The sequence below is a fragment of the Vidua macroura genome, chromosome 17 (assembly GCF_024509145.1).
Source record: "Vidua macroura isolate BioBank_ID:100142 chromosome 17, ASM2450914v1, whole genome shotgun sequence".
Classification (NCBI taxonomy): Eukaryota; Metazoa; Chordata; class Aves; order Passeriformes; family Viduidae; genus Vidua; species Vidua macroura.
The window spans coordinates 14,023,927-14,084,874 of record NC_071587.1 but is presented as its reverse complement, the minus strand read 5'-3'; the positions used below and the strand labels follow the sequence as shown (position 1 = coordinate 14,084,874).

General features: G+C 47.6%; 1 protein-coding gene across 2 annotated transcripts; it reads right to left on the bottom strand.

Moving 5' to 3' along the window:
- Window positions 1–538: 538 nt before the first annotated feature.
- Window positions 539–50,722, bottom strand: ATP9A (ATPase phospholipid transporting 9A (putative)). 2 transcript variants are annotated; one of them, XM_053993023.1, is made up of 28 exons: window positions 50,574–50,722; window positions 43,126–43,270; window positions 42,692–42,805; window positions 41,139–41,247; window positions 36,033–36,091; window positions 35,112–35,163; window positions 34,469–34,563; window positions 33,897–33,977; window positions 33,631–33,706; window positions 31,506–31,582; window positions 30,748–30,908; window positions 29,650–29,792; window positions 28,803–28,915; window positions 27,245–27,457; window positions 22,045–22,206; window positions 18,526–18,618; window positions 16,756–16,839; window positions 15,001–15,171; window positions 13,129–13,227; window positions 12,779–12,868; window positions 12,068–12,212; window positions 10,992–11,056; window positions 10,084–10,239; window positions 9,683–9,747; window positions 8,831–8,939; window positions 7,527–7,584; window positions 5,483–5,686; window positions 539–4,365 (listed from the first exon to the last, which is right to left on the bottom strand). In XM_053993023.1, the coding sequence occupies exons 1-28, from the start codon at window positions 50,639–50,641 to the stop codon at window positions 4,229–4,231; spliced, it is 3,144 nt and encodes a 1,047-aa protein (XP_053848998.1). In that variant the 5' UTR covers window positions 50,642–50,722; the 3' UTR covers window positions 539–4,228. The 2 variants fall into 2 exon arrangements, with proteins under 2 accessions (XP_053848998.1, XP_053848999.1); XM_053993024.1 differs by having other exon boundaries at window positions 27,245–27,454.
- Between the last annotated feature and the right edge of the window lie 10,226 nt (window positions 50,723–60,948).

Below are 60,948 nucleotides of genomic sequence, written 5' to 3'. Positions count from 1 at the left end.
CTTTCAGTAAACAGGGTCCCAAGTTACAGATTTACTTTATCCAATTGCACTCTTAATTTTCTTTTTTTAGGAGTGTTTATGGCTCTATTACATTTTTGGTAGAAAACTGCTGTACTGTGTTTGTAGCCACCATTATTGACGTTTCCCCTGTGCAGAAGTTTCAGTGTTAAATCCTGCCTCTCCCCCTGCTCCTGACCCTGGGACTGCTCTCGTGCCGAGCCACTCTCTGAGTCAGATGTCCAAGGGATGAGAACATGCCCAAAATAGCTGCTCCTAATGCTGTTGCATCACTGCTCTTCCCAGGGCAGGACAGATCTGTGTTCCAATGAAAATTCCCTCCTCATCCCCAGCAGTGGCTGCTAGCAGCAATGACCACCCCTGTTAAAACCAAAAAGGAATTTAACGAAGCAGCTCTGATCACTTCTTGGAGATAATTTCCCACACACAGGTTCAAGGCCCACAACTTCCCCACGTCCTGACAATTCCCACACATCTGGGACTGATCATGCCAGGACTAACCAGGTGCATCATACAGGGGTGAAGTAAAGAAGTTGCATAAAATTTATTTTTTCCACCTTGTTTTACAATATTCCCTTTTAAGGTCTTACACATCTGCGACATGTTAACTCCACAGAACAATAAATAATTGGCATTCATGTTTCTCTTGACTCAGGGTATTTACAGGTTGTTTAGCTGGATGACAGGTACAAAACATCAGCATCACAGTAAATACCATTTTGACACCAGAATCCATTTCCCTATTAAAAATTAAATTAACACTGATTTTTTTCAACAACTTTAACAATTAAAAATGTTCTCAAAGGCATGTAAGTACACAAGTTGTCGTAGGCAGTAGTAATGGACCATATTGGCAAAGCTGTGAACCACAGGATTTCATGCAAATCATAGAGTTTAACCCTTCTGAAAGAACCAATAATAAATAAAGAGCCCATCCTGCTGAAGTGGGCTCTGGCTGGCCCCAGACACTGTGGGATGAGCCCAGTGGCACAGGAACAGCTCGGGACACTGAGCTGCACAAGGCAGGGGTTCACAGAGCTCTGCCTGTGCAAACCAGGGCCTCGTGATGCAGCAGAGCTGCAGCAGCTTTCTCACACACAAACCCCACAGAGCAGCTCTGGGGACTCCTGGGGCTCCCTGACAAACCCAGCTCACCTCCAGCACAGCTGCCCAGGCAGCTCCAGAGGCCGAGGCTGTCCCGGGGCTGGGCTGGGACAGCTCTGGGGAGCACAGGAGAACACGCCTGGTGCAGCCCCCAGCACACAGTGCTCACCCCGAGGGGACACCAGGGATGGTCCCAGTGGACACCAGGGATGGTCCTGACCTCCCCTCATCAGCCAGCTCTCATCAGACCCCGCACAGGCTGTGGAACACACAACGTTGGGTTTCCACTGCCCCACGAGCGGAGCTAAACAAATGTTTGAACAGGACAAGCTCTGCAGAGGAGAGAAATCCAGAGGTAAGGGGACAGAGAGGGCTGTGACACACCTGGAATTGCTGCAGAGGTGCAGGGAGAGAACAGAGTGTGCCACAAAACCCCACCCTGCAGCAGCTCATACGGGGTGGTGGCAGCCAGGGGCAGCAGGAGCACGGTGAGACTCCACTGGCACCCGGGGAGTCACCTGGAGCAGCCCCAAAGCTCACAGGTCACACATGAACTGCTACAGCACAACCCACACAGATAAAGGAAGAGGAAGAACACTAAAGCCACAAACAAGATACTACACAGAAGAAGAAAACAATGCTTCACTCCCCAAAAGTACAAATTATGAGCATACTAGAGGAAAAGATGAAATTTCCAGCAGAGAATCCATTTATTTTAATGCACAGTAAATAGGAACATGTGTATTAAATTTTGCTTTTAAAAACATTTTTAAATAACTTAAGAGAAATGGGTTGCAAACATAAAGTGCTGAACTTGAAAAATGGAAGTGTTCCTCTTTCCTGCTGTTTGTTAGATGGCAGTTTTAGTCTCTGACTGCTTTGAAAAAATGTAGTGTATATCCAGGCAGAAATGACTTCTGGATTTACTACCTTGTGCAAAAACACAAACTGCAAAGAACATAATCCACACCCCGAAACACAGCTCTAGATCACTATCAACTCTACTAAATATGCTGCTCAACTTATGATGCAATAAATAGAGATGAAATCACAGTTCACTCCCTTTCTTGGTGTAAGCTAATAGTTTGCAAATATGGTCCACTCAGTGTAAACTGTATTGACTTGAGGAAACAGTGAATTCTACCATTTATATGTCTCAAATATTTACACACAGTAGCTTGGCACTGCTGCTGTTGCAGGACATGGAACTACCAACAGACAGGAGAGAGGGGCAGGGCTGGGCACCAGAGCCCACGGGGACTGGGCTGCTCAGTCACCACCTGGGGACAAAAGGAATTCTTGCTTCTTGTACTTAAAACTAATGAAAGCAAATTAGATGGGATATTGAGAAGTTCTGCCCTCTGAGGGTGGGCAGGCCCTGGAATAGAATTCCCAGAGCAGCTGGGGCTGCCCCTGGATCCCTGGCAGTGCCCAAGGCCAGGCTGGACAGGGCTGGGAGCCCCCTGGGGCAGTGGGAGGTGTCCCTGCCGTGGCAGGGGTGGCACTGGATGGGCTTTAAGGTCCCTTCCAACCCAAACCATTCCATGATTCTGTGAAATGCTGTCTGGGGACTCCAGAACAGTGATTATGGCCAACACTATCCAGTCATGATGAAGACAATGTTACGGACTTTCCTGGCGAAACGGCATTAATTAATTCACAGGAGGCTGTGAGCCCACCTCCCAGAAGGGAGCCCAGGAACAAGGGCACCAAGCAGTGCCAGCTCTGCCCGTGGTTTCTCTGATGTGGGAAGAAGACAGCAAGCAACTAATTTAGCACAGACTGAAGAGCCTCAGACAAGGATGGCTGCCACTAAAAGCCCATCCGTGTTTGATGCACCAACCCAGCTCTAAAAGGTCCCTGTAAGTCTCTGTCCTACTGAGAAGCCCAAGTATGTGTGGCTCTCCTCATGATATTATCACATGGACCTAAGTTTATAATAATGGCAGAACTCATTGAGTTTAATTTTTGAAAATTAAAACCACATAAATTTGCTCTGCACACAAGCCTTTGTATGAACCCACTCCTGTGATTCAGGTTTGGTTTTTAGAGCCAAGCGAGTGCAAGGCTCCAAAAACTGCCTCTCTGCAGGGAGCATGTCATTAAAACATCCACCTGGGAATGCCTCTGCTTATTTGCAGCTCATCCTCAAAGTTTCACACTAACAGGAAACAGATTTCATGGAGCTGTGAGGAGCAGCAGCTCTGTGACCTCTCCTTTCAGTCTCCAAGGATTCAAGACACGTCTGCCACATTGTCTGCAGAACAGTACGAGTCTCTTCTCACGTTGTCGACACATTTCAAGGATGATCAACTGCAAAGTTCTGTTCCAAAGAGGATTTGCTTTAGTTTAGATAATTTTCTCCTACACAAATAAATACAGAGTAAAACTATTATGTCACTGCTCCTTTTAACAGGAAGCACAAAAGCTAAACAAAACTGAATTCTCTGGTTTTGAGCTACCACTTCTCTGTCTTTATCAATGGCTGGATACCTCCAAAATCACTGGGGTGACCACATTTCAACGGAAGGAAAATCTCAGGCACACTCAGATTCTCCAGCGTGTGTAGATCCGACAGGCTGGAGCCCCATTATGGAAACAACATGCCATAAATCAGGAATCAGCTGTCAGCAGGGTAGTGCATCACCTACATTAAGGGATTTCCAAGATGTAAAAAGAATGTAACTACTTGAATCAAAAAGATGAATAACAAACTTAAAAAAAGGTAACACAATGCAAAGAACAGCGCAGACACTTAAAAAATTCACTTTAAATTGTCAAATGTAAATCCCAAGGTCAGGTAGCAGCTTCCACAGACTTTGAACCATGCAAGAGAAACCCATTGCCACCGCAGTTCCATGCATTTGACCCCAGCTGAGCAGAACAAAAGTGCCAAGAACTGGATGAACTCAGAGCCTCCACCCTCCAAACACTCCCGTTTGGCGTTAGCTTCTTCCAGGGCAGTCTGGAAGTCTCTCCTACAGCAGCAGGTAACAGAGATCACCACGGGGTCCTGAGGCAGGGACGGGACGTGTTCGTTGTGGGAACAGCTGGGGGTTGTCTCTGGGCCCTGGGCAATGTCTGTCTCTGTGTGCCAGGAGCAGCCCTAGGACGTGAGCTTCGAGTAGCTGGGGGGAGAAAACCTCCGTCTCAGGTACTTGAGGACGTAGAGGGGCAGGCAGCTCACCAGGGTGATGACAGTGACCTTCCACAGGAACGACAAGGTGGCAATGAAGTAAACATCTGCGTGGAGAAACGAGCACGGAGTCAAAACCACGGGGAGGGGTGCAGAAAAGCAGCAAAATCCACCACTGCTTCCTTCTGCCCACGGCACAGGGTTGGACTCAGATCATCTTTAAGCTCCCTTCCAACCCAGGCCATTCTATGATTTTACAATTCCTAAAGCTGCCCCACCTCCAAGACCAAAGCTCATATGATACCTGGCTCCTCACTCCTCTGCCCTTCTCTTCCCCAGAAGATGCAGAGATGCACCGAGCAGCGGGGTGCACGGAATGTGGCTCTCACAGGTAACTGCCCTCCCAAACCCCACCTGAAACAGGGACATCCTCCTGGCACTGCCAAGCACGGCGTGTCCTCCCACTCTGGGAGCTGCCTCTGCTGCTTGGCTGAGCCCAGCAAACACAGCTCCTGACTCAGAACACCTCAGAACCTTTACAAAAAGAGTTAAAGCATCGTTCAAAATGGAACTGGTATAACCACATGCAAGAGACAGACCCAGCCTGGGGGAAGCGATCCCTGTTGCCTTCAGTTAGGAAAGAGCTTTATGGAAGGAGCAGTGACATCTTGTGGTTCCTGAATGAACACTGAACAAGCCCATGGCTCTGATATTTGCAACTCAACAGTTACTGGGGAATCTGGAACTCCTCACCCTTCCTCCTCTGCCCAGGGATTAGAATTAGCTCTGCTTCAGGGAACTAAAACACCAACAACCAAAACCGTAAGAAAATGGTCCCAGTGAACAGATAAAATAAGGTAAGTTTTAGGAGGCAGCTCCTTCTCCCAGTTTAAAAGACCAAATCTTTCAATCCAACAGCAGAGACTTCAACCTCCCATCTCAAATTCCCATATGGAAATAAAGGTCACTGCTACATGAGACAGCTGACACGTGCTGGAGCTCAAAGAATGGATGAGATTCACTGGGTAGCACACTCTGCTGACCACCTTTACCTTCTCTAGCATTTTGCTGTGGGAAGAAACCATAAAATATCTTCCAAGTGCCTTCAAATCACACAGAGCTTACTGTGGTACCTACTGCTGGCCCCACCACGAGCCTTTTGCTCACTTCAGTCCTGTTACCATGCAGGCCATGAACTGACTGGAGGAGAGCATTAAACCTCACCAATGAACTCGTGCAAGAAGACCAGGGAAGCGATGTAGCAGGAGAGGCTGAGCAGCTCGGCCACGATCATGAGCCAGTGCCACGTCTGGATTGTCAGTGCCACCATCAGCAGCTCGGTGAGGATCAGGGACGTGAAGGAAATGGCAACAATGTGCACAAATTCGGACTCAAAGAGGAGGAGTGCTCCATACATGATGATGCTACCTGCAAGGGAATGGAACTGTTTCAAACACCAGGCTCAGCTCTAAAACCCACAGTTAGGTCTTGGAAAGGCTGAAACAATCCTATCTTGAGGCTGTTTTTCATGAAACCTGATGAATGTAACGACAACGAATCAGTTACTATTTAGGAGACAGAACTGATGAGAAGGCAGGGAAAAGTTACAGCAGAGGTACCCAAAGTTTTCTAGCAGTCTATCATGCTCATAGACACGTGGAGATAGGAAATTAATACATGCTGTTTTGGCAACTGGAGATCTCTAACTTCATGAAACTCTATCCTCCCACAAAAGCACTTGGTCACTAGTCAGAAGCTAAAAGATATCAAATTCTTCTATATCCCACCACACTGCCTCGGCGCCAAGAGGCAGCCAAGTGTTGAAAAGCTCAGTGGATACAAGTGAGGCTCAATTTGCACTGCCTGGGCCGAGGTCTCTCCCCTTTACACCTCCCCCTAAGAGAATCCCATTAAAGCTCTGCTAACGAGGCATTGTTTGTGCTCCTATGCTGGCTGGCAGGGCTCCTCCAGGCCACCTGCACAAATAACTCATGTGAGTAATCCACACCAACATCCATCACTCAGGCCGCCTCCGGAAGGGAAAACCTGTGAGGGAACCCAGCTCGAGCCACAGAGTTCAAACCCAGCCGTGAACTTTCCAAACTTTGGGACTGCTCAAGTTTTGGTCGGGCTCATCTCTGCTAGCAACTGGCCCCGTTGTTTGGCCGCTGTTTGCTGGTTCTTGAGCACAGCACTGGTGAAGTCACTTTAACCAAACCCTGTAACCAGAGAGTGCTCTTAGCTCAAGGAGGAATCTTTCCCCCTGTGCATCACCCTCTGGCTGCAGCCTTCCACCACTTGGGAGTGTTCTCTCAATGCCTTGGCTTTGCCATTGTGTTACTCAGCATCCCAAGCTGTCGATCCCTGTTGCAGGATGCCTGTGATAGACTTCAGAAGATAAAGCTAACAGAGATTTTAGACTCCTCGATTCGCTCCCTGCTGAGGATGGCAATGTCAATTAAATCCGTAAGAATTACCTGGTTATCTTGACCCCTTATTATCACTCTTGTTGATAAAGAGAAAACAAGGAATTTTGCCACTTCAGCTTTCAGCTCCACATTATTGATCTGTTTTCTAAAATTCCCTGATTAATACATATAGAGAGAATTTCAATTTGAGGGTAATTGATTAAAAAAAAAAAAAAAGACAAAATGAAAGAAAAGACCTTCTTAGATATATACCCAAATTACTACATCCATTGTTGAAAATGCATTGCAATTAAGGCATTTACTTAATTGCTTTAGCAGCCTAATTAGAGTGTATGAGATATGATCAAGAACGTGAGCTTGACTGTGACCCTGAATCACAGATGCCTGAGAAGCAACCAGAACTCTTGCCACTTCCATTTCTGGATAAAATACAGAAGGCTACAGATGCTGCATTTTCCATGTCGACAACAACCTGCAAAATCCATAGATTGGAGAACTTTTCCCAAAAGAAGGGGAGGGAGAGTGATGAGCTCTGCTTTACAGATGGGGTAACTGCAGCACTGCAAGGAACTTGCACAGAGTGGATGGTTCTGAGGGAAGAGGCACAATGCTTTGAATTCTGCATCACAGGGTTGACCAATTACTGCCAATATTTGGGTTTAGATAATTTTTTCCTTTGGCAACGCTACCGACATTTTCCGAGACAAAAAAAAACATATATTCATCACCACAAGGATGCTTTGGGAAATTCATTTCGTGCCTTACTTAACTTCTGCAACACCAACACTTAGATAGCCACACACACACTACAACATCTAAAGGCAAAGTTGATTTCTTACCTTGATAAATGCTTATCAAGACCCAGATTAAAAATGTTTTGTAGGACAACGGTCGTCCCTGGGTGGGGGAAAAAAAGACAAAGCTCCATTGGGGTTTTCTTTTATGAAAATTCACTTATTGATCAACTTAGAAATTAAGAAGATAATTGGAAGGTGCTTTGGAAAAGAAAAGAAAACAAATCAAGCAATGCTGAGGTAGTGCCCCTTTATTCTCATTTTTCTGGGTGCATGAAGGGGCTGTGAAAGCTCAGGCTCCCCCCAGCACAACGTGGCCCCCACTGCACACACAATTAATTCAGTGCAAAGATGCCTCAGGAGTTCAATCACCGTACTGTGAAACAGAAGATGTGTGCACACACATCGACGTGAACACATTAATACTGTATTTCTAGACACACACAAATCACCCTCATATTGAAGGCAGATAGATTTTAAAACTCCATCTCCAGCCAACACAGCTATACCAGCACAAAACCCCCTATGTTTAGACCAGGCCTAAGGATGGTTGAAGAATTAGTGGTTTATGACATAAGAGACAACATCCAAGTGAAACCAGATGGAGACTTATTGAGGCTCTGGAAAAACAGGCTGTGCTTCTCAGAGTATCTGTTTAACAGGAATCCTTGAGGGAAAGGATCTGGGGAAGACTCAGTCCACCCTTTCCTCCAACTAAGAAAGATGTTCCCTGGCTGCATACCCCAGTTATTCGAAACGTTTTCCAGGGAGGGAGAAAAAAAAATTTAAAAGGAGCTTAAGACAAGATTTACCTTCCTGATATTTCTATGGTAAACATAAAATAAAGTTTTCTTTGTTTAAGGAGAAGGACCTTTAGATGCTAAAGCTACAAAAATGGCACAGCAAGCAAACCTCTAGTTCATGCTCCAGTCAAATTTCTACTGAAGAAACTCTGGGATAAACCCCTACCTCCATCAAATGAGCACATCCCTTCCCCTCTTCCCTTTTCTGGCTTCAGGACAGTGCCAAATCCCCAACAATTTCTCTTTTCCCTTTATTATGGAACAACTTGGTAATATTAAATCCCTAGAATTTCCCACAGAATGGAACTTCTACTTGCCCAGCCGTTTCTAATAAATTGCATTTCATGCAGCATTCAATAAACAACTGCCAGCAATTCTTGTTCTACCTGTTGATTGAAATTTGACTTCGACAGAATTTTGCCTGAAAATGCCTGATAAAGCTCTGGATCTCCTGGCAATATATATATAACTTCACACATTTACAGTTTCAAATCAAGATGAGGATCTTGCCTTCATGCAAAACACACAAACAAGAGCCTCCCATACCTTAAGAAGGTCTTTGTAGAGCTCTGGGTACAACATTGCAACTTCAGACTTCACATCCTTGTCCAGGACAAGGGAAAACACGGGAAACATGGTGTAAATTGTGGAGTACCTGGGAAGAAGGCAGGAGACCAGTAAATTATCTCAGGTGGAGATGAGCAAACAAATGCTAGGCTCCAGAAAGGAAATACCATGTTCTTTAAGTGCCCAAAAACGTACACATTATAAAAACTGGCAAATGGAGCACACCAGAGTTCTGCAGGTAGGGAAAACCCATCAGGATTGGCTTTTTGAGTGACTTTTCATCAGGAACACTCATACACAAGTGACTGGTTCAAGGATTGCAGTGGGTTCTTAAGGGAGCCAAGGACTGACCTGTGCCCATCCAAAGTCTGCTCTGCAGCTCAGGTCTGATTCTGTTTGCATCAGAAGGCAATGGAGGTGAATTTGCTGGTTTTTAAATTAGGTACTTGAAAGAATAAAAAGCCACACTGGGATTACAGTTGCAATGCCCTGTTTTAGACAGTTTTTGGACAGGAACTGAGGTTGGGGTGTCTCTTTTCCTGGCACTGCCTCTCACTGCTGTGCAGACACCAGCCCACAACAGGTGTCCCTCTGCTTCTTACTGGGATCAAAGGAACATTCCTGGAGGATGGGCTGCTTCACAAACATGACAAACATCCTGCTGCAAAGGTTTCTGCAAGTGTCTGCACTGGAAGGGGACAAGGCTCACATCCAGCTCCTGAAGCAGTGCTGTGAGCAGAGTGGAGATGTGCGTGGCTTGCATGTTAATCAGCCCAAAAGTGTCCATTGTGCAGAGGTTTTCCTCACTGCCAGTAAAGAGTGAGCTCTTACCCAATGATGAGGAAGCCTTGGTAGAGAGGAACTGAAGCAAAGTAAAACACTGATGAGAAAACAGCCTAGAAAAGAAATGAGCTTTTTAGACACTGAAATATTCTGTAAAAATACACTCTGTTCAAACTGGAACATTCTAACAGTGGGTTCTCCCAGTTCCTGAAATGAAGACAGACTAATGGAATATCAACCCTTTTTATTCCTTTGGAGCAGTTGCTGCTATTTGTCCAATACCAGGAATTTTCTCATGTGTTTTCATATCAAAGTAACAACCTCAAGTCCAAACCCATGAAAATTTTCAGGAGAAGAAATAGCAGCATTCCAAATGAGACACAGGACCTTTCCTTTATGATTTGGCTTCTCCACCTCTTTTGGAAAGCCCCTCCTGGCAGCCCATTTACCTGCATGGTGCTGATGCAGAGGCTCCTGTGGATCACAAACTGGCTCAGGGCTGCAGACCTCTTGTAGCTGTTCCTTCCATGGACCATGAGCAAACGACCCAGGTGCTTGAACTGAGTGATGGAGAAATCAGCTGCCAGCGATGCCTGCTTCCCTTCCTGGGAACAAGAGCGAGGAGAAGCACAGTGAGACCATTTCAGCACTGGAAACAAAGAACGTCATGTTACTATTGAGTTATCACTGACAGAATTTCCAGGAATATTTGCAGTATGTTAGGTGAGGGAGAGCATTGCCTCAGTACTTCTCCTTCCACTGCGGGTTTTAAGCAAAGAGCAAAAATATGAGGAGAATTCCCATTTGAACCTTGGCCTCCAGTTCTAAGCAACCTCTGGATTCTGATTCACAACACACATGTTAACGTGACACTCCTATCAAGTCAGTGCTGAACAAATTCTCAGCCTCAAAAGTTCACAAAATTTTGGCTCACTGCAAGCAGAGTCTGTCTGCTGCTGCCAATCCAGTCCTGCAGCTCCACACAGCCCCAGGTGCAGGAATCAGAGCTCTAACCCAGAGTTTGTTTTGCAAACTAATTTGAGCAGTTTTTAATTGTGCATGTAGGGTATATCTTATCAGTGTAATTATAACTCCAGCACCTGGAGCATCAAAAACCCCCAAAACTAACCATGAGGGTACAAATTCAGGGATTCTGCCAAGAACCAAATAATGAATTTGAACTCCCTTTAACAGTAGTCTCCTTTATGGACAAATTATTTCTCATTATAGGGTTACTGGTCTGATGATGATTCTTGTGGGAGCTTGTTCCCCTTCTTGCACAAATATCTGAGGATTCATTTAAGAGTTGCTTGAAAACTGGCCACAGAAATTCCCATTAAAGATGAGGTAATCTCACCTTTCCTTCAACTCCAACACCACAGTCAGCCTCCTGAATCATGCTAACATCATTCCCTCCATCACCTGCAGGGCAGAGCACAAACAAAACTGGGAGTTAAGCAACAGGGGCAACAGGCAACCCCACCAAAGTCGTCTGCAGCACACTGGAATATTGTAAGAAACACTTAACCCAGTCAATAAAAGCAAGATTTTAAACAGAAATCATGAATTTAAGCTCTTAAGTTTTGTTTTAACAGACCCCCAGATCAGTGATTGATGTATCTCACTTGCAGGTGGCACCATTACCTGTACAATGCTGCAACACAGCTCAGATTAACAGTGGTGGTTAATCTGGAACAGATGAGGTTCAAGCTCTGCTTTGCAAAGATGCCACCCGAAAGGGTGATGAGGAGTTTGGCACTGAATTTCCACGTGCAAAATTTCCATCATTTTCTCTATCGCCCCACAAAACCACCGCTCCCTACATGACCATTTCCAGCAGGTGTGGTATTACCCCTGGGTTCCAGGGGTCTGTCCAACCCTGGCTGCTGTAGCTGTCCTGGACTATCAGCACTGGGCTGATAAGCACAACCTGTCCAGCTCCCTCGGGCAATCTTAGCAAGCAGCTCAGCTCTTAAGTGAGATCAGCATTTGGTGAATTCAGCTCTTCAGTGATTTCAGCTCTTTGCTTGCTAAGGTGCCCCGGGCAGACGCAGGGAGAGAGAGGAGAAGGCTGTGTGAGGTTCCACAGAGGTGTCTTTATTGGCAGCTGCTGTGAAGGGTTCCAGTGACAGCTCTTCTGCCAAACTGGGCAGAAATGGGGGTTTTTATAGAATACAGGGGTGTTGGAAATGTCCAGCAGCCAGGGTCAGGGCGAATATGACCCATGGTCTTACAGAGAGATAACGAGGGTCCGAGGGCAGAAGAGGGATTGCTTTGGTCCAGTCATCATGGCTTGGCATTTCTTATCTTAGACAAGTGACAGCCAGGGAGGCCTCGCAGGGCCTGTGGCTGCTACAGCGTGAGACTGCTCGCTCAAAGGGAAGAACTGGCAGCTGCCATTCTCCGTGGCCCCCGCTGGTGGCTGTCACTCACCCACGGCACAGGTGAGCTTGCCCGTCCTCTCCTGCAGCAGCCGCACGATCTGGGCTTTCTGCGTGGGGGCGCAGCGGCAGCACACGACAGCGGGGCACTGGCACGCCAGCTCCATGAACTCGTACTCGTAGTACTTCAGGCACACCTGGTTTACACACAGCACACACCTGGCTCACACCTGCTCGGTGGGCACCAGGCTTTCTCCAGCCCGGGCTGCTCCTACTGATGCCTTGAGAGGCTCCCTAGAACAGAGGCTAGACAGCAGAGATTTAATAAACTAGACTATGAATAAACTAAATTAATACTTTAATAAAGTAGGGATTTATTAAAAGGCCTTCAAAGGATACATCTTGGGCAGTACAAGAGCCTGGCCATGGCTCTGCCCAAGATGGACCCAAGACGGACAGCGTGTCACGAGTTTTGACACTTTTATAAGTTTTGGTCCATTTCCATATTGGGGTTCATTGCCCAATTCCAGCTCCAGGTTGTGCAGTCCCACCCTCCCAGGCTGCTCTCCTCCATTCCCTGCTGTTTGCACTTTTTGGGCCTGAAGCTGCAAGGGTGTCCTTGGTTGTGGGGCTGGAAAAGGATTGTTCTGTGTGCCTGAGCTGTGAGGAGAGCTGGCTGACACTTCATATGGAGTTCAGAGTGACACACCAATGCAGTGCAGAATCTGGAAAACATAAAAGCTAACACCTAAGGCATCAGTACCTCCAGCGAGTCCCCCGAGATGACCAGGGCACAGTCGTGCTTGCGGCGGAAGGCGTTCAGCTCCAGGTGGGCTTCTCCTCGGTTTGTCACCTGGGGGAGGATGGAACTGAGCAAGGTGTGCTTCACTGGCGTGAGAAACCAGCAAAGAATCCCAGAGGGAACAAAGGGGACACAGCCAGGACAGGCAGCACACTGGGTTAGGGCGTGCAGTCACAGAAACAGAAACTCGGGGCAGAAAGATGGGTCCAAAGAATAAAAATACCCTGCTGGATGGAAAACAGTTGTGATCTCACAGCCCTCCTGTCCCAGAGTCTGGGCCCCTCGAGACAGGGGCTGTGGGTGTCACTCACTAGTCTGAATATATGGATGTCCTGTGTCCGTGTCACCAGATGAGCGTTCTTGGCTGTACACGTGGCTGTCTCCAGCTTATCCCCTGTCAGCATCCACACCTAAAATCCAAACATTTCATGTGCTCAGTAAAGCTTAACAGCCACGTCTGCAGGACCTCTGCAAGTACCACCTGCCTCTTCAGGCTTACAAAAGGACTGGTAAAATACGTGTACAAATTATTCTTCTAAAAAAGCCCTATTTTTGAAAAACGCAAGAAAATCCTCACACGTGAAAGAAAGCAAAGCTCTTAAAGAGGCTGAGACACAAAGGAAGTTACAAACTCTGTGCAACATTTTTCCCACCTGCAATATTTCAAGATTCTGCTGATAAACCCACGAAATGCAAGCTAAAAAAAACCAAAAATGTGTATTTGTGTGTTAATGTGTCCCTCCCCGGCCATTTCTCAACCGGGCCCTGCTGCAGAAAGATCCCTCCTGGCCCAGCCTGAAATGTGGATGATGCAACTGGGGTTAGCTCAGTGCTGATGTGTACGTCTGGAACACACTAACTTGGTTGAGGGCTTTTTTTTTTTAAGTTTTTTTTTTTTTTTTTTAAATCTACACTGCTCCTTTTATTTTGTGCTGCTGAGGGGAAGGAGTTAGAAAGCAATGTCAGCAGCAATGGCTGGGAATTCCTTCTCCAGTGTAAATATATCACAGTGAGGGTGTTTTTTTCCACTGGTGTTTTTATTCTTTCAAGACACTGCCCAAGAATATTTAATGAAAAATACAAAAACGTTAAGAAAATCCCAAAACATCAACAAAAAAAAAAAAAAAAAACCCACACAAAGACTCATTCATTTGTTAAATAATTGGAAAGAGATTTGATCCTAACAAGACGGTCCCTGTCATGAACTGCAAGACCCCCTCCACTCTGGATTCACTGCTCACACGCAGTGCCCTGATGAACACTGCAGTGCAAGGAGTGCTCAGCACATCCCACACCTCCACTCCAGCTCCAGCCAAGCTGAGGAGAAAGAGAGGCAGGAAAAGCCTTGGGAGTGCTGGGCCAGGGCTACAACACCACTGAGGAACTCTGATTCCCCTGGTCTCGCTTCCCTGCTGAAGTCTCTGCTTACAGGGGTGGCCCCAAACAAAAAGCACTTTTGGAAGCTCATCCCAAGTATTGAATTGCCTTTCCTACCTCAGCCCCAAACACACAGCCCTGCTTTGCATTCACAGCACGGCTTCAGATTTTTGTTCACTTTGCAACCTGAAGCAGAGAAACCACAACCAGGACCTCTCACCTACTTTTCTTACCCAAATCTGAATGTTTAATACATTTTCCCCCCCTTTTGCAAGGCTGACAAAGTTTTCAGAGAGAGAACCTACACAGGCACCACAGCAGCTCCCTCACTGCTGAGCACAGCTCAGGCTGTAGGTGTGGAGTCACAGATGCCCAGAAAGCTGGAAAAAAAAAAATCCAGTCCCTGATTCTCTTGGCTCAGACTCCCCTCTAGTGGCTACTGAAAACGTGGATATCCACAGCTCCAAGCCCAGCACGGGGGGTCATGCACCACAAAGCAAACACAGCCAAACCTGCCTTGTGCAACTCCCTGAAAGAAAAACTGCCCCAAAGTTTCCTGCTGGACCCCTCCTCGTGCCCACACCACTCCTGTCTCTGCCAGAGGAGCCAGAGCACGTGAGGGGATGAAAAGCACAAGAGGTGACACGCTCGTGGTAAGACTCACTACCTGCAGCACATTCTGTTCCCAAAGTGATGTTTAAAACCCCCACAAAGCCCCCAACTTTGAATTTCCAGCCCGAGGGACAGTGCCACGCACTCCAGAGGGCCTCAGTGCTCCTGCTGGAGCAACCCTGGGTTAGGCAGACCTTGATGCCAGCGTTCCTCAGCGTCTCCAGCGTGGGCCTGACGTCCGTCTGCAGCTGATCCTCCACCCCCGTGAGACACAGCAGCTCCATCTCCATCTCCAGGCTCTCGATGACCGTGGCCACTTTGAGGGAGCGGTCGTGCACGCTCAGCTTGGCCTGGACGTAGCGTGCCTGGGGACACACAGCACAGCCAGCCTGGCTTTGGGGACACACAGCACAGCCACCTGGCTTTGGGGACACACAGCACAGCCAGCCTGGCTTTGGGGACACACAGCACAGCCAGCCTGGCTTTGGGGACACACAGCACAGCCAGCCTGGCTTTGGGGACACACAGCACAGCCAGCCTGGCTTTGGGGACACACAGCACAGCCAGACTGGCTTTGGGGACACACAGCACAGCCAGACTGGCTTTGGGGACACAGCACAGCCAGCCTGGCTTTGGGGACACAGCACAGCCAGCCAGGACACACAGCACAGCCAGACTGGCTTTGGGGACACACAACACAGCCAGACTGGCTTTGGGGACACACAGCACAGCCAGCCTGGCTTTGGGGACACACAGCACAGCCAGACTGGCTTTGGGGACACAGCACAGCCAGCCTGGCTTTGGGGACACAGCACAGCCAGCCAGGACACACAGCACAGCCAGACTGGCTTTGGGGACACACAGCACAGCCAGCCTGGCTTTGGGGACACAGCACAGCCAGCCTGGCTTTGGGGACACAGCACAGCCAGCCTGGCCTTGGGGACACAGCACAGCCAGCCTGGCTTTGGGGACACAGCACAGCCAGCCAGGACACACAGCACAGCCAGCCTGGCTTTGGGGACACACAGCACAGCCAGCCTGGCTTTGGGGACACAGCACAGCCAGCCTGGCTTTGGGGACACAGCACAGCCAGCCTGGCTATGGGGACACAGCACAGCCAGCCAGGACACACAGCACAGCCACCTGGCTTTGGGGACACACAGCACAGCCAGCCTGGCTTTGGGGACACACAGCACAGCCAGCCTGGCTCTGGGGACACAGGGCTGGCCTGGCCAGCTCCAGGGGGAAGCAGTGACCCTCCCTCTGTGGCCTTCCACCTGCTCTAGGGAAAGGTGTCCCCATGCACAGCTTGGAACTACATCATCTTTAAGGCGCCTTCCAACCCATGCAGTTCTGATTCCAGGATTCAGAGGTGGAGCCTGTAAGGGCTGCTGAGCTCGAGGTGGGAAATGCTTCGGGGAGCTGTTGCTGTTTTGTCCCTGGGCAGCTCCAGGTGGGCAGCACAGCCACGCAAAGGCACAGCAGCTGCTGGAGTGGCACCTGCAGGGCCTGCAAGCAGCTCCCTCCCACCACAGGCAACACTTCTAGAAACAGTGGCACCACAGAACCCTAAGCAGTTGCACCACATCCCTGCATTAACTGAACAGTTCCCCTTCCCATTCTGCCTGCCTGGAGGAGCCAGGCAGTGCCCTGGGCAGAGACCCAAACCCCACATGTGGAGCCTGTGCTGCCAGGGAGCTGCCTGGTTTCTATTCTGGTTATTCAGGATTCAGGAACTGCTTGGGAGGGTCTTCCCTGGGATAAACACTTCATACCTATCACCTGAAAAGCAACTTTGATTAAAAGAATATCAAGACATTTCAGAAAAACAATTCTAGCAGAGAGCTGGGAGGTGAGAGGCAGCATTATCACAAGAGTTTTGTGAGAATCACTTCAATGATTGCTTGTTTAATAACAAAGGAAAAAAAAAAAAACAAATAAAAACTTACTTCAAAGTCTTGATACTGCTCTTCTGTCAGGGACTTCTTGGCCACGACAAGAACCCTCAGGCCTTCCCGAGCCATGTTACCACACTGCAAAGAAGGATCACATTGTAAACCATAAACTCCACTGAAATGATTTATGCACAGCAGTGTGGAGATGGCAGTGTAAGATAGCAGGTTAAGAAAATAACCATCCCGTTTGAGCAACCCCAGTGAGTCTACAATATCTGATAAAGTGCATGATAAACTCGAGAGGAAAGAGGGATCTGCAGTAGTTTGTGACCTAGCTCAGTGATCAGGAAGAAAAATGTCCTCTCTGCTACACCAGGGTGGCAAAAACAACCCCACTGATTAGATTTTCTCTGTCTCTAAGTAAAAGGCACAAGCCTGTGATTTGTAGACTTCACATCTTTGGCAACTCTTTAAAATAAGACCAAGATATTATTATTTCTCTGAACACCAGAGAATCAGTAAGTGAAGCTACTTTTGAGGATGCCCCTGGATCCCTGGCAGTGTCCCAGGCCGGGCTGGACAGGGCTTGGAGCAATCTGGGATAGTGGAAGGTGTCCCTGCCCATGGCAGGGGTGCAATGGGATGAGATTCCAACCCATTCTGGGATTCCATGAACTCTGTGCCACCATTACTGCTGCCCTGACCAACATACCCCAGTACAGAGCTGCCAAAGGCAGTTTTGAAATCAGACCCTTCATGCTAGAACAGATCCAAACACAGAATCAAGCCCAGCACCAATCTGGTGAGCATCAATCAGTTTTGATCAAAACCCATTTTATTCGCAGGACTTATTCCACATTAAATTTGCTGAATTTGCCACTGACGCCCTCGCTCCTGTGGATGGATTTGGCTGAGGAGGACTAATCCAAGGAATTGCCAGGATCACTGACCTTCTGGCTTGCAGACTTTTCAGCATTTATTTGGGTATTTCACGCCTGCTGCAGTGGTCTGCAGAGCAGCAGGGACACAGCGGCCCGGACACAGCCGCAGGGACACAGTGGCAGGGACACAGGGACCCCGGACACACTGCTGCAAAATCTGCACAGTGTCCCAGGCACAGCAGCAGGGACACGGCCACGGGGACACGGCCAGAGGGACACGGCCACGGGGACACGGCCATGGGGACACGGCCATGGGGACACGGCCACGAGAACACGGTGGCCCCGGACACAGCGGCAGGGACACAGCGGCCCCGGACACAGCAGCAAGGGCACAGCGGCCCGGGGCACAGCCACAGGGACACAGCAGCCTGGGCACGGTGGCAGGGACACAGTGGCCCCGGACACAGCGGCCCGGGGCACAGGGATCGGGACACAGCGGCCCAGGCACAGCCACAGGGACATGGCCACAGGGACACAGCGGCCCCGGACACAGCGGCAAGGGCACACTGCTGCAAAGTCTGCACAGCGTCCCAGGCACAGCAGCAGGGACACGGCCACAGGGACACAGCCACGGGGACACGGCCACGGGGACACGGCCACAGGGACACAGCAGCCCGGGCACAGCAGCAGGGGCACAGGGATCGGGACACAGCGGCCCGGGCACGGTGGCAGGGGCACAGTGGCTCCGGGCACACTGCTGCAAAGTCTGCACAGCGTCCCAGGCACAGCAGCAGGGACACGGCCACAGGGACACGGCCACAGGGACACAGTGGCCCCAGGCACAGCAGCAGTGGCACAGTGGCTCGGACACAACGGCAGGGACACGGCGGCCCAGGCACAGGGATCGGGACACAGCGGCAGGGACACGGCGGCCCCCTCGTACCTCCTCCTCCAGCCAGTCGTTGTACTGCACGATGCCAGCCATCACCACGTCTGCCCCCTTCATGTAGAACGTGATCTCTCCTGTGGATTCATCCTGCAGACACAACGCAGCAGCCTCAGCTGGGCCAGCATTCACAGATCTGGGCGGGCCTCGCAGAGCGAGTGATGAATTCTCAGCACAGCAGGCACAGAGTTGTCTGCTCTGGGGCAGGTGAAGGGCCACCAGCTCAGCTTCTTGTCTGGGGCCAGAAGGAGGTGCCTACTCAATTGCAACTCAGCTCCTCACAGCAGGAATTCATGCTTTAGACAAGGGGGATCAGCTTTTTAATGAGCATCTCCACACAGACAGAGCCCCCCCAGCCCTGACTGCCTCTGCCTCCAGAATAACCTGGAGCCCTCACCTTGAAACCTGACTCCCTGCTCACCTGAAACAACAGAACAGATGCACAAAGCAGAGTAAAAAATCACTCTGATTTACCTGCTCTGTTACACCATATGGAATAAGCATAATTAGAGCTCATGCTTGCCACAGAAAGCTTAGATTGCTGCCTGCCTTATCTGATACAAGGAGTTTATAGGCTGCAAGCAAAGCGTATTTACATTACCACAAATTAAAAAGTCCCTTCTAAGCAGGCAGATACGTAAGGAGGCCACAGCTCTGAGTATTACAAGCTAATGGAAACCCTGGCAATTTCCTCAAAGGAGATGAAACTATGAGTAAGGAACAAACTGCTTTGTGAACCTAGACAGCCACCAGGGATAGGAGGAAAACAAACCTAAAATGCAAAACCAAAAAGCCCAGGAAGGTCTGAAATAAACAGCTGTGAATGAAGGGACCAAAGTACTTTAGGAATAAGAGAAATAAAAGAAAAGCTAAGTGGATACTTCTTCATTCTCTCACCTAATATTTGGGTGAGTCTGTTCCACCATGACAGAATTTAGTGGTGGAGGTTCTCACACATGAATAGGTTAAAAGCCCCAGGTCCTGTGGCACTGGCAAAACAGAGTTTAAATGCACAGAAAAGAAAAAAAAAAATTGGCAAAATGTAGCAGCTGATGTGGACACTAAAACTGCAAAGAAATAAAATGTCTTTGCTGAGGAAATGAAGAAGTAGCCAAGGATAATGAAGCTCCTTTGCTTGGCCAAGCTCACAGAGATATTCACAAGGAAGATGCTCATAATTGAGCCCAAGTACAGTTTTCAATTCCTGGAACATCCAGCCCTCACAGAGTGATACACATCCCACATCCCCAGAGGAAAACGGGTGTCACTCTTCCAAAACTACCAGAATCTGCTTAAATAAAACACACCACTTCTGCCAGTAGCCAAAGGTAAAGGTTTATCTATGAAATTATTTGACTAAAGAGTGTCTAACAACATCTCTGTAGGAAACTGAATAAAGACTGCACTTCCCGTGCTGCAGAGCTGGCTCAAGATAGTTTAGATTTTTTGTCCAATATAAATACTGTATCAGCTATCTCCTTGCATTAGTCATTTCCTCTGCCCGAGTTCAGGAGGAGGTTAGTGCGTTCTCAGATCATGGCAACATCACTCTATAAATCTGCACACAGATTTGCCAGTTACATTGTTTTGGGGAAGCATCTTTTTCCACCATGGTCTGCCTCTGGCCACGGTTCAAAGGCTCCTTTCAATTCCAGATATGACAATAGCACTATCTCTGCTCTACAACAAAGATCATTCCACATGGGTAAGGGGAAAAAAACCAAAGAAAACGAAGAATGGAAAATATTGTGGTCAAACAAACAGGCCTTCTTCAAAGAGGAAGATAAGTCAGTGCACACTATGGTGAGGAGGCTGCTTGGGTAGAACAGGGTTTCTTAGAACTGAAATAATCAGGTACAGAAATGACAGTTGAGTGCAAGGAAACACTCAGATATTGTAAAAATATCCCAAAGCAGGCAACATCTGCCACTTGTTTCCACTATTAACTATTGCTTTATTTACTAGAAGTTGTGTTGAAGGAGATCTTTTGCTAGGGGCAGAGCAGACAGGATGTGCGTGGTGCCTGCAGGGACAGCACTGCCGGGCTGGACACAGGAACTCTGCCCACACTCTGGCTCCAGGCTGGGCAGGAAGCCTGGCAGAATTCTCACAGGGCTCTCAAGAGCCCGAAAATTGCAGTTTGTAAGGACAGGCAGTACCTGCGCAGGTGAGCAGGAATGTTTCCCTTTGGGTTCTGCTCACTGCAGTGCTGGGTGCAGCTTCATCTCCCTCCCCGGGTGTATTTTCTTCTGGATGCTTCGTGCTGCTCTCCCTCCCCATTTCTCTTTTCTAAACAAGCAGCAGGGTTTAGGAGATGCACTGAAAAGGTGACCACCCTTCGAGCTGTGGACCAAACCAAATGGAGTGCCTACACATACACACATAAATATTTAACTGAAGCAAATTTTGCTTGATAACTACCTATTTATAAATGTTTTGTTTTGGTTTTTAAATGGAAATTAAAAACCTGTTTGAAGATACAATTTTGGAGTATACAGAAATGTGGCAAGGTAATACCCTGGCAGTCAGGGTCTGCTACACAACCCCAATTCTGCACAGGGCACACACGGAGCTGATTTTAGTGGCTTGGAGCAGCTGAGTGGCTACAAAATAAAGACAATTCACAGAGAGGGACCAATGCTTCTTTAAAGGTATTTACAGTCAGGATCTAGGCCTGATGTTGCTCCCACTGACCACAAGTGGGAGTTTTGCTGGTTTTGCCTGAAATACAAACGGCGAAGTCTAAACAGAGAAATACAAACTAGAAACCTTTTTATTTCTAGTGGGGAAGAAGATAAATAATAGGTAATTGAAAAGGAATAAACTTCAAATTGAAGAAGGGAAAAGAAAAAGGAGCACTCTTATACTCATGATAAGAAAATTTCAGGGCATTCACTTCTGTTGAGCATAAAACCACAATTTAATGAAACTCACCCTGGCTTTGATGGTTTGTCCACCTCTTTTATCTTTGATAAAATAGCATTTCATCAAAAGCTTGCACTTGCAATAAAAGCAATGGGGAGGGAGGTTCTTTAGTCCTCTCTCTTCTATTGACAATATTTTTATTCTAGGTCAGGCAAAGATTGCCCGGAGTCTCCACATAATTTTCATTCTAGAAGTAATTAATTTGAAGAATTTACACTGGCTGCACTGAACTGGATACACACTGCACTTGTTGCAGGCATCCCCTGCAGCACAAGGTATTTGTGGGAACACTCAGTGTATGTTCAGTGCACCCCCTGGCTCTCTGAACTCCCAGATTTAGCACAGTGATTACTTTGTACCAGCTCAGCCTCTCAGCTCCCTTCCCCTGCCACCCCTGCTCTTGGCCACGGCTTCATATTCCAGAGTGCTGCACCTCGTGCTGGGACGAGAGGAGGGAGGATTGCCTTCACTGCTGATACAGCCCCGGCTGGCTGCCCTGCTGTGCTCTGGTGACACCTCTGAGCAGGAGGCCAGCCCAGGTGCCCCCCAGGTGTGGCTGTCCCCGGGCAGCCCGGGACTGGCAGCCCTTACCCGCACGATGATGCCCATGCGCTTGCTCTCGTAGGTGAAGGGGAAGATCTGCAGGATGGTGAAGTTGAGGATGTGCCCCCCTGGGCTCCTCAGCTGCACTGAGGACTGGTCTCTGCCCACCAGAGTCAGGCCCACGCTCTCTGTCCACTGCACCAGGGCCACCTGAGAGGAGAAGGGCACGGTGAGGGCTCCTGCCACACCTCCCGAGGGGAGGGATAGCAGGTGGCTGCAGAGAATTCATCAGTCATTAATTCACCAGTCATTAATTCACCAGTCATTAACAGCGCTATCAAACAGATCCACGGACAAACACAGGCGCCCCTCCATGGCTTTCCCAGCAGCTTGTTCCCCATTCAGACCCTTCCTGCCAGGGTTTGGGCAGCCCAGCCCATGTCTGATGCTGCTGTGGCACTGCCAACGTGTCCATGGTCACCTCCCCGCCTTCGACTGCCACGTTCCACTGGACACCAGGAATTTCCCCATGGAAAGGGTGCTCAGGCTTTGGCAGGGGCTGCCCAGGGAGGTTTGGAGTGCCCATCCCTGGAGGTGTCCCAGGAATTCCTGGAGGTGGCACTCAGAGCTCTGGGCTGGGGACAAGGTGGGCACTGGGCACAGCTGGGACTCGATGTGCTGGGAGGGCTTTTCCAATCTAATTGATTCCATGATTTCAGCCCAAAGGACAACCCTCAGCAAGGGGCAGGCACTGGAATCCTCCACCCAGCCCTAGGGTGCCCAAACCTCCGTGGGCACATCAGGGAAACCCCATTACAAACACTTACTTTTGGAAAGAGCGATTTCCCAGCTTGCTGTCTATGAAATTAAGAATTCAAAATGACACATTCACCCTGGATTTACAATTTCAAAGCCAGAGACACTAATGCAGCACATTAAAAATTCATATTAAAAAAACCCGAACAAAATGAGCTCGGTGTCACTCTCTGTGTTCAGTAGTAACAGCTCATCAACAAATTTCAACAATTTTGCAGGGATCAGCAAGACAGCTGAAGGCTGGCTCAGACACTTCTCAGCAGAGAACCCTTCTCCCTAAATATTAAAAAACAAACAAAAACAAACCCCACAAAAACAAACAAACAAAAAAACCCAACCAACCCCCCAAAAAACCCCAGATTGTTCAAGGTTTAACTGAACTGAGGTGGGCATCATTTTGATTGCAGCCTCTACTATTTCAGGACCTACAAAACTGAGTTCTCTGCAAGCTTTCACTCAATTGCAACCAGAGTCATGCCAGAAGACCAAAGCCTTTATTTTGCTTCCCTGAGAATGCCCCAGAGTGCCCAGCTCAGCTGACATCCATCTCAGCCTGAGCTTGCTGAGATTTAACTCCAGAAGCTGTCTGGGCAGTAACAGATGGAGCAGCAGCTGACACGAGCCCATCTATCACTGGCCCCCAGAAAGGATCAAGGGATACTTTCCCTAAACAGACATGAAATCCTGGAAGTGTTTTACAGTGACATTTTCAAAGGCACAAGAGTGCTGGGCACATGGTTGCTGTCGACTTGAAGGTTAATTATCCCTTCTGCCTTTCAGGTTCTGCCTCTACTGCCTCAAGCGACCACAAATACCTCAGTTAAAAATGAAATTGATCTTGGAAAATTACATACAGGAGATACAAATAAAATCAGAACCTGTAAATACTTGCACTGAGTTAAGATTTTATTAATGAATTGATACAATTGGGACTAACTGAAGCTTTTGTGAACTCGGCTCCTTTTCATCCAAAAGCTTAAAAGAGAACCTAAACCAAACTTTTCCTTTCACAAAGTAGTCTTAAATTGTCAGATTAAAAAAAAAAAAAAAAGTAATTGAGTTGGCTTTGCCTTGAAAGACCTTTAAGTCAATTTGAATCAATATTTGGCTTAATATTAACAAGTTTGTGCAGGCTTACTCACAAAGATTACGACAAATCAAAGGCTCTTTCAAGCTTATCTTTCTCAAAAATTTCTTCAAACCGTCCACAGTGCATTAAAGTGTGCAGTCAGATAATCTTCCTAGCAGCCTCCCAGAGCAGAGATGGAGCTTGGCTTTCTAATACTCTGGTTAATAAAGAATGATTGGGAATTATTGCCAGCATGATGCTGTGTGACGTTCAGCGTGCGCAGCCCTGGCTGTTCTTCTGCCTGGGCTGGTGAGCTCCAAATGCCTGGAGGTACAAAGCTCTGCTCCAGCTCGGCCTGTGGAAGATCTCCTCTGCACAGACACCTCCTCCCTCCTTCCCTGCCAGCGCCTCACTGCAATCCCATACAGCTCTGAAAGCAAAGCCTTGTGCAGAGGGACAAATGGACGAGCAGCACGTCGGAGGTGGCACCAGGGGACAGCACCACCCATGGCACCAGAAGCACTGACAGCTCTGCTGGCAGTGTCTGGGCACTGGGCTGGGATGGGCAGCACATCCCAGCTCCAGGTCAGACAGAACAGGTTTGCTCTGCCCCCCGCAAACACCTAACTCAAGGTGCTCTCAGCAGAAAGATGAGAAATATTCAAGATGTATTTACAACTTAGAGGAAGGAGAATTAAAAGCAGGCTTGAAATCCTTGGAACACCTTAAAGGGAGCCCATGCTCACTGATGAGGGCAATCAGTGAAGTCCCTGCCAGCATTTTTCAGCTCCAACCAGGCCAGGCCTGATGCAGACCTGAGCATTTCAAAGCACAGCAGCCCAGCACAGCACAGTGCCCTCCAACTTTGCTCTCCCCGACAATTAAATTACCCAAGCCACCACTGAAGTGAATATCGACTAATAAATTTCATTCTAAAGAGACAAATTGATCCTCCTGTGCCATGAGCTGCTCTGCAGGGTCCCCTTTGGGTTGCCTAGGCAGGCAGACAGCAGGCAGAGACCAATTGATCCCACACCCTTTCATGTCCTGGCAGCTGCCGCCGTTGTCAGGGTTAAAGACTGTTTGCCCAGGAATCCCAGGCCCTCTTATCTCTGATCAGATTATATCTATTTCATTTCCCCTGTTAGTTACTGTATGGCCACAACTGACAACTGGCTTGCAGAGCCCCAAGGCTGTAACTGATATCTGAATAAAGATACTTCAAGACTTCTAAATGGCAGCGTGCACAGGAAACAAATTTAGGAAATCCTGCTTTCTGTTACAGGAAATGAATCCTATGCCAACTGGTAGAAATTACCCTTGCTGTTAAAGTAAAGAGAATACAAGTTTTTGTACTCATTTCATAAACTGACCTTCCCTGCCACGGCAATATTTTATTGATATAGGATTTCAAAGGCTGGCTTTAACAGGAGTCCAAAGCCATTCCCCTACAGGGAATGTTATTTAACAGCATTACTCCCTTTTCAAGGGTTCCACTTGTGGAGCTCCTGCATTTTGTACCATCTAGGATGACATACAGAGCACGGCTAAATAATATTTGTATATCCAAGATCTACAGACAAGATTTCCTCAGTGCAGCAAAGCATATCTGATTTCTGAACCTGCTGTAATTCTCTACTTAAGATATCACAAGAAAGGAAAAAATAATTTAAACAATAATCTTGGAAGGATTAGTTATCATGCTATAGTAAAATAAATAAACAATATCCCCTGGGTATTTCAGACAAATTGCTGTGTAAATATTTTAAAGACAGAACAGTATAAAGAGTAAAAGTAAAAGAAAAATCACTGACTTCACTATATACCACAGTATATATGTAAATAAACAGAAATCTGTGCAAAAATAGCCCATAAATGCTTTAGGAGAAAAAAAAAAAAAAAAGAACTTAGATGCAGATGACAAAAATGACCATCTGGAAATCATTCAGAACTCGTTTCAGTGCTAAGGCAGCTGCTTTCTGTACACTGCCTTTCCAGGGGAGAGCAACCCTGCCCTGCCCATGTGTGGGACAGGACACCCACACCCTGCCCAGGGAGGAGGTGCTGCTGGCACTGCACTGCAGCCCAGCCATGCAGGGGGCACAGCAGAAATGCAGCCTGTGGATAACGCACAGGAGAAAATGAATATATAAAAATACGTATGGAACAAATGAATTGTCTGCTTTGGGAGAAGAACACTATAGGGAATATTCTGAATGTATGTAAATGTGCAAACCAGCTCTGTGCCAATCTTTCAGGAGCACAACAGCCCCAAAATCCTCACTCAGCTGGGCTTCCAACGAGTGCATTTAATTCCACGCAAAGCATTTCCCTAACAATGAGGCAAGCCAGCTTCTCTTCTGATGGCAAAGGTGGGAAGGTTATTATCAGAGGCAAAGCTGGTTTGTTTGAGGCAATACATGGAGGAACCCTTTGAATGCAGTCAAAAGGGTGATCTGATCTCACACTGTCAGTGGGATTCTCAGGGGAAGACTCAAACTTCAGCGTCTCTCCAGCACAGAGCAAACGTAATTGTACAAATTAATAGAAAGCAAAATGTGTTACTTTTGTTGCACCAGAAGGTGTATCCAAGAAGCATAACCAATATATGAAACCACATTTTATTCCTCCTGTGTTTGTCACAGAAGGAAACAACTCTATAATTACATTTCCCAGATTTTGCAAGGGGTGGCAAACAGCACTTAAACTGTAAGTGCTGCATTGAACCTGATCTCCTAAATGCTAATGAAAGTCTCCAGTGAGTCTCTGGAGAGCTCCAGAGCTTCTCCCCACTGTGCCACCTGCACAGCCCTGGCTGCACTGGGTGCTGGCAGAGAACTGGCAGGGCCCAGCTTTGCTCTCCAATTCACCTGTGCACTTCACTCCCTCCCCAGCATTAACCTGGGCACTGGCTCTGCCCACCTGCACGTGGGATGTGCCCTGGTTACAGTGATGTACAGCTTCTCCCTGGTCTGGAAGGTCACACACCTCGCAGAGCTGAGCTGAGGGAGCATCCCAACCCTCTTCCACAAGCTCTCCTCCCCCAGATAAGATAAGAGTGCTCATAATTGACCAAACGTGGTCAAAGGGATTCCTGGCGTTGAAATGAAAAATATACCCTGGACAAAAGGTGCAGAAACAGGGACAAAATTCTGTGGTGCAGAGGCTGACAGAAGAGCCAGATACCAGTCAGGAGCTTCAGGCAGAGAGGCAGAACAGCTGAGAGGGCACTTACAGTCTATTCCCAGCTTCTCAGAGCAACACGCGCGTTGAAATATCATCCCCGTCGCTAAACCCGAGCGCTTCCCCCGCGTAGCCGCAGCCAGCCAGGCGGCACGGACGGCGCGAGGGCCCCGGACTGACCTCGTCGGGGCTGGAGGCCTGGTACACCCTGCAGGAGTCCTCGTAGTGGCGCTCGGCCTCGGCCTGGTCGGTGACGCCGTTGGACTCGTAGACGGGGGTGACGTTGTGGCACAGCGCGATGGCCTTGACGGCCTCGTGCACGCGGCTGCTCATGGTGCGCCGCACCTTGGTGGCCAGGGACAGCCCCTTCACGGCCGGCGGGTCCTGCGGCTGCTGGGGGACGAGGGACAAGGCAACACGCTCTCAAACTTGGGGGGAAGAAACGACCGCCGAGTTCCGGCTGCGCGGGCCCGCGTCCCCAGAAACCAGGCTCGCTCTTCCCACACCCTCCCTCAGGCTCGCTGGGAACCAGCGCAGCCCAGCTCCTGGAGCATTCTCCTCAAGGCCCCCAAAAGATCGAAGTTTTGGGACGCTACACCAAGAAAAAGCCTCTTTGCTGCAAATCCACCCAAAAGGGGTGACACGCCAGCCTCAAGAGACTCAGAGAAACCAATTTTTTACTCCACAAAAGACCAGTGGTTTGGGGAATTTAGAATCACTTGGGTTTCATGTGCAAGAGGATATAATTGGTGAAAACAAAAAACAGATGACTCATACGGAGCTAGAAAATCTTAATTACATTCATTTATTTTTTAATACTATTTTTAGTATCAGAATGGGAGTCTTCAGATAATTGCACAATTACTAAATTATCCCGGTTGAAGAAGGGACACACAGTGATCCAGTTTCCTGCTCTGTTAACCTTTAGTGTCAAGAGGACAAAAGTTTCACTTCCAGGTCAAAGGGCCACAACATGGTAAAAATAAGAGCAAAGAATAAGATCTACAGTTCAAAATGAATCACTGCCAGCAAATGCTTCTCATTATAAGGAATTTTACTTGGTAATTATGAAAGTTTTATGAGACATATATCCATTACCAGGGTAATTCCACATGTTATTTTCTGCACTAGTGATTAGGTCCCATAAGATCTTCAAATTTAGTATCACTGCTCATTAGCACTGCTGCCAAAATCCAACAGCAAACCCTCAGCTGAAGTGCATGAAGTCGCTGCTCACACACTGGACTAGCCAGTCACCCAAATGTTCCTGACAAATATTGGAGACTTGGGCAAATAATCCATCAGTAGTCACGTTTCCTCTAGAGATTCAGTGTAAAGTGAAGGCAAATAAAGCTGAAGTCTGGGGGTTTGTGATTTGGGGTTTTTTTTTGTTGGTTTTTTATTTTTAAATATGGTTCTGTCACTTGAGGGTCTCAACACCAAGAGAAGAACGAAATGCCAGGAAGGAGAAAGAAAAGAGATAGCTGGATATCTAAATAAAAGTAATTTTAGACTCAGACCTCAGCAACAGGACACAGGCACACACACTTGCACGTGATGTGAAACAACCCACAGAACATAACGAGCAATCACAACATGATTTATGAATTAAGCATCCAGAGACCTTCACGCCTTCCCAAAAGCAGCTCACAAGCAGATCCCTACCACATGAATTCACCGTCGGCCCAGTGAGGTGGAATTTTGGGGACAGGGAGTCAGGGGACGCAGCTGATTGTACCTGTGTGTAGATGCTGAATATGTGGCTCTGCACCTCGTCCATGGAGTCCAGGCCGTACGCCACCGTTCCCAGGTGGAGCCTCTTGAAAACCATCTCGTTCTGGGTGAGAGTCCCTGGGAAAACAGCACCATGGAGTGGGAACAACACCCCCACTGCCCAGCACACCTCTTGTCCCTGCTGTGCCTCGAGCACAGAAACCTGAATGTGGGCCAGCAGCTGAACCCACCACTGTGCCACTCCCAGCCACAGGCTGGCAGGAAACCCAGAATCAACAGACCCGAGGGCTCATTCCCCTGGGAAGTGGGGGTGTATAAATAACAATGAGATTCACCTCACAGTCAACGCCAGCAGGAGCTGCAGGCATGGTTCTGGTCCCACTGGGACCAAAAAAATTGGAAGCTGCTTCAGTGGGACCAGGATTTTATGTCAGACCAAGCTTTTCATTACAGCTCAGGCCTTCAGTTCAAGCTCAGCTTCAGAAGTGTAAGGGCAGCAGCAGACAGCTTCTGCCTATATATGTAAGTTATCTTAACCTGGCTTTGAAAACCAGCTCTAAAAAGTTGATTTTAATTTTATTTTTATCCTCGGCTTTGTTGTAATAGTGTGCTTTAAGTATTCCTTCAAGTAGTATAATATTCTTGTCCTACCTTACTTACAGCACATTCAGAAGCAAAAAAAAGCAGAACTTTTTTTTCAAAAACTGATTAAATCATATTGTCAAAGTGACAGGAAATGCACATTTCTTCCAGTCCAGAGCAATCTCACATTATCCTCTTTTCCTGGGCAAAAACGCAACAGAATCCAAACAACATGCCATGACTCAAAGCTGTATTTTCTGCACCAATACCTGTTTTGTCTGTAAGCAAATAGGAAATCCTCCCCAGCTGCTCAGGGATGGTGCTGGACCGAACCACAGTGCCAGGGATTTTGGAATCTCTGCGGATCACCCAGCTGTACACAATCTTCCCCATGTCCAGATTCACACGTAAACTGCACAGGAGGAAAGAGAAAAAGGGAAATAAAACCTGTCACCAGGTAAACTTTGGAAAAAATCCTTGTGAACTGCCACAGTGCATGAAAGGACAACGAGTTCCACAGTGAACCTTAGGTGCCAAAGGAGAGTTTCAGGAGAAGTTATTCAAAGTCAGTGCTCTGGTGGCCAATGTAATTACAGTGTGATTCAAAGACAGATGACAAAATTGAATGAGAAGAACAGATATGATCTGAGGGGAAGGTGGACAGAGTAAGGACAGTGATGGATACTAGAGAGCAGATTAGCAATGGAACTGAAATGAATCCCAGTCCTGAACCCAAAGTTACTAATCTACTTACTAATATAGTACAATTTAATATCAAAGTTTCATTGCCCTCTAAACGTATTCCCCTACATTCTGTGTAAAACACCCTCCATTTCCATTTTTTGCTCTGTTCTTACCACAGTAACCAAGGTATTCCAAACACTGAGAGAAGGGAATTTAAATGCGTAATCCACAGCCTGAGCCAGTGAATGGGTTAACAAATTGAACAAATTCAGCAGAAACAAGAAAGCAATTCTTATGTTTGAACAGTAACTTGACTTGTGCTTCGAGCCTTGCCCAGCTGTGAAATGAGGAGCAGGTAAGAGCTCAGGTAAGGGCTCAGGTAAGGGCTCAGGTAAGGGCTCAGGTAAGAGCTCAGGTAAGAGCTCAGGTAAGGGCTCAGGTAAGAGCTCAGGTAAGGGCTCAGGTAAGAGCTCAGGTAAGGGCTCAGGTAAGGGCTCAGGTAAGAGCTCAGGTAAGAGCTCAGGTAAGGGCTCAGGTAAGAGCTCAGGTAAGAGCTCAGGTAAGAGCTCAGGTAAGGGCTCAGGTAAGGGCTCAGGTAAGAGCTCAGGTAAGGGCTCAGGTAAGGGCTCAGGTGCCCGAGCAGGCAGTGCCATGCTGGGAAGCATGCCCAGCTGTCCCCTCACCTGATGGGAATGATGTTTGAGAACAGCAGCAGGAACCTGATGATCTGCAGGTACCAACGGCCTGCAAAGTGCTGAAGGGCCACCATGACCAGGGACACCACCACCAGAGCCCCAAACAGGATCTTGGTGAGACAGTTCACCTCCAAATCAAAGAGGCCAATCTAGAACAGCAGGAGAGAGAGGCTTCAGGCACACAGATGAAGGTGTCAGCTCAGTGCACTGTTCAAAAGGAAGTGAGCTGCCATTCCATTCAAAGAGCCACTCCCACTAGTCAGCTCCTCTTCCTTTAAAACACTACAAACATATTTAAATTTATAATCAATACTCTTGCCAGCTTATTAAATGAGATTTCCAGCCCTCAGAAGCTCAGCAGAGGATGCAGAGGGCTCAGGCTGCCAAAAGCTGCAGGCTGTGTAAACATCCCTGCACCGTGTCTTAGCTGTGCCTCAGTGGAAGAATGCAGCAAAAGAAGCTTTTCTATTCTAACAGGGACTGTCTCATTATAAACATATAAAACAATGGTTTTGACAATCTTGAAAAAAAGTGTCAGGACATATGGATAATAGGATGAAAAAAAAATCAGGAGAAATAGGTTCTGTTATGGTAACTATGTTAAATCACAGGCTGGAAAATATTAATTATTCCTATGGGGTTGTCCCTATAGTATGTACATAAAGTATTTGGAAGGATCTTATTTTAAAAAAAATGATCAGTTTCTGACCCTTGTTATTTATTAAAAACCTGTTTCTTCACCATACCTTACTTCTTGGGTTGGAAGTATTCATCACACTGCGCAGCTCCCTTCCCGTGTAGAGGACAACTCCCACCACAGTACCTGCACACACAAAGGTTTTCTCCATAAAAATACTTGTCAGGTGCAGAGCATTTTCAGCAGGCTAATTTCAGAAGCAACCAGAAATTCAAAAAGATGGTGTCTGCAACACAACACCTATGAAAGCACAGACTGGAACAGGAAACATCCTCCCAGGCAGTAATTCACTCTCAGGGTTGGTCTTGATGCAGCATCACAGACTCCAGCAGCTCATGGGAAGAGCAGCCAGCTCTGCTCTACCTTCCCTGACCCCCTTTTGATCCACTTGTCTCTCCACACTATAAACAGAAGTTGGTAGGGATGGAGGATTTCTTGGATTTCCTCCCACCACTTGGAATCCCACTTTGGTGCTGCCTTCCACCAGACCTTCACTGTGGGTGCAAATTAAACCAGCTCTGAGCTAGGGTTATTTATTGGTAAAGGCTGGAACAATCAGAGCAAATCTAATGAATTCCAGAGCTCAAAGACAGCACTACCTTATTTTAAAATCTATAATTTACTTTAAGTGTTTATCTAAATACTGTTCCTACCACAAAGTGAATCATACCAACTCCTACCTTCCTGGAACAGATGGAGCTGCTGGGAGCCCATCAGTGAATGTGAGTGTCTGTCCCACAGTTGCTAAAGAGCTGAGAGCAATGAAGTTCTCAATTTTCTTCTTGCAGACACATAATTCTGTTTAGCACCACAAAATACAGGGTTTCTGTGGGCTTTCTCTTAAAGGCTTTGCAAAGAGCCATGAAGAAAAAGCTGCCTATATCAACAGTTTAAAAGCTGCTACTGCCCAGTGTTAGGAGTCTGCAAAAATGGAGAAAACCAACTCTAAAAAAAGCACATTGCCAATACATTGCTACTTTATACTCTACTGTTCCCCTGCTCTCACTAATAATCAGAGTTTTAACAAGCTGCAGGTGACTTATTTTTAAGTAAGGCTGATTCAAGAGAGGTGGTTTCTAAAAATATGCTGAGAAACATTCCTTTAAAAAAACACCCCCAAAAACAACAACAAATCCTCGGAGCCAGATGGCAGGTGGTGGTAAGATCATCACAATTCAGATCAGCAGATGGCACAGCTACTCCAAATCCACTGCAAACAGTCAGAGTCAGACCCAGCCCTCCTGCAGCAGATGGAGAAACCCACATTGCTCTGCTTCGTCTTACAGGGGCTGCCCCAGTGAGATGGCACCACAACCAGACAGCTTCCACTCACAGCAGAAGAAAAATAATATCCACATTTCCTCCTAACAGAAATAACCTGCAGCATGCTATTTGTTACTACCACAGGAGAAACAAGATCCAGTATTGTATTGGTAAGTCAGTCAAAATGAGAGGAAGCACCTGCCAGGAGTAGAAAAAGCTTGAGGACACATTGATGGGTAAAAAAGGAGTGCTTCTAGTGGGATTATGGCCATTTCAAACAGACTCAGTTGCATAAACCCTTTGAAATTATATTTGCAAATGCACTGTCAAGTCTCTCCATTTGACAAGTTTAATTCCAGAGCTGGGCTCCAGAATTCCACTCCCCTCCAACGACTGCCCAGCAAACACACTGGGCAGGAGAGGAACAAGGCTTTTACTTTGACAAGCCTCTACAGGGGGCATTGATTAATCTCAGGCCTCGGGAGTTTATTGTATATATGAGTCAAAATCTGTCAGAGACTTGATTTTTTTCCTTTTTTAAGAGTATACAGGACAAACTCAATGGAAGCACTTACCTGGAAATCTTTCATCTTGGCTTCTGTTCCCAGAATCCATTTGACACCATTTCTGTTACAGATTAGGATGTCAATGTGCAGAGCAATTAAGTGCTATTCTGCTCCTAGATGCTAAAGAAGGGCCCCAAAGGCCACTCCACTTCTTTCTCATCTAGGAATGTCCAAGAGGCAATTAGATGTCAGCTCAGCTCCCCAGAGGTGTTAGCACAAGGGGGAAACCTCATTCCAACTGCTAATTTCTCCAACTGACAGAATTATTATTCCATCACAGAAATACCTTTAAAAATTGTTAACATATTCCCTTGAAAACAATTTTTACGTGGGTCTCCACCTTACCCGATGCAATCACTGTGCTGGCCCACAGGGTGTTTTCTATGCTTAAACTTTCATTTACTGGAGGGTCACTGTCCTCCTACAATGGGAAAAAGAGAAAAATAAACAAACTTGTCAGTAATGGAAAAGAGCAGGGGATGAGAAGAGTCCTCAGAGGTGTTTGGGGAGGGATGCTGGGCGAGCTGGCAGAGGGATTTCTGATAGGATGGAGACTTTTCATAAACCCTGGGGGCTCTCTGGCTGATTTGAGGCCCTGCCAGCAGACTCACCCTGGTGAAGGTCCCCACGAAGTTGTGTATGTCAATGTTGGGCTCTTCAGCGTAGACGTAGGAGCGGATTTGCAGCAGGTCCTATCAAACAGACACATCCATCAGTCCCACCAGCTCCTATCAGCCAGCCACAGCCTAATAACGTACAGGAGCTTCACCAGAATACTGCACCAAGAGTTACTTGGCATGATTTAGAACTGATAAGCTATAGAATTTGCTACAGCAATTTGTGCCAAAAATAAAAGGCACAGCCCTACAGTGCAGCACGTTTCTGAGAAAAACAGAACCCCACCTCTTGCCTTTGCAGCATCTTTCTCTTTCTTTTGCTCTGTCAGTGAGCCTGAGCAGATGCCTTCCATCCTGAATGACTGCCTCTGTGCTGCAGCCCAAGAGCACACCTGGGGTAGCAGTGCGCTGAGGGGATTTCCTGGGGTGACACCCGAGAGACTCCTGGCACTTACGCGTGCCCCAGGAACGGAACTGCAGCCTGCAAGCAGGACTGCAGCACCCCCGTGTCCTCAGGTCAAGCCTGCCCACAGCCCCCACGCCCAGCTCGTCAGGCAGTTGCTCACAGAGGCCGTGGGCAGGCGCTGGGTGCAGGTGACGGGCAGCCGCAGCTTCCAGTCCGTCTCCCCGTCCAGCTGGTCCGTGCGCAGGAAGCAGGACCCTGGGGATGGGAACAGCAGTCAGGGATCCTCCCACCTCTGCCCATGGCACCTACAGCTAACTCAGGGCATGGCTCCCCCTCTGGGGTATTCACATCCTTCTTTCTCTGGAAACAGGCCCTGATTGACATTTGTTAATAATGGAATGACGACGTTCCTGCACCACGTTCCTCTCCCTTCACTAGGCCAGAATTCTCTGTGCTATACTTTTTTTAAGACACTTGAAATGTTCCCATTAATCTGTTTTCTAACCCTTCTGATCAAACATTTCCTTATCCCACACTTAACAAAACAAGCCTGAACAGTAAGTAAATATATCTAAAATGCAACCAGATTCATTTACCCTGGACTCAACCCCTACATTCTTTCATTAGCAAACAAAACCAGAGTATAACATCCTGAGAAGTGGTGGTCCATAAAACCACTTGAGTTCCCCCTCTCTCTAAAATTTTACTATTATCTATTTCTTTCACGTTTCCAAAAGATAATTTTCTCCAAACAGCCAGTGAAAGGTTAATGGCTATTTTGACAATTGGTTCCAGATGTTTACCATTCTTCTCTGACGTCCTCAGGAAGATCATGTCAGCGGGGACCCTCTGGTTCTGGGAGGAGAAGAAAGGCCATTATTGTGCAGCCAGCCCTGCACGCGTGTGCAGCGCCTTCCCCAGAGCAGCAGAGGCACAAAGAGGATTCCTTTGTCAGCCTGGAGCCTGGGATTCAGTTTGCTTTGAATCCTGAACTCGCTTCCCTGCAGAATTCCAAGTGCAGGATAATGACTGGTGCCAGCTCCCACTGACCAGACCCAAGGGTTAGGTTTACAAAAGGGCTGGAGAGTAATTCTAGAAGTATGAAGAAATCTTAAACTAGTGCTGGTTTCCTTTCAAGGAGTCCCATGTCAGCAGAAAGGTTGTATCTGGAATCTGCAGCTACCAAGTTTCTCATTTTGTATTGAGTATTTTCATACTAATGGTTTTAGAGGTCACAGCTGCATGCAGAGTGGGTGGGAAAAACATAAAACCAACAGATTAAAAAAAAAAAAAAACACATTAAAAGTTGTACAAAGGGGGAAATATACCTGTATATACCAGTACCTACAAATGGATCACTGGGTCTCCCAAAACTGCAATGCTTACACCCAAAGAAGCACCTGAATGCTGCATTTGTTCCAGGTATTTAACCTGTGTCCAACACTCACAGAAAGGATAGGGGAGCTCTTTATCTTGCTATAGCATAAGTAAAAAATGAGGTTATAGGTACATGCCTACAGATTTGCCCTCATTTGTAAAGATAATGAAGTTATAGGTGAGGTGGGAGAAGCCTGTAAAGTGATTAAATATTTAAACTTGTGTTCAACACCTGCTATTCTAAGCCTATTATAAAGTAAGTAGGAATTCAAAAGATCTCATTTTCTATGGTCTTGCAAAAAAAAAAAAAAACAACTTTACAGAGAAAGATGAATATAAAGGCAAACCTTTTCCACAATGATGAGGTCACCCACTTGTATGTTAGAGCTCTTCACCTTGACCGTCCCTGCAAAGGAAAGGTGTTGGTGTTAGAGCAGAGCAGGACAGGGTTTGGGGTGCTGTGTGCTGCTCCTCCCGTCCCTTCCTTCCCCTGCACTATGGGGGCGAAATTGGGAAATGTTTCCACCACAGGAACTGGGCAATGCTGCCCTGGAAAGACTTGTGAGCCCACTGTCCCCACTACGGCGTGGATGTCCCAAAAAGGGCTGAAAGCCCCTCATGTAACAGCTCCAGACATCAGCCCTGGCTGCAGAAAGCCCCAGCCACTCCCTGGTCATAACTCTGAAACAACTCCTTAGACTCCTTTCTGCACTGCTTAACTCATGAATCCAAAAACACTTTCAGCATCAGGCAGATGCCAGAGCAAGAACAGAAAGCTACAGCAGGGAACCATCAAATCCAACTCCTTCTCCTCAGGCTTGACTCTCAAGCCAAGGTCTGGAAGCTGGAATACAAGGGATCCATCCAAAATCCAGCCTCATTTCCTGCCCTGCTGCAGCTCCAGTATCTGGCTCAGCTCTGCCACCTCTCCTTTGCCTCTTGCAGGACTGGCCAAACAAGCAGAGAACAGGTCCTCCAGAAATGGTGTAAACATTTATTCCTGTGCAGCTGTCAAACATTTCCCAGTTGCTTTAAAACAGGGGATTAATTTAACAATTGGCTAGTAATTTCAAATCATTAGCCAGCTCTACATTTGGCTTCTCAGACTAACTAGTGATTTATAATCAGTTAATTTGAACCCTGCCTCCACGTGTCTGTTGTATTTCAACAAAAGCCTCTTTAATCTGCTGTGATTTGAGTGGAAGTGGGGGAGGCACGTGGAGCTCACCCTGGCACGGACAACACCCTTACTGTACCTCAAAATTCACGGGCTAACTGGCCAGATAGCAGCTCAGGGGGAAAGCAGAGGGGGAAGGGAGGGGGAATAGAAATTAGCACAAAGCACAAAGGTCACTGGGATTTTACTACTGGCAGTCCCTTCATTAGCATCCTTCTCAGGATATGCTTCAGTGTTTCTGCTCCAAATTAACAATGAAAGCCATTCTGGGCTGGGGGCAGCCTGCTGCTTTGGTGACACACTGTGTGCCTAACAACATGCTTCATCACTGCTGCTAATAAATGCAGACTTCCTTGCATGCTGTAATTATTCCTACAAATTATAAGCAGTCATGGCCCATTTCACAAATATCTCATAGGTCTTTCATGGATTCTGGAGTTTGCCTTGTGAGGTTTTTTGGTTTAAAAAAAAAAAAAAAGGTAAACAAAACGAATGCTGGGCTAAAGACATCTCTGCCAGGGCAGGAAGCAAACCGGGGATTAAGAGTCCATTACGCTGGGGCTTGAAAAGAAAAGCTGCACTCCAAGAGGATCAAAAAAAGCATCCCTGGCAGTCTTCTGTATGGGCTATACAAAGTTAGGTACTATGACACTAAAAGGGTCTGACAGATAACATCTCTTCCTCTCCTTTTAATACGGTTATTCACAAAGCAACAAAAAGTGCTTTTGAATATTCTCCTGTGCAAAGGAAAGGGGGGGAAAGCCTGAGTGCTCTCCCCACACAGCCACTCCCGACCCCAAGTGCAAAAAAAGCTGTGGATTTGTTTAACCATATTTTCTGTATTCTCTCCAAGATCACAAGGATTTATCTGGTGACTGTCACTAGAAGCAGCGCTACCTGCAAGGTTCAGGCAAACTTACTTTTGTAAGGTTTTCCTTAACGAGGTAAAAAAATCATTCTGCAAAAGAAAAATTAATGCCTGGACAAGGCTGCAGCGTGATGATTTCCTATCATTATGCACATAAAAGGCTTTTGGGATCATTATGCTGAAAACAGTATCATCTGCTTTAAAATTTTTCCAATTTGAGAAAACCCAAAGCAGCTGGAGCAGATTTGTCTTGTTCACCAACCCTCCCAACCTCAGCCGTTGGAGGGTAAAACAAAGAGGGGACCTTTCTAAGCAGCACACGTTTTCATAACTCCTGGATACATGAGATGCCCTTTTTAGGTAGCTAATTCTGCCTCTGCAGCCTCCCTGGCCCCCGTGGGTGACATCTCTGCAGCGTGCACCACACGTCCTGCTCAGAAGGCCCAGGACCAGATGTTTCCTTTGACTCAGGACTCCCATAAAGCAACTTACTTGAATTAGTTTTATTTTGATCTTGGGGATTCTGTAATTCCCTTTTCTTTCTGTGGGGAAACTGCCACCCTAAACATCAGATGTTTTCTCATGCCTGTTTAAAACCAGCTAATAAGCACAACTGTTCCATTTCCCAGAACTGCTCTGCTATTTAAGTATTTTTGTAATTATAAACTCCTGTTTTACTAAGTGCAACTAGAAATGCTTCCTCTAAATACACACAGGTTTGTTCAGCATTTATATCACTTTCAGTCTGTAATTCCTTAAGTTAATCAGAATAGAAGCTGGTGTTTATCATTTTTTAAAGGAATTAGTCTTGATCTCTCATTCCAAAAAATCTATTGTTAAAATTTATCTGGTGTTTGTTTCATTCCCTGCTGTATCCTGATTTTTCTTTTTTAAAGACAAAAAAGTAAACATAATCAAATGCAAACCATTTGCTGCAATTTAAGCTATGGTTTTTGAAATTATCACCAAATTTGCAGCATGATGGACGTACCAGAAAGCAGATCATTTCAAGTAATAAATATATTAGCCAGAAAAGATTCCCTTTTTTACCCTGTGAGCACTTAGGTCAAAATTTCACAATAGAGCTGCAAAGCTGCACTGAAGTGCAGATCCAAAAACTTACTTTGGAACTAAAGATGAAGCCAAAAACAAGTTAAATGCATCTAAGAAATAAAAAAATAAAGAGGGGGGGGTGGGTTTGTTTGATGTGCTGCACCAAACTTTTGGCTTTTGTAGCCTTATGCTGTGGAGCAGGACTCGCAGAGTTTGGGAAAATATTGGTTTTTTTATGGCTGGTAAATGCCAATGATCTGTATCTTAAGTAGCACCCCTCAGTAGGAGGTCCCTTCCCACTTTTCTGTGGAGTTTCTCTCTATTATGCAGTGTTACCCAGGGAGGGGGGCTGCAGGAGAAGAAAAACAAGCCAGGAATTTGCAAGCACAGTTCGAGCTTTCCATCAAGCAGATCAGAACACAGACCCCTGAACACAGGGAGGCTTGTGGCTTATGAATAGGGGATTGAAATTTGATTATTTTTTATAACAATCCAAACAACTCTCCTTTAAATGCAGAGCTCTCCACTAAAAAAAAAAAAAAAAAAAAAAAAAAAAAAAAGAAGTCTGCTGGTTTTGTCATTTTGGAACATAAATGGATCATCTGGGTAAAAGGATAAAAAAGGTTTAGGGTGGAGGTTTTTGTCATCAGGTCTCAGCACAGTGCCAAACCCCTGCAGCACGACCTGTGCTGCTCAACAGCAGCAAAAAAAGAAACAGCCTGCAAATAGCCCAAGTCCTACTGTCAGCCACACTGAAAATTAATTGCTCAGATCAGCTGTTCCAAATTTATTTGGATGTTTGCTGCCTCTCCCTCTGAGCTGGTGACACTCTCCCTTGAAAGCCCAGCTCCTCCCTCTGACTGCACGAAGGGGTGAGATTAACCAACCCCCAAATTTCCATCCCCAGCCCCACCAGGCCCTTCCCTGCTCCCAGGTAATTCCCAGAGGAGCTGAGGTTTTAATCAGTGGAAATTATCAGCTCTCCCAAAAAATTAAGTTCTGAGATTCGGTGAGGGACAGAAAATCACTTTTCTCCCCAAACCATGTGACAATCATAAATAATTTTCTACCTTTTTTTCTACTCTAAACTATACCACAGTCCCATTTCTGTTTCTGCACAAAATTCATGTTAAAGACAGTGGCTTGAGATTTTCAGCTAGTGCCCAGCTGCCAATCCTCCTTGGCTTCTCTCACGAAAATTAGAAAAGTTAAAGGACTGGGGGGAGGGAAATCATTCATGGGAAACGTAATAGCAATATGAAAAGAACTAAAGGAGAGGTCAGGCCCCTTATAGATCACTGAATAGAATCCAGAAGGCAACTCTTTTATATCTTTAAATAGATGTAGTACACCCCTCTTGCATGAGGCTTTTGTTGGTTGCCAAGCATTTTAAGTGTTGTACTAAGAACATGTTATTAAAAGGGGATTTAATATTCAGAAACTCCAAGTCCCCAGTTTGGAGTTGCCTCATAACTCCTGGCATGTGAAATATATCCAGCCTTAAGCAATTACATTTGAAAAGCAACAAATGCAGCATATTTTTACTACACCTACATCACTGCATCATAATTCGGGGGGATAAACTTTTATAACTAAGAAATTGGAAATGGAAAATAAGCAAAACTTGCTCAAATTCAGTTCATTCCCTTTTTAAAACAAAACCCTGGCCTCACCATCTTTGTCACGGTATTAGAGTACCTCCGTAGCGAGGCAGCATGGGGTTGCTCAAATGAGAATTTAAATGTCTTTGTTAGGTACAGCAGAGCTGGAAACAATGGCCAGAGCAGGGTCAGGCTCAGCTGAGCCCCAGCCTGGGCTCACTCCCAAACGGGGGCTCCAAACTCCTCAGGGCTGGAGAGGAGCCTCAGGGGGATGGACACGGAAAATGCAGGAGCTGACCCTGCCAGTCCTGAGGAGCTGCATCACTTTCTGCTGACAAACACACACCTCACAGACTTTTCAGGGTCTTTTTAGGCTCTCTAGGGTGGGCAGGCCCTGGCACAGAATTCCCAGAGCAGCTGTGGCCACCCCTGGATCCCTGGCAGTGCCCAAGGCCAGGCTGGACGGGGCTTGGAGCAGCCTGGGGCAGTGGGAGGTGTCCCTGCCATGGATGGGGTGGCACTGGATGATCTTTAGGGTCCCTTCCCACCCAGACCATTCCACGAACCCCTCAGCAAACCCCAGCCTCCACCAGAGCCTGCTGAGGAGCCACCCAGGAGCATCCCCGGATCCCAGGGCTCCGCAGCAGCAGCGTGGCCACAAAGCCACGTGCCTGGGAGCCCAGAGCCCCCTCCCAGCGCCTGAACTCTGGCTCTGGCTGTCAGCAGGGCAGGATTCCGGAGCCTCGGAGCCGACCTCTGGCTGTGAGCTTGCTGTAGATCTGCGAGTTCACTTCCTTGTCCCGCATGTAGCAGCGGAGCTCCTCGGCCGCCTCGCGGATCACGGTGACAGCCAGCACAAACCCCTGCCAGCAGCACGGGGGGAAACAGCAGGGAGCAAAAGGTCAGGGGGGAAAAAAAAAAAAAAAAATCACATCTGCCTCTGAGAACAGCAGTATTTATCAGTGCCAACGCCACCAATCTGCATTTGCTCCTTCTATCGGATCTTCCCCAGTCGGTGCAGTGAGATGTGCTGCTCTGCAATCCCCAGTACCAAACACACACCAGCTCCTTAAAAACATGCTTGTTGCTTAAGAAACTTCCCAGTTTTAACAAGATGCTCTCCCCAAGCACGTCTTTGTCAAGGTAATCTCCCAGTCAAGTCTCTGTACAGTTTATCCCCAAGGAAACCTTTGTGAAGTTTCCTGAAGAGTGCAAGTACCACATCTCATTTCACCTCACAGCTGAGTAACTAAGAGTGGGAAGTCCAGGGTAAGGCAGATCCCTCAAATCTCAGTGCTCAGCACCTCAGAGCCACTGAAATCAGCACAAGACATCTGGGAGATTTCTTTGTATAGAAATGCATACAGAAATCTGTCTAACCCCCTTTTTATAGACACAGATAAACAGGGGATGCATGTGCCTTGTGTGGCTGTATACAGACACTCCACCTACACAAATAACACTCTAGAGATATTTATGTGCTCTACTCATGGCATAATTACACGTTTGCCTGATTAGGGCTTCAGTCCTGCTTTTCTGTGCATTTCATTTCCTCTTGCCATGAGGAAACGCCTGCACCACATCCTTCAGTGTATGAGAAATAATTACCTAATGCAAGCCAATTCTTTATGGGCTTGGTATCACAAAGTCATGTTTCCACCAGAGACTATTAGCTCAGAGTCACTAAACAGTTAAAACACTCCTCATGCACCACAGAAAATGAACTTTTTACAACTTGTGTTGAAAGCTAAGACCAGGCCCTGATTACCTTGTCAATAGGGAACTTTAGGAAGGGAGCAAGGTGGTGTTAGAAACTGCAGGTTTTTAGTGCTTACACATATCTAAATGTGTGATCTAATTAATTAATATAGTAATGAAATGCATTCATTCATTTACCTAGAAATTCCCACCTGCTTTCCAAAATAAAACTAAAAAAGCATCAGCTATTTTCAGCTTAGGTTTCAGCTGTTCGAAGAGCCTTCAAATAATCACCCCAAAATATTCCCACATGTTCCAACTGACTGTGTCATCTCATGTGTCATTCATGTGTCATTCATGGAGAATCCAGGCTTTAAAACAAATAGAATTTTAACAGCAGTGTCCCAAAGCTGCCCCTTCACTTCTTTGTGGCTTTTAGCAGGGATCTCACTGCACTGAAAGCTGAACCCTACAGCATGCACAGCACAGACTGCTAAAATATAAGTTAAAAATATGATTAAAGGTACGAGCACCCCACAGAAAAGGCAGCACAAGAAATTCTGTCAAACACCAAAACTTTCTTGGATAAATAAACCTTGAATGACCTACCAGAGGAACCCAGTATGTGTAAAGTGCTCCAAGCCTCATCTCAACCACGAACTGAGAGCAGGCCAAGAGCAAGAAATAAAGGTTGAAGAAGTATTTGAACTGGTTAAACAACACCTAAAAAAAAAAAAAAAAAAAAAAGACAAAAAGAGGAGGGAGGATGTTAACGCATGTTGAAGTAACCACCAGGAACATTTCTGCATGCTTTCCTAGTGACTAAATGCTGACTTGGGGCAGTTTGAAAGCAGTCCTGGACACTCAGGACACTTCTGTGTCTGGTCTGTGGCTGCCCCGAGGCAGTCTTGGCATGAACTCTACCAAACACAACCCCATCATTTTCTCCAGCTCCAGATCCTGCACTTATCTTCTGTAAAACCACTGAAAAATGGGGGAAGCATTGGGGTGGCACGATGAAAATCAACTCCACTGATGCTTACCCCAGGCAGGAAGGTGAAGAAGTTGTATTTCTGGTTGTTGATGACATTGCGAGGGTACCTCTGGTCTCTCTTCTCTGGGTGGCCAAGCCAGACAGTCCGAGGCCTGGGCTCCCTCCTCCCACAGCACCTCAGGCACTCACAGCACCTGCAGAGGGACCATTAATTAACCCATTCGTTCACTTCTAACGCACCTCCCTGGGCCACACACCCCCCTGCAGCCCCTGGCCCAGCTCCAGGTGCCTCACAGGACCCTCAGGCTGGCGCTGAGGCCACCAGGAGCTCTGCTCACACCAACTGCAGGCAAGGGAAGCCTGCCCTGCCCCACTTTACAAATCCTTACTCCAGGCATGGAATCCAACCCAGGTCAGGTCCTTCAGGAGAGATGCAGAGATGTACCAGCCATCCTTCCTGCACCTTGAAAAGGCCTCTCTGTTCAAAATCACCTCCCTGAGCCAAAAAGGGCATTTTTCTGCTGCCACTGCTGCTTTCTGAAAGCCAGTCTCTTCCCAGTGCCCTTGCTCCTTGAAGAACAGACCTACTGACATTTGGCAGAGCCAGCACCAGCCAGATCCATCACCAAAAACCCCAGAGCTCTTACAAATCATCCTTCCAGAATGTATCACAAAGATCTGTTCTTGATTCAAGCGTTCTGCCCCAAAAGTTCAGATCAATGCACAGCTAACAGAGAAGTAACTGCTGAAGGAGGTGCACAAAGCACTCTGGAAGTCCCTGTCTGGCCAGAGATACACACAGTGCACTGAGCAGAGCTCACATCTCACCACACAGAAGGTGGTTACCTACAAAGAACTGAATTTTTCATGTTTCAAGCCTGGCTGGCTGCAAATAGAAAGAAGGGTTATCAGTTGAGTCAGTTCCCCGAGTACAGAAGGGGACTAAAACTCAGCTTTGCTTCCAGAAATAAAGAGGTGTCACCACGTGATGCAGGGCTCCCTGAGCAGGCACAGCCCTTCACTCACCAGCCTGACTGGCAAGATGAATTCTCACAGGCTTTTAGAACTACACAACAAGCACTTCTGCTGAAGCAAATTATTTGGACATGATTCTCTTTCACAAAGAGACTCAGACAAGCCCTGAAAAGGTGGATTTTCTCTGGTGTGTGCCAAGAACAATGTAAGCCTCAGTGCACAGATGCCCCAAGCACAGGGAAGGTGGATTTCTTCTGAAAGGAGCTTTGAGAGAGCAGAGCTCTGCACAGCACCCACAGCAGTGCTGCAGGAACAGGGATCCACAGGGCCTGGAATCACCATCTCTGGGTGCTGCCCAAGAGCCTCCTTCAGCTCCAGGCCAAGCCAAACCCTCCCCTCCAACACCTAAATGCAATTACTGCAGTGGAATAACTGGAGATGGGTTCATGTTCAGGTATATATAAAACACTTCTGATTTCCTGCAGGCTTGCAGCACCACGACTGCCACGCCTGCCTGCCTCTGGATAGAGACATTCCCTGTTACTCTGCATTTGTAACTTTTCTGAGTGGGTTTCCTTCTTCAGCTGCTCCCTAGGCAGTGCCATACAACCACAATTAATATAAATACCCTAAATAGAACCACTTTGAAAAGTTATGCGTGCCCCTGAAACTCTCAGTTTTTGTCACCTCTACAAACTAATTTTGCTTGTTAAAAAAACTAACTAAAAGCAGATTCTTTTTCCCCCTACATTTATGTATAAAATCCACGTTGAAAGGCAGTTTGTTACCAAGACCAGACAAATAGCAAAACTGGTGTTAAACACTCAGATTCAGAAGCCCTACTACAGAAGTGTATTTTATGAGCTGGATACCTTTCCACTGCAGTTTGCTTTTGTGTTTGCAGGTGAAGACCTAAGACAAATAGCCACTTGCATCCCACATATATTTGAACAGAAACTACTGGAAATGGTGGTGTTTGGATTCCAACAGAACATAGATATGCTCTACAGAGAAAAAAATGGAGAAAAAATGTGGTTTTCCTTCTTTCACAAAGGAGAAAAGGCTCCAAAAAGAAGCTTTACCCAAGGGAGCAAATCTGGTGTCCACACAGCCCATTTCATCACAATGAGCTTTCCAGTTAGGAAAAACCAGGCAGTCCTTGCAATCAGACATCTGAAACCATTTACCTTTGTTTATTTTTGAGGTTGGGCCTCTTACAGGGATTGTACTCAACAGCAAAACTAGCCCCACACCTACATCACAATATTTACAACAGGGTGACCCCTTGTAGCATTTCCACCACAAACACACTTGTTGCTGTAAGAACAGTGATTTACAAATGCTGTGCTACTACAGGGTTTGAGAAACAACCTAAAAATAATGCAGCTCCAAGAATAAGCAAGAAAGGGCATGGGAGAATCTGCTGAGTAAATATAACAGGTTTGTGAAATCCCCGCCTGGCTGGAGTCACTTTTTGCAACCTCCTGAATTACAGGGAAAGCAAACTGAAAATTAAACAAACTAATTAAACAAATAAAAGCAAAACTTCCCGCCTAACAACCTTTGAAGGCAAATATCAGAAGCATGGATGGCCAAGTAAAGAACATCCAGAATTTCTGCTGGGAGTCTCCTCCGCAGCCTTACAGCACGAGGTATCTGTCAAGTATTAAATTTAAAAATTGCCAACGAACAGAATACTACAACCAGCGCTGGGAGCCCCAGGTTGCAACACTTGAACTGGGGAGGTTCCTCAGCACTCAGGAATCCCATTACATCACAGCCCAGGGCTGCAGCCTCAGCCAGGAGCTCCTGTGCCAGGGGCTGAAAATCCCGACAGCAAACCCTGACTTTTACCCCGTAAAGGTTCCAGGGTTTTTGTTCTGAAAGCACCCACTCAGCCCCAGTGCTGGTATTTAACCCTCCCCACCCTGTGACCCTGCTTTCCCTCCTGTGCTCTGCTGGGTGGGCACAGAGCATTCCACCCCCCAAAGCCTGCACCAGCAGGAATGTCATCTCACAATCACTGCCCGAGTGCCAGCCCATGAATTGCTGAAATAACTTAAAAGTGAAGTTTTGCTAAGAACAGAGTAATTTCTCAAGCACAGAACCATGTGCTCATTCTCCCAGGCAAATGTTTATCACTCCTCCCAAAGGCAGCCAATTGCCTTAATTTTTAATAATTTTTAAACTTTTCAGTGATGTCTGAAACTTCACTGGGGAAGAATCAATAAGATCTAATAAGAACTAATAAGATTAGTTCTCCTTTTCCCTTTCTCCTCTGGAAATGAAATAATCTTAATGTAAAAAAGAAAAATCTATTCATATGGGCAGAAACAAAGTACTCTGGGCACATACAAACGTGTTTTCAGATTAGCTTTGATACCCATTAAATAAAAAGTCCTTTTGACTGGAGCTGTCAGCTTTTTCCAGTTACTTTATTTGCTTCCTGCAAGAATTTTGCAGGCATTGTGTAGTTCTGTGATCTGCTGTTTCTCTGGCTACCACCCCTATTTTTAAGTCACAAGCTTAGAGATGCAGATGATGAGGGAAGGGGCTGCTTCATTACTATAAAATTCTCTGCTCAGAGCAAAGGCAGTGGCGCAGGAGGAAGTTTTTGGCAGAGAATTATTTGCATTAGTAGGAATAATAAAACATTTTCCATCATGAAAACTAAAGACTGCATCCTGGAAAGGGAAAGATTGTCCAGAAAAACAGCTGAGAGTTGACACTGCTGCTGAGAAAAGCTGATAAAATTAATGTGCACTTTCCAAGAATAGGAATCACAACGTTACAGAAATGTCAACAGTTTTCTGTAAGAGTTTGGGAACACATTCCTAAACATTTCTCCTTTTCCATTTTGCAGCTGAAGGACTGAAGAACAATCCTGCAATAACCCCTGAAGTAGAGAAAACTAGCAAGTGAAGGTAAGTAATGGACTTTAAAAATTATCACCTTACAGAAAGACCATGAAAAATACATGAAGACAGCTTATACAGCACTGTGCAATTCACATTTTAAATCATAACTTGGCAAAAATAACAATGGGAAACAAACTCACAAATCCTTAAATACAGTCACAACCACTGAAAAGAATCTCTCAGGATGCAAACTGTACCTGAAACTCAGTCCTGTAAGTGATGCTGCCCTTAATCTGCAGAGGGATCCGAATGAACGGGAGGAACAGGAGAACAGGTCGGCTCTGCACTTCACCTGGGATTATATTTGCTTACAAAACCACGTTCCTGGTGCTGATGTAAGAGGCAGAGTGACTGCCAGTTGCCAGGTGAACAGCCACTAGCAAGAAGCAGGTTTTATTTATAAATGCAGTGTGTTTGATGCAGAAGTATTTGAAGATCTAATGCAAAATACTCCCATGTAAAACAAACCCAATGGGGAAAAAAGTGGCACGTTTGTAGGTGTGCAAGCCTATAACCAAACGTGTTCTGAGTTAGCATTTGTCAAATTATTGCTGAAGTTCACTGACTTATTTAGTCACTTCTAAACTGAGCCCATTTCTCAGATTTTGGTTCTGTGACCCTCAGGGGCTGTGCTTGGCACCTCTAACACACAAACCAACCCCCACGTGACATTATTCCAAAAGCAGGGGACAAATTTTCCACGGCTAAAGAAAACCAGAGCCATGCACGACCACCTCGCCCTTTTATGCACCTGCACATGAGACACTCCACGCGGAACATTCTGGAACATTCCCGCTGCAGGCCATGCAGCTGGGATGGCTCTGGAAGGGGCCAGGAGAGCTGCAATTCCTGCAATTCCCTGGCTGTGGGAAGGCAGCTCAGCCCCAGCCCTGCATGTGCCAAGGCACACCCACACAGGCTCTCCCAGGGCAGGAGCTGCCATCCCTCTCTGTTGACTCTGAAATGGAATTTGCCATTTTAAACAGAGCCAGAGTACACAGGCAGCACAATGGCACGGCCTCATCAAGTGCTCCTGTAAAGCTCCTCCTTCCCTCTGCTTCCCCTGCAGCTCTGGATCCAGGCCTTTTCCACGGCAGCAGCTGCAAGAGAACAGCAGTTTGCTGCTTTAAAAGGAGCCCTGCAGGACTGGGGACTGACACCACCAGCTATTTAGGGGAAAACTCGTGTCATGTGCTGAGCGGAGCACCCGGGGTGCTCCAGGAACTCGCAGCTCCTCCCTGGCAGGACTGGGCCCTGGGAAGCTCCGGCTCACTCCCATCCCAGCAGGGCTGCTGCAGCTCCTGCCACCCTTCCCTCCTCGCTGGCACAGCGCTCACGGGGCTTTCCAGAGTGCTGCAAAGCCTTGGGATGAACACAGCTGAATTCAGGGCACAGCACGGGAATTCAGAGCTCAGCAAGAAGAGCCCCACTGAAGCTGTGCTCAGGAACAGATCCCCGCTCTCCCACTCGGCTCTTTAAACCCGTGGCTTCTCTCCAACACAGTCCTGAGCTGTCTGAGCCATCACTCATCTCTGCAAGGCTCCTGAGCCAGCTCCTCCCCAGCTCCCTTTCAAAGCACGCCAGGGGCAGAGGGTAATGACAGCCTTGCCGGATGGCACCTGCCCTACAGGTGAATTAGCCATCTCTCACTTTGATTTCAACAGAAACAAAGACTTCTACAGAGACATTCATGACCAGAAATCTGCTCCCCACTCCAGAATACCACACCAACAAAAATCTGTCTGAAAACTCACCCCCACTGCTGGGGGACCCCCACAGTAGAAACCAGCTGGGGCTGTGCTGAAGTGAAGCCCATCAACACCTGCTCATCCTGGGCTCTCATACGCATCAAGGCACATAAACTGGATGGCTTTAGTTTGGGTTTTTCCTCAGAGGGAACAGAAGAAAGGAGGCCTTGATTATGGCTTAGGATTCCCAGGACTCTATTCTGGCTGTGACACCAGGGACCCCTCGACTTGCTGGATTTCTTCTGTGGTTTGTAACACTGGTTTGGATTGGCTTGACTTCGATGCTTCGCTATCCATCACTTGATCAAATACCAAGAGATCACACCACTAAAACAAGGGTTCCTCCTATATGACAAATCCCACCCCCAAACAATTACTGCACCAAACAGAAACCCCAAATCCAATTTATTTCAACTGCTACTGAGTAAAAAGCCTAGGCAAGCTTCCTTCCCGTGCTGCTGGAATTCTTTAGCTACCACTGGAAAGCCTCTCTGTGGCTGCTAATCAGGCAGGATCCACAGGCAATGAACCATGGCTCGGGTTAGCTGAGGGCAGGTTCTGCTAGGCAGCACTAACCACATCCCAACACCCAGGAGGCTCTTGCTGGAGATTAGAGAACTCCAGGAAAAGAAACCACTCGAGCAGCTTTGAGAAATTTCCCAGGCCCTCACCTCTCCCTTCAATCACATCACCAAAGGCAAGGCCATGGTGGCTGCACCTTGTGGCACTTGCTCAGCGGTGCATGTGACACAGGCACGGGGGATTGCTGCTGCATCACACGCACCTCCCTGCCCTGGGTACTGCCACAGCACCACCAGCAACCTGACAGCAAGGAATAAATCTGCAGCTGAATAAACTGTGTACAACAACGTCAGTTACAGGGCTCTGAACCCGAACTACCAACCAAAAACATCGACAAGGCAAACGTGTGTATTTCCCCTTGCTCTAAGAGTGAAGATTTCTTTCAATATTTTGGTTTATTTTGCTAACATCACTCGCCACATTTAAGAAACTCAAATTCTCCAGGGATGAATGAAATGCTGTGCTAATTGTTGGCCAGGTGACTCGGATACCACGTACACCCCGCTGCGTGCAAAGCAACCTGTCTGCACAGCGCTGCGATTTCGTAATGGAAGACTATTGGGAAACCATTTTTCTTATTTAACTTCCTGCACGGGAATACCGGTACGAACACATCCATACGTCTCCTTTAGGGACGCATCGCGCACTCGGGCTACGGCAACACCGCCAACAAGGACATTGTATTGCTGAGCTGATACAGTTAATGGGAGCCGGGCCTTTGTTACACGCACCACCCATGGTCCTGCGCTCTTCCCAGCCAAGGCCGGGGGATTCTCCAGCCCCGGCCGTGCGCCACAGCGGGGATGGACCATGACAAGCAGGATCCGAGCCGGGCCGGGCCAGGCGGGTGCGGCGGCGGTGACACGGCGGTGGTGACACGGTGGCGGTGACACGGCGGCGGTGACACGGCGGCGGTGACACGGTCCCCGCCCGGCCCGGCCCCTCCGGGCGCTGCTGCCCCGCTGTGTCCGCGGCTCCGGCGCTGAAGGCCGGGCCGGGCAGGGCCGCTCCCCGCCGGGGCTGTCCCCGCTCCCGCAGCCCGCCTGCATCCTGCCCTGCGCCGGGCGTGCCGCGGCAATGGCGTCAGGAGCAACCTGTCAGCGCCCGCCTGCCTCCCCCTCATCCTCATCCTCATCCTCCTCCTCATCCTCATCCTCATCCTCATCCTCCTCCTCCCGCCCAGGCTCCGGCCGCCGCCGCCGCCCCCGTCCCGCGCATCCCGAGCGCGGCCCCGCCGCCGCCCCGGGGGTCGCGCCGCCCCCGCCGCCCCTCACCCGCCGCGGTGCTTGCTGTCCATGCGCTTCTTCTGCCGGACCGGCTGCAGCGGGATGTTGTCGGTCATGGCCGCGGCCGCGGGGCGGAGCGGAGCGGGGGATGCTCCGGCTGCCGGCAGCGCCCAGCCCGGCCGCCGCCGTCTGGCGGCACCGCCGAGGGGCCGGCCCGGCGCCGCCGGCTCCCAGCACGCAGGTGCCGCGTCCGCCCCGCCCGTCGGCTCCGCCCCGCCGCTCCGGGCACCGCCGCTCCGGCCGCCGGTGATGCTCCGCCGGCCCGGCCCCGAGCGCCGGCGCCCGGCGGCTCCGCGGGGCCGGCTGCGGTCGGGTGGGGTCGGGTCCGCTCCGCCCCGGACCGGGCAGAGCAGCCCTGCCCTGATCAGCCCCGCCCTGCCACACCCTGATCTGCCCCGCCCTGATCTGCCCCGCCCGGCCCCGCCCTGATCTGCCCCGCCCTGATCTGCCCCGCCCTGTCACACCCTGATCTGCCCCGCCCTGATCTGCCCCGCCCGGCCACACCCTGATCTGCCCCGCCCTGATCTGCCCCGCCCTGTCACACCCTGATCTGCCCCGCCCTGTCACACCCTGATCTGCCCCGCCCTGATCTGCCCCGCCCTGCCACACCCTGATCAGCCCCGTCCTGATCTGCCCCGCCCGGCCACACCCTGATCTGCCCCGCCCTGCCCCGTCCCCGGCCGTCCCCTGCTCTGCCCCTCACCCCGTGCTGCCCTGTCCCCGGCGCCCCGCGCTCGTTCCCCGTTCTCTCCCAGGCTCCCGTCCCTGCCGTGCGCTCCCCGCGTGTGCTCTGCCTCCCGCAGCGGCGGGGCCGAGCTGCCCCCAGCACCGCACCCGCGGCACGGGGCTGGGATCCCTCCTGCTGCTGCTGCTCGCACCCTGCTTGCTCGGTGACCTTCACCCAACTCCTCTCAACGCCCGTTTCTGGATCCAAAGCCAGATGTCCTCTGCAAATCTCGGCACAAATTGCTCCAGCGCTTCTGTTTCTGATTTCAAGCATCGCGTTACACTGCGGGTTACAGCAGCACAAAAACTGCAACTGTCGTTTAATGTTTTCCCTTACAGTTGAGCAGAGTCATCCTGACATTTTGCAATGAGGACATTTCAGCAAGACAATGAAGAGTTACACCAATTTCAGGCACCAGTACTGAGACTGTTTAGACAGATATTTCCAATGCCATCCTGACCTGGACTGTCTTGTTACAAAAACTGTTTGTAGGATTGATTTTTAGGCTGTATTTCAATTAAGTAATACCATGTTTTAATTTATTATTTCCCAATCTACTGTTCTTACCCCCTTGTGGATACAATTGAAGTAGAAACAGAAATCCCTTCTCCCACAAACAGTTTGGCTCACAAAACATATTTGCTCTATTTTTTCTCATATTCTACACCTGATTTTTTTTTAATATGAAAGGATATGATGCTAGAATTCACTGCAAATTATAATTTCATAAAAGGAGCAAGAAGAACCTAAACAGGACCTTGTCACACCGTTGCCACAAACCCACTGCCCTAATGCTCTAGAGGCTGGAATGCCAGTCTGAGCCTCCAGCCTCAATTAAAGCAAAACTTATCAAATGCCATTTTTTATTTGCTTTGATGTGAAAGTGGCACTGGATTTGAAAACATCCAACATGCTTTTATGCCCTTGACACCTTTGCACTCAAACAGAACTTGCTCCTTTCCATGGAGCAGCTGAAGCTCCTCCACATCATTCCTGCCCCCCTCCAACATCCCAGACAGAAGGTGGGAGAAGGATCCTGACTGCTGTAAGGTGACTGAGTCCCAGAAATCTGCAAGGAGGAGCAAAGGGATGCCCTGCAGCCTGCAGACCCACACAGCATCTGAGGAGCCAGACAAGCGCTCAAAGCCTCCTTTATGGGCACTCTGTTCTTCTGCCTTGGATTGAGACACTTTTGGGTTTTAGTTAGAAGATCACTCTGGAGGGTCTAGACCAGGCTGTAGCCCAATGGACTAAACCCACTCCTCGACATATTTCCGCCAAAACATTTGCTTTGCTGGAAGGATTCACTTGTGATCTCAGCAGCACTCACAGCAGGTATGAGCCCTCCTGGTTTCCTTGCCTTTGATTTTCAGTCTCCTATTGAGAAGGAATGCCCAAGGGAAAACCTCCAGCCTCAGTCAGAGAAGTTAGAATTGTTAAATCAAGTGAAATAAAACTGATTTTGGTTTTTTTTCTGATGCCAATGGCTTGTTTTGATGCTCTATTTTTGCAAGCACAGAACTTGAGGCTCACAAAGGAGCCCTGCAAGCTCCAGAATTAATACTGCACCACTGCTAATTAAAAGGAGCTGAGATATCTTCCATAATTTTAAAGCAGTATCTATATTGTTTTGTTTTGTTTTGTTTTTTTTCTCCCAGGACTTTTTTTCCCCCCAGATTATCAAATTAATAACAGAGCAAGCAGTTTTATATCCCTCGTTGTGATCCCAACAAGTGATTTATCTTGGAGCCAGAGCTGGGCCACTTGGCCCCCTCTGAGGTTGTCCTGTAGGGAGAGTCCATCAGGCACTGTCACCCTTCTCACCACTGCACCCCATAAATCCCATTTCAGCCCAGGAATGGTTTATTGGCAAGTCCAAGGCACGAAGGTTGGATGAAGGCAGCAGGCTGTGGATTGGGATGGTTTAACAGCTTTTCCCTGAGCAGGCAGCACAAGCTCACCTGCTTTGCCAGTAGGATTATGTTTTATGGACTGAGTCTCCCATGGTTCAGGCTCACAGGGACAAGTGGAAGCTGATCCTGGCAAAGCCCAGCCTATGGGCACAAGTGGCTGCAGGTGCACCTTAATCAAACCAGAAATTCCTGTGTCCATCCCAGTCACAGTTCCCCACTGGGTTTGGAAGCCTTTCCTGCCTTGTCTCTTGCCTTTCTCCCCTGCAGCTCCGTGGAGCAGAGCACTGTCCCCTCCTTGCCCTGCAGCTTTGCCTCCTGCTCTCTGCCCATGACACCAATTTCTCACCCACATGTGAGGCCTTCAGGGCCCCACCGACCCCCAAATGCACCCAGGTCTCTCAGCCCCACTGATCAAAGAACACGTAAATAAATTGTATTTTGGGGGTCTGCCCGTTCTCCTTCAAGGAGCAAGTCCTGGTGCCAGTTTCCCACTCAAACAATGGATGGGTGGTTCTGACAATGCATTTACAAATTGTACTCATTGCCTATTTAGCACAATATGCTATAAATTTCCTTCCATTATAGTTTGCTACTAAATAAATAATTGGGGTTTTTTATGCATAGGACTATTTTTTTTTCCTGATGAACACAGAGGAAAGTCATAATAATTATATCCTGTTTGACTTCTTATAAGCTGAAAGATTAATTCAATTATGGAACTACTTTTGTGTTTGTTTACTTTATATTTTTACCCTAACCATAATATCAAAATATAGAGAATTCTGACATCTAAGGAGTTGGCTCAGACTAAGGGTGTATGACTGGTTGAACAAAATGTTTATAATTCCACAAGCAGCCCGAGTTGTACCATTATTCTTTGTACCTGTTCTTATCTGATTCCATAAGTGCATGCTTTACAAACACCAGGGTGCACCCTCTTTGTCTGGAAGCACAGCCCCGTTGCAGATGGTATTTGCAGCTTTGTCCAGGGATGTGTTTGCAGCTGCCCCGTTTGTAAGAAAGGCAGGAGAAGGGGTTTGGTTGCCAAGGGCAAACGGGCAGCACTCTGCTCCTACACTGGGAAAATTCCCCGTGCTCTGACTCACTCCCAGTGACAGCAAAGAGGTGGGTTTGGTGCAGTGAAACATCACTGCTCCTCAAGCAGCATGGAAGCAGGCCTGGGCTGTGGCATTCAACCCTCAAAATCAGAGCCTGGGCTGTGCCATTCAACCCTCAAAATCAGAGCCTGGGCTGTGGCATTCAACCCCTCAAAATGAGAGCCTGGGCTGTGGCATTCAACCCTCAAAATCAGAGCCTGGGCTGTGGCATTCAACCCCTCAAAATGAGAGCCTGGGCTGTGGCATTCAACCCCTCAAAATGAGAGCCTGGGCTGTGGCATTCAACCCCTCAAAATGAGAGCCTGGGCTGTGGCATTCAACCCCTCAAAATGAGAGCCTGGGCTGTGCCATTCAACCCCTCAAAATCAGAGCCTGGGCTGTGGCATTCAGTCCCTCAAAATCAGAGCCTGGGCTGTGGCATTCAGTCCCTCAAAATCAGAGCCTGGGCTGTGGCATTCAGTCCCTCAAAATCAGAGCCTGGGCTGTGCCATTCAAACCCTCAAAATGAGAGCCTGGGCTGTGCCATTCAGTCCCTCAAAATCAGAGCCTGGGCTGTGCCATTCAACCCTCAAAATCAGAGCCTGGGCTGTGGCATTCAGTCCCTCAAAACCAGAGCAAACCTGCCAAAGCTGCCCATTCCCAGCTCAGCTCTGCACACAGAGCCACTGTTGGGAAGGAGCACTGAGAGCCAGGTGATGCCTCAAGTTTTAGCTCTCATATTTTCCAGATTCTGCACTGCATTGGTGTGTCACTCTGAACTCCATATGAAGTGTCAGCCAGCTCTCCTCACAGCTCAGGCACACAGAACAATCCTTTTCCAGCCCCACAACCAAGGACACCCTTGCAGCTTCAGGCCCAAAAAGTGCAAACAGCAGGGAATGGAGGAGAGCAACCTGGGAGGGTGGGACTGCACAACCTGGAGCTGGAATTGGGCAATGAACCCCAATATGGAAATGGACCAAAACTTATAAAAGTGTCAAAACTCGTGACTCCCCACCCATTTTGGGTGTAGCCGTGGCCAGGCTCTTGTACTGCCCAAGGTGCATCCTTTGAAGGCCTTTTAATAAATCCCTGCTTTATTCTTTAACTCTGCCCAGCCTCTGTTGCAGGCAGCCTCCCAAGGCATCACAGGGAAACGCAAGCCCGAGCTGGGACAGCAGAGCACGGGCCATCAGCAGGGTGGGATCGCTGCACAAGTGCCCTCAGCCTCCACGGGATGCATTCATCTTGGAAATTTATCTCTGAGAGGGCTGAGCTCAGACAAGACTACTGCGATTAATTGGGGACTTAAACACTCCCAGATTAGCGGGCACTGTTAACACCTGCAGCTCGGGGCTGCACGGATGGCTTTGATATTATTTTTGCTTTTGACAAGTGGGCGATAGCGGATATCCTTTAAGCCTATATTTAATGAAGCCCTCCATAAATCCATCAACACTTGCTAAGGGAAACTACAATAAAGCTCCCCCTGCCACGGGCTCTGCTATGCAGGGAACATTTGGCATTCTCATAATGAAGTTTCAGAGCAGATACTGCTCTGAGGAAGTGCAGTCTTTGTGTAGGATCTTTTTCTTCCTCGCATAATTACATGTTGTGGATCAAGAAGAAAACAACCCTTTAGCACCTCATTTTTAAAACCATAATAGTCAAACTGTCGTTCAGCTAGGACAGCTGTCAGCTTAAGAAATGAAGAAAGAAAAAAGGCTTTCTAGACAAATACACTCCCACTTGCATTTTATGTTTGTATTTTGTTAGTTCTTGACATGATCTGGCTATTAGCTGTAGCTGTTCTGTGAATTCTTGGCATATTGTTTTTGTGTTACACCTCCTGGGAGTGTGATAAAAAAAAATGTAAAGCTATAAGCTGAAAATATTTGTTACATGTGCAACTTTTATAAAAAGTAAAAAAAAAACGAAAAAGAAAATCCCTACATAATGTAGTAGTTAATTTGTCATTTAAGACTGGAAGAATTTAGGGGGAGACAGAAGAGTAAGTAATGAAGGAATTTGATGTTTTTCAAATCTGGACTTTGGGACTTGAGAGGGGTGGAGTACTTTTAATACATACAGAGATTTAGGTACCCCGAGGCAGCAAATCATCTGAATGTGTGCTGAACTTTAAGGACCTAAGTAATCAAACTGGTTTCGTGGGAAAGAGAACCAAAACAGTGTGTCAAAAAAAAAAAAAAAAATTTAAAAAGTTATGTTTGGTATTCTGAACATCTAGACTGCATGGAGACAATTTTTTTCTAAAACAAACTTTGCCAAGTGGATGGACAGGACTGTGCAGGGCTGTAAAGCCAACCCAGGTAACCTGATTTACAAACATCCTCTGTCACCACATGCACAGGACTGCAAAGGCAGGGAGTGTCTGGGAAGAGAGGGTGAACAGAGGATTTCAGGCCTGATTCTGTATTACTACGCTGAGAATACAGGTTATTTGTCGTTCTTTTCCCCATACATTCCTCCTGCATCACCTTCTGTTCACAGCACACCGTGGTGTGCACCTGGCCCTCCGATTCCCATGAGTGCATAAACTGAGTGCTTTGACTCAGCTCAGTTTTGTCCCCTTCATGGAAAGGGTGCTCAGGCCCTGGCAGGGGCTGCCCAGGGAGGGTTGGAGTGCCCATCCCTGCAGGTGTCCCTGGAATTCCTGGAGGTGGCACTCAGAGCTCCGGGCTGGGTGGGGACAAGATAAATAAACATATATATTTATTAGCACTAGATATTGTGAGTTTTACTGGATTTGGGGTTTTATTTTTCTTTAGAGAGACACACAAATGTTTAGTCGTGTCTGGATTTTGCCTGCACCAAGTATGGAAAACAAGGCCCATGATGAGAGCCACCTGTTCTCATTCTGACTTCACTTTCTGCACAAAGTAATTGAGTCAGAGAAGTGAATCTTGGGCCTGTGAGATGTGACAATCAGATACGTCAATAAAGAAGTTTAAAAGGAGAGAGATGATGGCAGAGGGTGGCTGTGAAGTCCAGCACAAAATCACTTATAACAGGCATTAACAAACAAGCTTTGCAATAAAACAGCCAGCACCAACAGCAACCAGAATGTTGCAAAGAACACGGCCCCTTACATGCAGTGAACTCAAAGTGCACAAACCAGAAGCTATGAGAACAGCAGAGATAGCATGCTAATAGGCTCCAGGAGTGTGTAATTGCTGGTTCTCTCTGTGCCTCTGAGCTGTTTCCTGTCCTGCTGTGGCTGTGCAGTGCCAGGAGCTTTTCTAGGTCAGTGGTGAATGTGAGCTGAAGTCAAACACGTGAGCCCAGCACTCAGCACACCCCGGCCAGCAGGGAGGCAGGGCAAGGGCAGGCAGAGAGAGAGGAGCCCTCTGGGCTGAGCACTCAGCACAGAAAAGCACCAAGGAAGGCTCAGCTCTGAGCAGGAACCTCTTGGAATCACACAGACCCCAGGGCAGCTTTCTGTCTCTGCAGACAGAAATTGTCACCTTCCCTGACTCCAGACTGCAAACCCTGCAAGGAGCCCCATGGCCTTCAACAGAAAATAAACTGAACATTAATGTCATTCTCATCTCTTTGCCGTTGTTCCAGCCCCTCTCTGCCATCCCATCAGTTCAAGCACCTCAGCCAGGTCCTTCCCTCACTGCCAGCTGTGGAAAGGCAAATCAGCCCCGCTGAGCTCAGCCCTGAGCTGCTCATCTGCACTTGTCAAATTCCCTTCTCAAAGCTCCCATCGACTTTTTGGGAAGCTTTGAACAGAAAGGGCAGTTCAAAAGAAATCTTTCCTTAGAGGAATACGTGAGGCAACACATTAAGATAAAGCAAATATACGTAATGTTTAGTTGTTTTGTTTTAAACAATGCAACATTTAAGTTCAAATTTGACATTTTAAGCAAGCCAGATTCTACCTTAGCTCATATAAGCAAATGTGCTACTTACACAACAGCAACAGCCTGCAAATCCTCTGAGAGAGGGGCAAAGTAAGCAGTAACAAAAGCAACAAGGAAGTCCTCCAGGCAAGAGGAGAGGCTAATGAGCAGGGACAGTGCACATACTCTGCTCTCACACCACTGCAGCTGCATCAGCACGGTAAACCCGCTCCTGATTCACATCAGCCAAGGCCACAAGACAATCAGCTGTCTCTTAATTGCTGAGATGCAACTGTAGATGTTACTGTAAGCTGAGCACAGTCGCCACTGTGGGCAGTTCCAGCACACTGACTCTCCCAAGGTTCAGCTCTCACACATGGCAGGGCAGGTAATCCCCACCCTGCTTGCTCTGCAAACTCTCCCCTGCAGCAGGAACATCCCTGTGGCCCAGCCCCTGCTGTGGGGACAGGCTCAGATAGGTCCTACCTGTTACCCAGGTGTTGTGGGGAGATCCAGGACTTGGTGGCTTAGCCAGGGCTCTCACCCTGCTCCAGCCTGGAGCTGCCTTGTCACCGCGCTGTCACAGCTTGACACCCTGGCCTGGAGAGCAAAGCCCTGCAGTGCCCCGGGCCAGGTCACAGCCTTTGGGCTCTGCCCCAAGGCAGGCACAGCCCAGCCTGACCCCACTGCCCATCACACCTGCCTGGCACAGCCTCGTGCTGCCCTGCTCTGCCAGCACGTTCCTCGCTGTTCATTTCCAGAGCAGCACTCAGGCTTTTCTACAACTCCTTCCCTCCTCTGCCCTCACTGTCCAGCCTGCTGAGCAGTACACCTGAAGGCAGCAGAGGTGTGACTATGGAATTATACTGCTGTGGATGGGAAGGAAGAGGCAGTCAGAGCCCCACAGCTTGGCCAGAAATCCAACCCACCTCTGGAAGGGACAAGATGTTCCTGGACCTCAGACTTGTCCTGCCCCCCCTACACCTTCCTTGAGAGCAGAGGTAAGAAAACAAGCGTTTGCTTTCTGCCTTTCTTTGCACCCAAGGACTGAGCGAGGAGCACCACAATCAGGCAGCTCTGATGTTGGAAAGGTGCAGCTTTAGGGTTCCCTGGTTCTGCACCCCTTTTCCTCCTCTGTTACCTCCCAAAGGCAAAATACATTTGTTGGATTATGTTGCCAGAATCAGGATCTCAGCACTTTTCCATTTTATCAGGGCTGTTCTCAGAACTGTTTTTCTTTGTTTTTTAGGGGAAGTTATTTATCCTTTTTCTATGCAGCCAGCATCTTCAGGCACGGGCAATTTGACAACTTAATATTCTTCTTCCCTTTGTAGGATGATCGCAGTACAGAAATGACCGCACATATTCCTGTCATTCTATTCTAGTGTGGAAATCAACATCCCTGGCACATCCCAACCCCAGCTGCTCCTGAGGAATGGATCTCCAACTCCTCCACGGCTTCCTAGCTCCTGTTGCTCTAAGTAATGAACTAAAGCCTAATTGTAGCAGGGATTTCAGGTCCCTGGAGTGAAGCAGCATGCTGCCTCCTGAACACGCTCTTCAGCAGACAAAAACCTTTTTGCCAGAAGAATGTTCAGCACCAAGTGTGAAAAAGCCATCCCAAAATTTATTCTCAAAAATGTCAACAGAAACGCATCAGTAGATACTCAAAACTACAGAGTTCTTCGAAGTCATACATTCACAATGTAGAAATGTGACAGTTGGGATGCCTTTTGCGTGGTCTATGTAACAATATCCATTTTACAGTGTAAACAGGTACTGGTATGTTCTTACCCACAAGTCCAGCAGGAAAGGCACAACTCGGCATACAGAGATCATAAGCAAGAATCAGGTGCAACAACATCACACAAACTTTTGGTAAATCTGCATTTTTGGGGCCTTCCACGAGAGACTGGACTTGAAGATTTCCTGCAGTCAACAGCCAGGTTTCTTTCCTTCCTTCAGTCCTTCCACACCAAATGCTCCCTTTGCAGCCTGGTTCAGATCCCATTCCACATCCAGTTCCAGCAGGCGTTCGAGGAATAGTGAAAGGTCAGTCCAGCAACTCCTCAGGTGCTTCCCACTAATAATACAACAGGTTTTGGTTTCACATAGTGCATGGAAGCATCTGCTCGAATCTCAGTCATTACAGTGGTCATTATTAGAAAAAATAGACACTACAACTACAAAAGGAAAAAAATGAGGTAGATAACTTAGAATCCAGATGACTATCCCAGCAACCTTCATACAACACACATGGATCATTAATTACCATTTTAGTGGAATGCAAGCTCACAGACCACCAAAAAAAACCTTAATGACCAGAGTAGGAATGCCATCCAAAAACCCACAAAACATTTAACCTAAGCATGAATACTTCATATTTAAATACAGGTTTACACAGACTGATCTCCTAAATTACCCAAACGAAAAAAAAAAAAAAAATAAAAACAAAAAGTCTCTTGCTAAGGAAACCAGTTCCCATGGCAAATTGCAACAGTCACCTGAGATTCCTTGCAGAGCTTTCAGACCTGACTTCCCAAGGCAAGTCTTCCCTTTCAAGAGGAAACAACAACAAAAAAAAAAAGTATATACATACCCACCCATGCTTGTTTGGGGCTCTTGGTATTGAAATAAAACATCTAGGAAAAACTGCACATCTTTGGAAGCAGGAATTTTGGCACTATACTTGAAGGACTGTCCTAGTAGTAGTATTAAATAAGCAGCAGTCAACAACACAAAGAATTAATTACTTAGGAG

Excerpts from the sequence above, each read along its gene's own strand:
- ATP9A (XM_053993023.1), bottom strand. The coding sequence starts at position 50,641 with ATGACCGACAACATCCCGCTGCAGCCGGTCCGGCAGAAGAAGCGCATG. Across the intron at positions 28,916-29,649 it reads TTTGCTTACAGACAAAACAG|GGACTCTCACCCAGAACGAG; the intron begins GTATTGGTGCAG and ends CTGTTTTCCCAG. Across the intron at positions 9,748-10,083 it reads TCTGCATCAGCACCATGCAG|GCTGTTTTCTCATCAGTGTT; the intron begins GTAAATGGGCTG and ends TTTCTTTTCTAG.